Source organism: Corvus kubaryi, unplaced genomic scaffold, assembly GCF_017639235.1.
Source record: "Corvus kubaryi isolate FWS band 111438036 unplaced genomic scaffold, C.kubaryi_AGA036_p1.0 37341, whole genome shotgun sequence".
NCBI classification, from domain to species: Eukaryota; Metazoa; Chordata; class Aves; order Passeriformes; family Corvidae; genus Corvus; species Corvus kubaryi.
Genome location: NW_024581112.1, coordinates 12,046,471 through 12,114,487, shown reverse-complemented (window position 1 = coordinate 12,114,487; position 68,017 = coordinate 12,046,471). Strand labels below are relative to the sequence as shown.

At 49.5% G+C, this 68,017-nt stretch overlaps 6 protein-coding genes and 1 non-coding gene across 8 annotated transcripts in view; 2 read left to right on the top strand and 5 right to left on the bottom strand.

The window, feature by feature from the left end:
- The window catches only part of LPCAT3 (lysophosphatidylcholine acyltransferase 3), a 13,475-nt gene extending 2,559 nt beyond the window's left edge, over positions 1-10,916 (top strand). The window contains exons 3-15 of the mRNA XM_042031402.1: positions 152-227; positions 5,314-5,421; positions 5,536-5,642; positions 5,793-5,886; positions 5,970-6,007; positions 6,864-7,042; positions 7,450-7,558; positions 8,244-8,330; positions 8,614-8,780; positions 9,378-9,525; positions 10,058-10,216; positions 10,336-10,462; positions 10,573-10,916. Of these exons, the coding sequence (XP_041887336.1) occupies positions 152-227; positions 5,314-5,421; positions 5,536-5,642; positions 5,793-5,886; positions 5,970-6,007; positions 6,864-7,042; positions 7,450-7,558; positions 8,244-8,330; positions 8,614-8,780; positions 9,378-9,525; positions 10,058-10,216; positions 10,336-10,452 (1,389 nt within the window). The 3' untranslated portion in view covers positions 10,453-10,462; positions 10,573-10,916. The remainder of the gene's footprint in view (positions 1-151; positions 228-5,313; positions 5,422-5,535; positions 5,643-5,792; positions 5,887-5,969; positions 6,008-6,863; positions 7,043-7,449; positions 7,559-8,243; positions 8,331-8,613; positions 8,781-9,377; positions 9,526-10,057; positions 10,217-10,335; positions 10,463-10,572) is intronic.
- A 214-nt stretch (positions 10,917-11,130) lies between these two features.
- Positions 11,131-15,249, bottom strand: EMG1 (EMG1 N1-specific pseudouridine methyltransferase). Its single transcript, XM_042031322.1, has 6 exons — positions 15,087-15,249; positions 14,857-14,958; positions 14,418-14,559; positions 13,999-14,057; positions 12,232-12,381; positions 11,131-11,454 (listed from the first exon to the last, which is right to left on the bottom strand). Exons 1-6 carry the CDS (start codon positions 15,222-15,224, stop codon positions 11,341-11,343), a joined length of 705 nt encoding a protein of 234 aa, XP_041887256.1. The 5' UTR covers positions 15,225-15,249; the 3' UTR covers positions 11,131-11,340.
- Positions 15,250-15,437: 188 nt separating this feature from the next.
- PHB2 (prohibitin 2) lies at positions 15,438-22,074 on the top strand. The gene is made up of 10 exons (XM_042031321.1): positions 15,438-15,608; positions 15,689-15,773; positions 15,857-15,936; positions 16,341-16,525; positions 18,634-18,763; positions 19,221-19,324; positions 19,749-19,826; positions 20,369-20,445; positions 20,673-20,678; positions 21,460-22,074. Exons 1-10 carry the CDS (start codon positions 15,482-15,484, stop codon positions 21,488-21,490), a joined length of 903 nt encoding a protein of 300 aa, XP_041887255.1. The 5' UTR covers positions 15,438-15,481; the 3' UTR covers positions 21,491-22,074.
- A 4,904-nt stretch (positions 22,075-26,978) lies between these two features.
- PTPN6 (protein tyrosine phosphatase non-receptor type 6) lies at positions 26,979-42,362 on the bottom strand. 2 transcript variants are annotated; one of them, XM_042031318.1, is made up of 16 exons: positions 42,281-42,362; positions 40,960-41,061; positions 35,334-35,456; positions 34,831-35,025; positions 32,573-32,792; positions 31,695-31,811; positions 31,410-31,526; positions 30,924-31,020; positions 30,447-30,526; positions 30,206-30,355; positions 29,967-30,098; positions 29,529-29,683; positions 29,168-29,235; positions 28,640-28,791; positions 27,822-27,919; positions 26,979-27,710 (listed from the first exon to the last, which is right to left on the bottom strand). In XM_042031318.1, the coding sequence occupies exons 1-16, from the start codon at positions 42,325-42,327 to the stop codon at positions 27,602-27,604; spliced, it is 1,962 nt and encodes a 653-aa protein (XP_041887252.1). In that variant the 5' UTR covers positions 42,328-42,362; the 3' UTR covers positions 26,979-27,601. The 2 variants fall into 2 exon arrangements, with proteins under 2 accessions (XP_041887252.1, XP_041887253.1); XM_042031319.1 differs by lacking the exons at positions 40,960-41,061; positions 42,281-42,362 and adding an exon at positions 35,701-36,548.
- On the bottom strand, positions 42,338-43,150 carry CUNH12orf57 (chromosome unknown C12orf57 homolog). The gene is made up of 3 exons (XM_042031320.1): positions 43,017-43,150; positions 42,734-42,910; positions 42,338-42,653 (listed from the first exon to the last, which is right to left on the bottom strand). Exons 1-3 carry the CDS (start codon positions 43,072-43,074, stop codon positions 42,505-42,507), a joined length of 384 nt encoding a protein of 127 aa, XP_041887254.1. The 5' UTR covers positions 43,075-43,150; the 3' UTR covers positions 42,338-42,504.
- A 44-nt stretch (positions 43,151-43,194) lies between these two features.
- On the bottom strand, positions 43,195-43,255 carry LOC121666367. Its single transcript, XR_006016655.1, has one exon. It is a non-coding gene; the product is annotated as a U7 small nuclear RNA (small nuclear RNA).
- Positions 43,256-43,671: 416 nt separating this feature from the next.
- On the bottom strand, positions 43,672-53,129 carry ATN1 (atrophin 1). The gene is given in 10 exon segments (XM_042031317.1): positions 43,672-44,934; positions 45,458-45,638; positions 45,907-46,050; positions 47,306-48,023; positions 48,132-48,354; positions 48,488-49,863; positions 49,865-50,506; positions 51,789-51,902; positions 52,273-52,410; positions 52,609-53,129. Coding segments are annotated over 10 exon segments (3,648 nt in total). The 5' UTR covers positions 52,687-53,129; the 3' UTR covers positions 43,672-44,900.
- Between the last annotated feature and the right edge of the window lie 14,888 nt (positions 53,130-68,017).

The window sequence follows — 68,017 nt, the reverse complement described above, 5'->3', positions numbered from 1 at the left end:
TTTAAATCAGAGACAGGTTTATACATGCTGCAGTTTTGAAGCAGAGAATATAACTACAACAGAGTCCCTTACCCGGATTGTACAAGATGAAAAACTTGCTGCAGACTTCCCCTACATAAAAATTTGCATAGACTGCCTTTGAAGAAATTAGTCTGCAATTCGGCAGCAGTATCAACAGGAGGAATACCTGAAGCACAGTTCTGGACCCTGCCACTATAGAAATTGTGGTATGTCAGTACACTAATGTCTGTCAATCATATGAGAATGTCTTTGAGAGATGAAGTCTAGTTTGCATTCTTCAGTAGGTCTAGGGCCCAGTGTTCCCACTGGAGCTGCTCCGGTGGTGTGAAGGAGATAGCAGGGTTTCTGTGCTGCTGCTCCTGTCCTCACATGAGAGGGGACAGATTTCTTCCCTGCTGTCACTGCTCAAGGCATAAGCCAAGATACAGGAGGCCTTATGGCACTGTGTGTTTAACGCTTTATGTTGCTCATGTTCCTTGCATGGCTGTACGATCCCGAAGAATTAAAGCTATTTATCTGACCGTAATATTACACAGTGCCTTGTGAGCTACCTGCATAATACAGAGGGGGGCCAACATGCTGTTTACAGCCCTGAGCCAGAAATGACCCTGCTGGTTTGCCCAGACCTGCCAGGAAAAGCATTGGGAAAGTGTTCCCTCATCCACAGACATAGCAGGGACCTGCAGAAAGTAACACATTCTTACTCAATAGGTGCCAGAAGCCTATTCCTTCACTCACAAGTTGTCTATTCTGCTTCTCTTCTACCTCTCATCAATTTTTTTTACATGCTCTGCTTCATGCTCCCTGCATCCTGAAGATTTTTTGGGCTCAGTGAAATTCTTCCTGTGGTCACCCAAAGCTGCTGGCTTATCCCAAATCAAGTTGCCAGCTGGTCAGCCAAGCAAGAAACTTATAGCAGGGCCTGTGAACAACTGATTCTGGTGGGTAAGAGATGGGAAAAGTTTTAAGAGGCAGCACTGTCCTGTCATAAACCAGCCCTGTCACAGAGCACTCTTGTGCTGCCTTGTTTAAGCTCCTAACTTCAAGTACATCTTACTCCTTAAATAATAAAAAAATAGAGGGAGTTGTGTAATGCTGCACACTGCCTGTGTCTACATTAGCAAGAAAAATGGTGCCGTAGGAGCGGACCTATAGAGCAGACTTGCCTGTGGGTTTTGAGCATTTACTCTGGATTTGCCTCAGCCAGGTCATACACACTGAGCACCCATTGTCTGGGGTGTGTTTTCAGTTCAGTTTCGTGTGAAGAGAGCCCTGTTCACATGCTTTGAGACAGTTCTGTCATGCAAACTAAAGCGCCATAAGTGGACTTTCAAAGTAAACTCCTGAGCTGAATTAAAATATTGATGTTTATGCACCCGGTGTTAAACAAGGTGTGGCACTTTTGCGGTGTTAGAAACATAAAGGAATAACTTTGAAGTCAAAATATTAGGTCAGGCTGATATTTTAACACTTTTTTTTTCCTGTTGTCCCCTTCCTTTTAGTTTTAGCATTCTTATAAAAAAATGGAGACAATTGCCCTGCTGGATGTTAACAAAGGAGGAGTTAACTGTTCAGCAAAAGGGAGAAGAGGAAAAATAGAGGTACTGGCTTGAAGATGAAACAGAGCTAACGCATATAAAAGGGGAAATAAAGGGAGCAGAGATGAAAAGAATGTTTCTGGAATTCTTATTTGCAGCTTTATCTCTGGAAAAAGAGAAGCATCTTAATCACCCAGTCCAGAAGATGGCAAACTTGACGCACTGTTTTTGCTTGGGATTAGTAGAACTTTTCTCCAGTCTAATCCACCTTCTTGATGATTTAACTTCTTTTGCTCAATTAGATTGTTGTATCTGTGGACAACCTGGGCTTTGTGCAGTGGCCCATTACTCTCCCAAATGGCTGTGGCCACCAAGCTGAGCTTTTCCTTAACCAGAGATCATCCTCTTGTTCCTGTGAATTAAAAAAAAAAATTATTCTCAGTTGCCAAGAGGCAAAACCCAACTGTGTGTGCAGACTGTTTCTCAGCTCCGTGGTGCGTAGGGAAGAATGACTTTGGATCAGAGGTTCCCTGCTGTTTTCTCCAGGAGTATTACAGCCGCTTCCCACCTTGGTCCACTCTGCTCAGGGAGCTGTGAAAGGGGAGTTTGGCAGAGTGGGAGCTGCTGGGCAGAGCCTCTTGGCAGCAGGGACTCTTGTCCTGTTGCTCTGAATGGCAGAAGCAAAGCAGCGCAGCGTCCTGCTGCTGGCATATCCAAAGGGGACATCAAGCTTGCCAGAAGGCAACCATAACTCCAGAAGCTGCTGTGCTAAGTTCAGGCTGCTTCAGGGACATGGTAGTGGGGCAGGAGTACTGGTGGTGTTACCAGTAGAAATTGTTTGTTATTTAATAGATAGTTTAAGAGTGTTCAAAAGGGCACAGGCCACATCAGAATGACCACTGCTACTCAGTATCCACTGCCATTTGGGGATTAAAGTTTGTATCTGCAGTGTGTAAATGGCCCGGGATTATCTGGTTTATAGCTAGATAAGCTATAAACTATAACCACATAGTTATCTCATGCAGGAAAGCTGTAGGTAAATTGCACTCCAGAGTACAAACAAATTACTCTGGATATCAGAAGAATTTAGGCTGATGTTGTGACCTTTGAGCTGGAACAGCAGCCACGTAGCGCAAGGCCACGCTTTAAGTTTGTGATTTCTAGAAACATAGATGCAGTGTGTATTAGTAGCTTTTTATTTGCAAGGGTTCATAATTCTTTTTCCTTCAGAGCAGCGTTACCCCCAGACTATGACATGAGCTCCTGTGTAGAGCTAAAAAGGAACACGGCTGACAAGTGAGACAGGTGTCTGAAAGAGTAGGAACACTAGCTACATTATAGTATTCAGTCATACTTTAATTATTTCTATAGAAATGGCTAGAGGGAAAAAAATTGATAGAAATTGACTGTTTTCCAAAATATTAGTGATTTTTGAGAGAGTGGGAGACCCTTTAAAATGTAGGTTTAAAACTATGCGTGTTGATGAACAGCAATAAATTGTGCTTTGCCTGTATTTCTGATCTGATTTTTCTCCCCTTTGCTCAGAAGGGAGAAACATTTTTCCACAGTAAACCTCAGATTTCTAACTTTTGATCTAGTCTGATAGTAAAACTTCATATTTTTTTTACCACTTTCCATTTCTCAAAGCCAGTTCTTCCTATGTTTATTAAACTTCAGCAGGAAAATTGGCTCGTGAACAAAGAATCCCCATTTGTATGTTTCTGAGTAAAAGGCCAGTAGAAGATACTACTTTTTTTTCTTTTTTTCCTAAGTCATGTGAATTGCTCTAATTCTTTGAGTTACTCCCGTATCCCCAGAGAGCTCATGAGAGGAACTCTCTTTGCCAATTCCCTCTTTCCCCCTCAGCTGGTGTTCAGGGCAGCAATGAGGGGGAATGGGACAGAAGTGTGCTGTGTAAAAAGTGTGGAAGAGCGGGACGGGAGAGGGATGGCTTGGGTAAGGCATTTTGTAGGGGGGTTTGGAGCCACTGTTTTGGAAGGGGAGAGCAGGGCTGGATGTGCAGGAGGGAGGTTGCCAGGCTCTGGGAGCGGAGGGCCATGGTATGTGGGGCTGGCCAGAAAGCAGCCTGTGGCATGGAAACCAGTGTGGGACACAAAAGGAGGAAGGAACAGCAACAAGGAGGCAGGGAAAACCAAAAGAGGGGTGGCAGGAGGCTGAGGAAATGGGGAGCAGCAGCTGGGTTTCAGGAGGCAGTAGGTACACATCTGGACACACTAGAACATGGTGCCCTCCAGGATCTAGAAAGGAGCCCAAAAGTCCCCAGCTCCAGGGCTCCCTCCCAAGGGATTTGCAGGGACAGAGAGGACCTTAAAATGGTTCCAGCCTGTTATCACTGACAGACTGCCAGACATGTACTTTACATAACGTGACAGAGTTTCTCATTTCCTCTCACAGTAGTGACTAGACTTGGCCTTGCTTGTTGGAAGCCTTCCATCCATCATACACTTCTCAGCAGAATGTGCATTTCATCACCTTTTATTACTGCTCCCTATAAAACATGACCACCTCCTGCCACTACTACTCCATTAGTGCAGGTAGCAGAGCTCTATCCACTGCTGCTGCTTTCAGCTAGGATGATAAGTAGTATGGATGCCAGTATTGTGGTATGTGTTGAATTTCCCCTTTTTTTGAGCAGGGTAAGAGACAGGCTTGCAAAATAAAGCAGTAAAGTTACAAAATGCCAGAATTAAAGTGGCTTCTGGTATCCCAGTTCAGCACCTTGTGCACATGCCTTGAGAAACACTGTATTGCACATACAGACGTGAGGTGGCCAACACTTCCTGTGCCACTGTGTATTAAGACATATTATATTTACTGTCTAATACGTGGCAATGTTGACTGCATGCTTTGTGAACCTCACCTAGACAACAGAATTTAATTGAATTGTGGTGTTCTGTGTGATGCTTCTCACTGTACTACCAGAGTGCTTCACAAATGTTTGCTTCTCACTTGAGCCACAGATGAATAATCTGGAGGCATTCCTAACTTAGACTAGGAGTTACCTCGCACAAAATGCAAGGAAAAAACCCCTTCCACTTTTTTTAGCTGCTCCATATGAAATGCTTCTGACTGATTTTTTTTTTCCAAAAATACTACATGCGTAGTACCAGTGGATTTTAGTTACAGCTTTGTGTACGCAGTACTTCACAAATCAGATGCAAATCCAAAGATGTAGAGTTAGAAAAGCTAGAGTATCTTACTGGAGGTTACCTGAGGAGTTCTGAAATTAAAGCTGAAAGAACTCATTGAAGTGGGAGTGGGACTGATTTTTTTGGACACTGTAATGGTATTGATCATAAAGTTTTTCCCGCCCCCCCCCCCCCCTTTTTCTTTTAAATCTAGTTTCTTGCCATATTCATTGTATTTCTCACAGAATTTGGAAATGAATCAGAGGGTAAAGTCTGATTCATGTATTTTAGCATTATCCATCTCATACATTGAATGAGGCCAGAAACTATAATCCTGTAATTTTTTGCACTTCAATGTCAGTTTTACTGTAATTATGTTCCTGTTAAAAGTATTTTCTTCTGTACAGAGTAATTCATCTGGAGTCTGTCTCCCAAGATGCAAACACAGTATCAGGAATTAATACCATGGCCTGGATTGATAATGTATCATGTAAAGTACATGTTTCTAATGACATGTTCAAGAAGGCTGTAGTTTGGTTCCTGACAAATACTTGTCTAAGCTTATTTACAACTCTTCCTTTTTTTTTTTTCCCCACTCTACTCAGGATATCCTTTTGCCTTGTTCCAGCGCTATTTCCTCTTCCAGAAGGAGCCCTACCTCGTTCATCTCTACAATGTGTTCACAGGACTGTCAATTGCTTACTTCAATTTTGGTAAGATGAGTTTGGGAAGAGAGAGCTGCCTGGCCCAGGGCATGCTGCAATTTGGAAGGACCTATAAATGTAATTTCTATTTCTTATCTCTCTCTTTCTTTTTCCTGCCCACAGGGATGCAGTTTTTTCATTCCCTGATATGTGTCCTAATCCAGTTCCTCATACTGAGACTAATGGGTCGCACAATCACTGCCGTCATCACCACATTCCTCTTTCAGATGGTAAACCCTCTTCCCTACTCCCTGGGTTTGTAGAAGGGAGGCCTCTGTTCAGTTTTGCACTTCAGTAGCAACTGTGGGTGGAAAAGTGGAGGCAGATAAAAACCAGCTGGAGGAATTAGTTTGAATAACTGAAACAATGGTTTCTTTCAGACATACCTTATGGCTGGATATTACTTCACAGCCACAGAGCATTATGACATCAAGTGGACAATGCCACATTGTGTCTTGACACTTAAGTTGATTGGTGAGTGACACCTCTCTTCTCTCTCTTGCACTCTGCAAGCTGTGCCCATCCCAGGGCTTCAAGTCACTGTTTCTCACCTCTAGGTCTGGCCATCGATTACTATGATGGAGGAAAAGATCCGGTGAGTTAGACATCATTTCTCCATCATTCCATGCTGTCCATGCTAGAGATCAGAAAATGAAGTTCAAAGGATGTGAGTTAGCAAGCTGCATTGTTAGGTAAAAGCCACAGCTGAGAGGGGAGCTTCTGTGAGAGTCTGAGGGCACTGAATTCTAGAGTGGAATGAAATCATTTGGAACAGAGACAATAGTGATTAGAGATGGACAGAAGTTGTTTCAATGGTTGTCCTTTACCATTCGTTAGGACCCCATTTCTAGAGCAGATGAAACAGAGAAGTTGCACAGCACAGCTTGTGGGAGAGGGCACTACACTTGCTACAGTCTCAATCCTGCTTCAAGTACCTGCATTCCCCATCTCCTCTTTGAGGCCTGACCAAGTCTGTAGCATCCATGGAATCACTGCTGACTGCAAGAGAATGAGGTCAAGCTGAAACTTCCTAAGCTGAAGCTTGAAGTACTTACAGACAATTTTTGCATCAAGAAGTAGGAATTGTAGCATGATAAGGTCTTGGGAGAGTACATGAAATTGCAGTCAGAGACTGGAATAGGTCAGATACAGTGCTTCTGCTATGCCTACTCTGCTGCCAGGGATGCATGTCAGTAGATCCCTTCCATGTTTGGAGCTTATTTGGGAATAGAGATCTGTGCAAATGGCCTCAACCCTGGATCTTGTTGCTGTTTAGAGGAGGTGGGGATAGAGAGGGCTGGGGAGAGGAATGGATGTGAAGTACAAAGTGTAAAGTTCCGTGTCCATGGGGAGCAAGAACTGGGACCAGTAAGGAGGCAGGCTGAGGACATAACATCCAGAGCTAGTATGAAACCCCTGGGATGATGTTAATGCCACTCCCTTTGGTGCAGGAGTTCCTGACCCCTGAGCAGCGGCAGTTTGCTGTCCGGGGAGTTCCTACCTTGCTGGAGGTCTCAGGATTCTCCTATTTCTATGGTGCCTTCATGGTTGGGCCTCAGTTCTCCATGACAGACTATCAGAAACTGGCAAGGGGTGAGATGACTGACGTTCCAGGCCAGAGACCCAATAGGTAATACAAAGCTGCTTAGCTTCTCCCCTTCCTACGATCCTAGAATGCTGAATCCTCCACGTTCCCTGCAGCAGACTGCCTTCTTACCTGGACACAGAAGTGCTGTGACCACGAGTGATTTATGAGACCAAGCAGTCTTTCAAAAGTTGCTCGTAACTCTGCTTAATGTCCCAGCATTGTTCCAGGGCATGAACATCAACAACCATCTGACATCTTTAGCACAGACTCGGTTCCAACGTGGTGATGTTTGCATCCCAGCTTCCAAATGGAGGCAGCTGCTGCAGTGGAATGTGGTGACTCCCTATCGTTGTCTCCCCTACCTCCTCCTCTCCACCTGTTTTTAAACCTATGGGTTTGATCATCTCTTCCCAAGGCATTTCTTTGACCTTCATATTTTTCTTTCTCAGTTTCGTGCCTGCTCTCAAGCGCCTGAGCCTGGGTCTCTTGTTTCTAGTAACCTACACCTTGTCCAGCCTGTACATCTCTGATGAATACCTCACCTCAGATGACTATATGGTATGTATTCACTTGGCCCTGTGGGATGTGGAAGAATTCCCCTTCTCTGGGGGGCTCTGGATCTACAAGAGTGGATTTTTTTTTTCTTTTTTTTTATTTTTGCCTCAGTTCAAAAATAAGTTGGCAACTGTGATAAGCTTTTCCACAGCTGATTTGGCTTTATTGCCTGTCCTGTGGATTCCATCTGATGCAGAACAGGAATGTGTTAAGCAGAACTGAAACAAATGAAAACTTTTACAAATAGATAATGGATCTTACATGCTACTGTTGGTTTTGGAAATGTAACATATGTGCTTTATGACCTTTTAATGACCTTCCATTTAACCATTACATGCAAAGAACCTCACGAGAGTAACTTGTAAGGCTCACCAGAATCTTTGAGGTTCTTGGAAAACTCCTAACAAATAATTTCTACCTGCAGATTATCAGCATTTCTGTGTAAATTCCACTGTGATTTTGCTAATCCTGGAGTCTTCCCAAACTCTACCTATTTCAGTACAGCCAAATATTACCAAAGGAAGGAGAATGATGTGTAAGTTTGCAACTGGCAGCCCAGTCCATATGTATTAACACATACACATCAGATTATAACAAAAGACAGTGATGAGATCCCACTTACCTTGTGTCATTATGGCCACTCAACTCCAGGTTTTATTTTTATTCTGTTTCACTCTTATCTCTGCAGGAGAAGCCTTTCTGGTTCCGTTGTGGTTACATATTGATCTGGGGCAAAATAATACTCTACAAATACGTAACTTGCTGGCTCGTTACGGTGAGTCTAGATGTCGTTCCAGAAGCAAAAGACAAATGAATAAAGGTCCAAGCCTCTTGGACTTAGCACTAAATGGAAGAAATCCATTGGAGATCAGTGCAGGTCAGTTCAGCTTGCTCCAAGTTAGCAAAGGCTAGCTAACTAAAAGGCAGTTTTTAATCCATTTGTTCCATCTCTAGTGATGCTCTCAACACAGTGAAATGTCAGCACTTCCTAAGCTCTGCTTCTCCAGCAAAAAAAGGGCAGTATTTTCATCTTACCTTTCTTGTGCATTTTTTGATAGGAAGGTGTCTGCATCCTTGCTGGTCTGGGGTACAATGGCAAAGACCAGAATGGAAAGCCTTTGTGGAATGCCTGTGCCAACATGAAGGTCTGGCTGTATGAGACAACACCTTTGTTCACAGGGACCATTGCTTCTTTCAACATCAACACCAATGCTTGGGTGGCCCGGTGAGTAGGACAAAATTCCCCTTCTGTAATGGCTCGGTTCTGTTCTGTCAGCAGAACCAAGACCCTAGGCTGAGCGGGAGCATTCGAGGAAGAATCTGCCAGTTTTCAGTTTGTGCACCTTCTTCCATGTTTTGCTGCTGTGCCCTTAGAAACAGGTTATTGGGTTACTGGGTTAGAGAGATCTTTTAATCCACCTGGAAGGGCAGTTCATTAATAAAGGCAAGCAGTTGATGGCAGCAGAGACTAGAATAGGACTACAGTGAGCCCCTGGGGCTGCCTGCCTGCTCAGCCAGCCACAGAGCTGCTCTGACAGCTGCTTCCTGCATCATGGCTCGTGGTGCTCCCCATGCCAAACTCAGAGGGTTTTGGTTCAGCACTTGCTGGGACACACAGCTAAATTGTATGTAATGACCCCCTTCTTCTCCTTATAGCTGGGATTTCTTTAAGACTGTTCTGATGTAGGTTTTGCCCTGGTCATGCTGTTCCTGTCACCTCAGGGTGCACAGAGGCATTGGGTGCCCTGGGCCCTGCATCCCTGACGCAGCCAGGGGAGGGCAGACGATAACCTGGAAGCACTTTGTTTCTTTTCTGCTCTAGCTACATCTTCAAGCGCCTGAAGTTCCTGGGCAACAAACTGCTGTCCCAGGCACTGGCCCTGTTCTTCCTGGCCATTTGGCACGGGCTGCACTCTGGCTACCTGGTGTGCTTTCAGATGGAGCTGCTTATAGTCATCGTGGAAAGACAGGTGCGCTTTGTCTGACTTACCAGAATGCAGGGAACCTGTGTTAGCCTTTCCCCCTGAGTCTGGAAACTGCCACACTGAAGGATTCACTTGGATTAAATATGAAAAATAACTGCTCGCTTTGGAATTGGTTTTCAAGCATGGCAGGGTTTTGTTCTCAAGAGTTCAGTAGGTTGCTGCCTTCTGCGTGGGCAAACCATAAATAGATTGCAGAAGCTGACAGGGAGAAAAGTGGAAAACTTGGCATACGAGCAGAGGGCAGCTGAAGTGCTTGGCAGCTGGAAAGACTGGAGGACAAGCACATGAGCTGAATGCCTCTGTTAATCTCCAGTACTAAGAGAATAATATCCCTTATTAAAATATATTTTCTTAATTGAAACTTTGGCCAGGACAGGGTATTTAGCTACTTTTTTTGACTAGCTGCTTACTAAAACACATTTTACACAGCTGTATAGAGAACTTTGACTCCAGAGCCTGCATATACAGCCACAGGACATCCAACTGTTGAGAATTCTACTTTTTTTCTTTCAATTAGGTCATGAACCTTGTTCGGGACAGTCCTTTCCTAAGCACGTTGGCCTCCATCACTGTCTTGCGGCCCATCTTCTATGTGCTGCAGCAGACTAATCACTGGATGTTTATGGGTTACTCCCTGGTGCCATTTTGCCTTTTCACCTGGGACAAATGGATGAAGGTACTTAGTAGCCACAAACAGATGACCCCACGTGGTCAATCCTGTTCCCTCCATCACCTCTCCTGTGTTCTTGGCTTAGAGCTGGCTGCTGATCCCGAACCTTGCCTTTCTCCTCACAGGTGTACAGGTCTATTTATTTCTGCGGCCACGTGTTGTTCTTCACCTTACTGCTGGTGTTGCCTTACATTCGCAGATTAATTGTGCCACGAAAAGAAAAGCTAAAAAGAGCAGAGTAACAGCCAAAAGGTAAGGCTGGGAGAGACCAGGAGGTGAAGTGGGACAGCAATGCTGCAGCCCAAGGCGAAAGGCAAACATCAAACCAACCAAAGCTAATCTAGGGCTCCTCTGTTTTTCAGATTGTACCACGTGTGCATTCGTAGGAGTTGATTTAACACTCCGGAAGCAAAGCATCACCTGCCAAGTTTGCTGTGTTGAAGTATGACTTTTTTTCAACGCAAGGAGGGGGAAGGAGAAAGCACAGGGTCAGAGACCCAAAAGGAGGGGATCCGAGCGAGCCTCCTTGAGGCTCTCCACCTTCTGTCTGTTGCCTTATCTCTGCCACCCTGCGGCCGGCACTCGTCTCTCCGCTGATACCAGATGATTGTACCACACTCACGGCAGGTGCTGCGTTGGATTGGAGCCACCTTCTGACTTTTCTACGTTTGTCATCTAAGATAAAAATTGCTCCTGGTCTTTTTAACGTCGCCTTCAGCTCCTTTCCTCTTGGGTGCCTCGGTGTGGGAGTGTGAGCTGTCACATGCCACCGAGCAAGGCGATTCTACAGGACCGAGTGACACCAGGGTGAGCAGGGCACAGCTAAGAATTCCAGTTCTGTGACAAATTTGGGCCAAGTCCCTGCTATAAGGGGATCCATCCTGCCCACATATGAAAAATGAGAAAGTAAAATTCACAAGTGCTTTTTAACCAAAAAAGGTACCTTTAATTAGGAGGAAAAAGGGTCATTGGGGCAGTCTGTTTAAAGTCTCGTTGCTTCAGAAGCTTCAAGGATGAAGTTGAAGTCTTTTCCAGGAGCCCAAAGTTGCACCAGGTCCACACCCAAGTTAAAGAGCCTTTCCAGAATGTGAAGTCACTGTACACAAGTCCATCATGACAGCAGCAGCAGCTCATACTACTCCCCACACTTCCTCAAAGGCAGTAGTAATTTTAGCACATGTCAGGGCAGCAGAGAGGGGATAGTTGCTGATGGAGACCATCTTTTCTGTATAGTCAACATTGACCTGCGAGAAGAGGGGGAGAAAAATAGAAAAAACAAAATAACCAAGTTGCACAAAGTTTTCACTGAGCCCCATCTCCATTAGTACAGGAAAGACAAGAAGCCACCAGAGAGGGTCCAGCAGAGGCTAGAAAGATGATTAGGACACTGAACCATCTCTCTTATGAGGAGAGACTGGAGGGCCTGTTTCATCTCAGGAAGAGAAGACTGAGGGGGGATCTCATTAACGCTCATAAATATCTCAAGGGTGGGCGCCAAGAGGACGGTGCCAGACTCCTTCCTGTGGTGCCCGGCGATAGGGCGAGGAGCAGTGGCCATAAACTAAAACACACGAAGTTTCACCAAAACGGGAGGAAGAACTTCTTAATGATGAGGATGGCAGAACACTGGAACAAGCTGTCCAGGGAGGTTGTGGAGTCTCCCTCTCTGGGAGACATTCAAAATCCACCTGGACATGTTCCTGTGTCACCTGCTCCAGGTGACCCTGCCTTGGCAGGGGTTTGGATTAGATGACCTTCAGAGATCCCTTCCAACCCTAACAACTGCAGAGGCACAGCATTTCTCCAACAGAGAAACTGCTAGCCTTCACTAATGCGCTCGCTAGGGAGGGAGAACAGTCCCAAGCATTGCAGTTTTGGACCTTTTTTTGACAAGCCTACGGGGAATAACAGGGGGCTGGGTGGGGGGCAAGCCAAGCCAAAAAAAGGGCAGATAAAACCTCCATACTCAGAACAAGACTGAAACCTTTTTACAACCCCAGATAAGGCATACACACACTTACCGACCCGTGGGCAAAAGCTCCCACCACAATGACAACTGGCTCCGCTGCAGGAACCAGCTCACGCAGGTCCGACACCTGTGACGCTGCGAAAGAGGTACCAATCTTCATACAGCCCACAGGCAGATGGTCGCTGACTGGGTTTTTAATCACCTGCAGAAAGCAGAAAGTTAAAAGGGGTGTAGAGGTAACAGACCTCACATAGCTAGATCCATTGTTTGCTAAAAACAACAAGCAAAAAATTCATCAGCTGGTTGCAGGCTGCATCAGGAGCTCATGAGTGGTGCATCTGGAGCAGTCCATCCTCATTGTCCCTGGTATTTACAAAATACAGTGGCAGTGTCATTCCACAACCAACATTACCTACACAATTCAACATTACAGACTGTCCTCACCCAAAAATCAAATCCTCTTGAGGTACATACCCTGTTTCCCCATCCCCCCGCATTCCCCACCAAGTACACCGAGGTCCTTGCGCAAAACCAATCCTGGATGGGTTGGCCTTTGCTTGAGGCTCAGTCATGGCAGATAGGCCCAGGATACAGGTGATGGAGAGGTAGATGAATCTTGGCTGTGGGGAGCAGTGGAATGAGTGGTCTCCCCATGACCAGCAGTGCAATTTCTGAAAATCAGAGAAGTCCACGAGACCTTCTCCGAGTGCCAGTAGGCAGTGTGGAATAGCCAGGAGAAGCTGAGGCACAGCACTGCTCCCAGGAAGAGCATCCCAAACACCACCTTCTCCTGCAAAGGAGCCATAAAGTACACACTGGACCGCAGCAGGGTCAGGGATCCCCCGGCAGAGGGACACAACAAACCCCAGCAGGTGTGTCCAGACGTTGTCAGTCTTGGTGTGTATCCAGAATATGCTCTTGAAGCAGGCACAGAAGAAGGGCAAGGGGGACCTTTAGGTATCTTTGTCTCGGCTGGCAAACAGGCTGCTGTTGGGATTTAAAACCACTCTCCTTCTTTGGGGAATCTGGATTTTCCAGAAGACAGTTACAAAACACATTTAAGCCTTGATCAGTTCTTGATGATTAGTTCTTCTTCGCATCTGGGAGTCTTGCTGCTGTCTGAGGAGCGGCGCAGTGAGGTCCTGCTCCAGCCCAGCAGCTCCTTGTTCTGGCACGTTCCTCGAGCCAGGTTCATGAGAGCCCTGTGTGGAAAAGGCTGTAAAGGCTGCTCCTTGTCTCTCCCTGCCTGCTGACCCGTGTCCTCAGGCAGATCCACAGGCTGGGGCCAAGCGCTCTCTGCCAAGATGACATCGCCATCACCTTCCTCAGGCTGCTGATTTTCTGGCATTTCCAGCAACAAGGGTAGTTCTTCCATGAATCTGGTATTGTGATAAACCCTTTGTCCCTGTGGTTTATCCAGTCTTTCCCTCTGTGACTGCAGAGGCTGTTCAAGTTAATCACACCTTCGTTTCCACCTCTCTCTGCCATTTTAAAAGCTGTACCCAAAAAGCGTCAATGCCCAGGCATGGTAGTCAGGCTCATGGGAGCAAACAGATCCCTCAGCTCCAAAGACAGCAGTGTTTGGGGCTTCTTTCCTGCAGCAGCAGCTCCTACAGCACATGCTAGCCACGTAGGATGTGGGAGAGCCCCCCTGAAACCAGGACCCCCAGCCATGATGTGATGGGGTAGAGTAGCAACCACACCCACAACCAGGACCCCCAACCAAAAAAACACCTCCCCCCCCACAAAAAAAAAAATCCCTCCTACCTCACTGTTAGAATGTTGCAACATTAGCTGTGAACAGTTACAGAATATTTACCTTCAGCAGTTTCTGAGGCCCATCAGCTGCTCTAACGCTGAGCTTATGCAGCAGTTGAACTGGCAAAGAGAAAACAAGAAAAAAAGCACTTCAGCTGTGTGTTCAATTTGCTCGAGGAATCCCATGCTTTGCCTGAGCTGAGGTACACAAAAAGCCCACTTTTAGAGTTCCCATCACAGTCTGAAACAAGTTATTTTGCTGACAGCACAACCTCCTGCAGGCACTCCCCACTGTGCTAAGGAACACACAGCTGGGGAATGCATTCTGGAACATCACAGAAAGAGGCTTTCGCTTCTCTGCTCTTTTCTCACTTTCACATTTTAAGGTTGGTACCAATTTTTGACTTTTCCCGAAGTTCCTCCAATCCTGACCACCTTCCTGCATTATTCTATAGCTGGTGCAAAGTTTGAATCACTTACCCATAAGACCACAGAACCGATCAAAAGTTCTTGGGATTCTGGTTTGGGGATTGACTTCAATTAGAACATTCTTCTTGGTATGAATATAAACCTGCAGGAGACCAGCCCGATTCAGGGGGCTGTCCATGAGCATCAGGAGACTCTGAAATTGAAAAGCACACGGTACTGGAAACAGAAAGGCACAAGAGAGAATTCTAGAGAAAATTGCAGGTTAGCCCCCACAAATGCAGAAGGGACCGATGCTGAGGCTGAAAGCTCATCCAACATCGGGAGTTCTACTGTAATGCTGAGAAATCAAGCCCAGATTCAAACAGCGAATAAACCTAAAAGCCACGAACGTAGCGGGGAAGGCCAAACTCGTCCCCGGGCTCCAGCGGCAGAAGCGGATCCCCAGATCCGAGGGACGATCGCCCGAGTCACCTGCCGGGCTCCCGGGTACCTGGTGGGTGATGTCAGGCCGAACCTCCCCGGGGTCCCGGCCGTTCCGCAGCAGCAGTGCCTTGTGCTTGTCGCAGTTGAGCAGCTCGAACGTTTTCCCCACCTACGGCCAAAGCACGGACAAGTGAGCGGGGAGCGAGGGCATCCGCGGGGAGCGAGGGCATCCGCGGGGAGCGAGGGCATCCGCGGCGCGCTCGGACCCGCCCCAACCTTCCCCCCCACCACCCGCACCTTCACGGTCTCCAGACTCGCCCCCTCCAGCACGACCAGGAGCCGCCGCTGCCCGCGGGGCCGCTTGGCCTCCAGCGCACGCCCTTCATCCTCCTCCTCCTCCTGCGCGTCCCCACGTGGCCGCCTGGGCGCCGCCATTTTGTCACGCGACCCCGCCGGCCCCGCCCCGGCCCCGCCCTTCCCGCCGCGGCCACCCAAGATGGCGCCGGGGCGCGCCCTCTATCTGGCTCCGGCCGGACCCGCTTCCGGAGCGCCGCGGCCGCCGCGCCGGAAGGCGGGTGCTGGGGGCGGGAAGGGGCAGCGGGGGCGCTCCCGGCGCCGCGGTTTCCCGCCGGAGCGCCGCAGCGGTCGCTCCTTCCGGTGTCCTTCCCGGCGGGGGTGGCGGCGGGGCGGCCATGGCGCAGAACCTGAAGGACCTGGCGGGGCGGCTGCCGACCGGGCCCCGCGGCGTCGGCACCGCGCTCAAGCTGCTGCTGGGCGCCGGCGCCCTGGCCTACGGCGTGCGAGAGTCCGTCTTCATTGGTGAGTGGAGATCCCCCCAACCCCTCGGAGCGTTCGCGCCCGCCGCCCGTGCTGACCGAGCCCCCGCTCTTTCCCCGCAGTGGAGGGCGGCCAGCGCGCCATCTTCTTCAACCGCATCGGCGGCGTGCAGCAAGACACTATCCTGGCCGAGGGGCTGCACTTCAGGTAGGGTCCGACCCCCCCGGCCCCCGCCCGGTCCCCCCGGCCCCCTAAGGCCCGCGCCCCTAACGCGCCTCCGCCCCCCGCAGGATCCCCTGGTTCCAGTATCCCATCATCTACGACATCCGAGCGCGGCCGCGGAAAATCTCCTCCCCCACCGGTTCCAAAGGTGAGAAAGAGAGGCCACGAGGTAGGAGGCACGGGACAGGAATTCGGCTCTAGTGCTGGCGCTCCTCATACAATTATGGAATGTTAAGGGGTTGGAATAGACCTTAAAGATCGTTTAGTCCCAATTTCCTGCCACGGATAGTGACATCTTTCACTAGACCAAGTTGCTCAAAGCCCCATCCCACCTGGTCTTGACCACCTCCAGGGCTGGGGCATCCGCAGCTTCCCTGGGCAGCCTGTTCATGTGTCTCATCACCCCCTCCCTAAAGGATTTCTTCCTAATTTCCAACCAAAGTGTCCCCTTTCCCACTTTGTGCTCATCACCTTTGTCCCATGGCTCCAGCTGCTGCTGAAGAGTCCCTCTGCAGGTTGCCAGCAGCCCCCTGACCCCTCCCTGTCCCGCAGACCTGCAGATGGTGAACATCTCTCTGCGCGTGCTGACGCGGCCCAACGCGGCCGAGCTGCCCAGCATGTACCAGCGCCTGGGGCTGGACTACGAGGAGCGCGTCCTGCCCTCCATCGTCAACGAGGTGCTCAAGAGCGTCGTGGCCAAGTTCAACGCCTCACAGCTCATCACACAGAGAGCACAGGTGAGCCCTGCCAGGCGCGGGCTTGGCTCGGCTCGCAGATCTGTGGGTGTGGGGAATGTTGTGACAGATGAAGGAAGGATAGCTGTACTCAGCTGGTGGGTAGTGCACCTACCATCTGGGAAAGCACGTCCCACCTACAGCGTGATTCCAGTGCAGGTGCAAATACTGTATTGCCAGCTTCTGAGGAGGAAACTGGGTCCGTTGGTACACAGACTGCAAAACTGCACCAAAATGTGACACTAAGGGAGGGAGAGCTGATTTACATCATGGCCCATGGGTGACACTGGAACTGGCTTTAGAAATGCGGATCTCAGAACAGCTGTCAGAGCAAATTAAACAGTTTTGAAAGATCTGAAAAACCATGGGAATGAGCAGTTAAGAAAGCACTAACATGTCAGTGATCAGTGCTACAGAAAGGTAGCAAATAGTTCTGTTTACACTCAGAGAATGGGTCAGGTTGGAAGGGACCACAGTGGGTCCTCTGGTTCAGCCTCCCTGCTCACGCAGGGTCATCCCAGAGCACGTGGCAGAGGATTGCATCCAGGTAGTTCTTGGATGTCTCCAGTGAGAGAGATTCCACAACCTCTCTGGGCAGCTTGTTACAGTGCTCTGTCACCTGCACAGTGACGTTCTTTCCTATATTCAGGTTGAACTTCCTGTGTTCCAGTTTCTGCCCATTGCTTCTTGTCCTATTGTTTGGCATCACTGAGAAGCGCCTGGCTCAGTTGTCTCAGCACCTTCCCTGCAGGCACTGATTAGAAAAAGTGTCATCTTGGGGGAGTGTTGCAAAATAGTAGAAATATTTAGTTTTAAAATGCCTGTTTCTGAAAGTTTATATTGTAATAATTTGATTGCCATGGATTCTGAGAGTTCTCATCACCTATGGCAGCTGGCACAAAGAGGAGGTGCTGGTCTTGTTTTAAAAGGTTTTAGAGGAGGTCCTGCAGGGCCAGGAGGGTGCTGAAGAGGAAAAGTTGTTAGATGAAATACAAAGCATCTCTTAACTAGTTTCTGATCCATGCCAAAAGAAGCAAAGAGAACTGTGTATCCAGGTGTTGTTATGAGAAATGATCTGTATCCCTCTGGTCAAGGGCTTCAGGGTTTTGTGCTCATCCACATGGAGTGCACTGGAGGGGTTTGTTGGTCTTCACGTAGAAAGAGAATGTGTGGAGAGGATGGGACAGCAAAGAATATCTGTGAGGGTTTCAGCTGTGTTGGAAGCAAAGGCTGTTAAGCACCTGTGATCTCAAATAAGAGTCATTCTTTGATCTCTGAAATTTTTGAACAAACTGAATTGCATTTGCCTTTTTGTGATGTATCCATCCAGTGCTTGTTATTATAGAGTGATGTGTATTGAAGGGATTGATAATCAGAAGAAAATTAAGTGACTTTATGCAGTTGTGCTCTCGCAGTTCACACAGGAAAGGTTTCTGTCCTTATTTAGAGTTCTGCTCAGAAACAGCTGCAGTGAAAGTAAAAGCAAATGCTCGACTGGCCAAGCATGTGATACTGTAGCAATAGTTTCTGTCTAAGTCAATATTTGGCGCAGGATTTGTCAGCCTGCCTGAAAAAGGTGCTGGCAAGTAAATGTAGAAAAAATCAAAGTATCTAACAGCAACACCCACCCAAAGCAGCCAAAAAAAGTGGAGTAGCTACACTAGACAAGTAGCTATTGTAATTAACAGATGTTATATGGGTTAAAAAAAATTATGTGGTCATTTCTTTTTCTGTGTTGGAATACAGCTATGAAAGCACAGCCTGCAAACAGTGGCAAACCCAAGGTGGAGAAGGAAATGCTTGTTGCCAGAACTGTGGGAACTGTGGAACTAGATGTGGTGGGATGTGAAAGCAAAAGATGCTTTCAAGGTTTTTTACTTTCACAGTGTTACTTGCACAGAACAGTTAAGTGGTAATGGAGTTTTGAAAATGCTCTGTGTGGCTGTGGATATGTTACTCAGAGGTGGTGTTGATGTCCACGGTGTGGAGCTTGGGTTGGGAACATCTGTCCCAACACTGTGAGGAGCAGTTGTGCTTCGCTTTTGGAGTGTGCAGGAAGTGAGGAACACCCCGTGCCTGGCACTACTCTTGTTGCTGTGTTTGTGTTTCAGGTGTCTCTGCTCATTAGGCGAGAACTGACAGAGAGAGCCAAGGACTTCAGCCTCATCCTGGATGATGTGGCTATCACAGAGCTTAGTTTCAGTCGTGAATACACAGCAGCTGTGGAGGCTAAGCAAGTGGGTGAGTTCATTGGTGCCTGAAAAGGCTGGATTGCATTTGCCTTTTCGCTGAATTATTAAACAAGGAAGTGGAATTTGGGCCAGTGTGTCACTGCTGTGTCACTGTATCAGTACAGGTACAGGGTTACAAACCGTAGCCTGCTTAGTAACAGAGCTGAACAGGTTTATTTTACAAGTGTTACCAGAAAGCCATAGCTAGTGGGATAGACCATCAGAGGGACTGAGTTCCCAAGACTAAGATTCCTCTTCAGACTGGGACTCTGTCACTCACTGTGGGGGTTCTGGGCGCTGTGGGTTTTACTTAAGAGAAAGTAAAGTGCTCTCAGACACGTTTTGTGCTTGGGTGTGGTCCCAGAGTGTTACCGGTTCTTTGGGAAGCAGAACCTCCGGGCCTCGGCTCTCAGGTTCTGATGGAAGGCACAGTGTGTTTCCAATGGCTGTGTCCCTTCTCCCTGCAGCCCAGCAGGAGGCACAGCGTGCCCAGTTCCTGGTGGAGAAGGCCAAGCAGGAGCAGAAGCAGAAGATAGTTCAGGCCGAGGGGGAAGCGACAGCTGCCAAGATGATATCCTGCTTTGGGAGACTTTGTGGGATGTGGCTTGTGAGCTTGACAGTCCTGAGAGTGTCACTCTGGGCTCATGCTTAGGAGACTGATCGGATGATAGCCTCAAGTAGGTCACTGTTCTTTATTCCCACCCCTTCTCCAGTTGGCTGCAGTGAGGTTTGTCTGAGGCTACAGGTCAGAGCAGAGACGGCCGTGGGCCTGCGCTCCTTGTTGTAAATTTTAACTCTTACTGGCTGTGTGTGACCATAATCCATAACATTCTTCATTTGGGCAGGTAAAAACATGCCTACCCAGAGGCCCATGTTACTGGGATTGAGACTGCTTTTCACCCACTAAGATGTTCTTTAGTATGGCTTAGGAAGAATTCCTTGAGGGTAAGCGGCTTCTGTTAGCAGGATTTTCCTTAACTTTTGTTCCCTTGTACCTCGGGGAAGCTCTCAGCAGGAATCCAGGCTACATCAAGCTACGTAAGATCCGAGCTGCTCAAAACATCTCAAAAACGGTGAGCACAGAATTCCCTTTGTCGTTTTGCAATCCTTGTGCTGTCCCCCCAGCCCAGTGGCCACATGATGAATTTAAGGCGAATGTGATCTGCCCTGTCCTGATCTTTGTTCCTGCCCAGCCCTTCTCTGCTCAAGTAGAGCTTAAGACTTAGCAAGGATCTGCAATTAGATGTGAGGCTCAGAGTTCGTGCCCTTCATACGACAAGGCCAGATCCACATCAGATTCCATCACCCACCCTCAGCTGCAGCCACCAAAAGCATCTGGGTACCTGCAGCTGAGAAGGGGGAACAGCTAAATGTGGGATCAAAGGTCTTTGTGACAGAGAGACAGAGTGAGCACTTCTTTAGAAAGTCTGATGGCTCTGGGATGAGAAGTCAGGAAGTTCTGGAGTTGTTCTGGGGAATTGTGTTGATTTAACTGAGATCTTAAGTGAAGGAAACAAGAGTACTGTATCTGGAGGGGGAGATAGGTTCCTAGTGCTATTCCTCCATGTGCATTTTCAGTCCTTGATGCCATGTTTGTAATGGATTTCCTTTTCAGATTGCTGCCTCACAAAATCGTGTATATCTCACAGCAGATAACTTGGTACTGAACCTGCAGGATGAGGGCTTCACCAGGTAAAGGGGCTGGGTGCCTGGGTTTGTCTGCACCCTACCTGGGAAGCTGCTCCCCTCTCTGGAGCTCTCTCAGGATCATTTTCTGAGAGGAGCCTGGTGCCAGAGGATACAGCCAAGCAGGGAGCAGCCTCTTACTGTGGAAATGGGGATTTTTGTTAAAGCTAATCAATTTACTGTTGTTTTTTTTCTTCCCCACCCTCCACCCCTTACTGCATCTGCTGACACAGAGGAAGGTAAGGCACTGTATATTTTGATCCTTTTGTTAGTACTGGAACCAGGGTGTTGCTGTTTCCTGGTGCCTGGGATGTTTCTGGCCTGGGCCTTTTCGGCCCCAGGAAGTTTATTCCAATCTCTACCTCAGTTCCCGTTTGTGATGTGAAACTTGAAGCTCTCCTTGCAGGGACCACACAAAGACACACATGGAGTATGCAGTAGTTGGAGCTCCATGTGTGCCTCATAAGGAGCCTTGCGTCTTCAGTGTTCTCTGATCTATCACATATACAGGGCATCCTGTGGTTATGGCAAACAGGGCTGTGAGGAGGCAGGCTCGTGGGAATTTGTGTTGGTTTGGGCTGCTGATCTCTAGGGAAGATGCTTTTGTTCTCCAAAAGTTTTCCAGTTCATGTGAGGAAACCCCATTTCCTGCTTTCAGAGCTGTCAGGAATTCAGAGGCTTTGCCTAATCTGTCCAATGTTTACTGAAAAAGGCAGTGCCAACTGAGCTAACAGAATGCAGCTAAAAGCTTCAGTTTCTCAGAACTGAGAAGGGAAAACAGAGTTGGTTTCTTTTCTGTGGGAATTTTGATTATAACATCCTCACCTCTGACCAGATTCTGTCATATTTGTTCCAGAAGATTTAAGGAGCTTTGGAAAAAAAACGTGCATAATAGGAAAGACTGATAGGAAGTCCAGATCCTTTGAGTGTGACACCCCATACCTCAGAATTCATACTGGAGGGTGGTACAGCTTTGCTTGTGCTTTCTGGACTGATGACTCCCTTCTGTCTCCCTTTCAGTGACAGTCTCCTACTCAAAGGGAAGAAGTGAAAGAAGCTGAAGATTCCTAGAACCAGCGTCGCTGACCAGCAGAAGAGAAGAGTGAGGATCTTTGAACTCCCTCCACTAGTATTGTTTGTCCTCACTATGAAGTTTTTAATCCAGTAGCCAGATTTGGTCCCCATGCCCCTGCTCCATCTGTGGTGATTCAGTTGCAGGAATGGGCTGTCCCTCTAGGCAGCTGTAATTCCTTCCTCATCCCACCAGTTAAATTTGGAGAGGGGGCAAAGGGGCTTACTGGTATTAACCCATGTGGATGTAGTAATTTGCCTCTAATCCTCATTAATATTTAGATTTCTGTAGGATGTCAAATTCTTTTTTGGCCAAGTGGGGGAGTTCTTCTGCCATCAGCACCAGGCTTTTTTTTTTTTTTTCTTTTCTTTTTTTCTTTTTTTTTTTTGTAGTAAATTTTGTTTCTCTTTCACTCTTGATCCCAAGAGAACCTGGGACTGAATTCAGGACAATGCCATTCATTGGGTGCCTGTCACTGCTGGAATATCTTACTTGTGTCACTGTCTGCTCAGTGACGCTTTCAAGTATTTGTAAAAATTAAAAAAACAAACCAATCAAATTTATATTGTGTCTAAGTGTGCTTAGTGCATGGGAAAAAAAGAGGTTATTTTATGGGAGGTGGAATGGAGATTTTACTTGGTTGAAAATAGAATGAGGATGATGAAGGGAAAGAAACAAAAGAAAGAAGTACACTCGTGGTCACTGGCAGATCATTACAGTGTGGGGAGAGGAGGAGGAGGAGGTTTGGATGCTCATACGGCCGTGGGGGTGACCAGGGCTGGTTCCTCAGCTGCCTGCAAGGGCTACACATGAGGATAGGTGTACCTGCTTTTCCAGGTCACAGAAGCATCTCTACACTGTGTCCTGACCCCCATTGTTACACCTTAGGCTTTTTCCCCCTCTTTGCTTTCCTGGCTGGAAAGAGGAGGAGAGAGCTTCCTCCACTGACTAAACTCTCCTTTGCTTGGGTTTCAACAGCAAGATCTTGCGTGCTTTAGGGGTAGCTTCTTCCCTGTTTCTCTGGGCTGCCCTATACTAAGATTTAGGACTTGGAGGTGTCACAGGGTCATAGAATATCCTGAGTTGGAAGGGACTCAGAAGGATCATCAAATCCAGGGCAACGTAGAAGTTAGACCATAGGTGAGAGCATTATCTAAACACATCTTGGAACAGAGACAGACTCAGGGTCATGACTGCTCCCCTGGGGAGCTTGGCCACCCTGTAAATGAAGACTTTTTTTTCTGATATCCAATCTGAACTTCCCTCTCTGAAGCTTTAAGCCATTCCCTTGTGTCCTGGTGCTGGATACCAACGAGAAGAGATCAGCACCTCCCTCTCTGCTGCCTCTGATGAAGAGGTTGTAGGTCAACCCTTGGTCTTCTCTAAGCTGAACTAACTTTGTATCCTCAGCTGCTCCTTGTAAGTCACACCTTTCTTTGCACACATTATAATATTTTCATATCCTCCTTGTATTGTGGAGCACTAGGCTGCACACAGTAGTGCTGGTGAGGCTGAACCTGGGTGCAGTGGGACCCTCACTTCTCTGGCCAGTTAACTATTCTGTGCCTAGTACACCCCAGCATGACATACCTGGCAGGGCCTGCTGTCACTCAGAATGCCCAGATCCTTTTCTGCAGGGCTGCACCCCATCCTTCAGTCTATATGTACATCCAGGATTACAACATTCTGGGTGCAGAATCTGGCATTTCTTCCTGTTAAATTTCATATGGATGAAATTGTGTACACATCTGGCTGTACGCTGACCGCCGTCCAGAGGGATATGGTGAGACTATCAAAAGCTTTGCCAAAACCAAAAAAACCCCCACATCTGCCTTCCCTTTGACTACTAGGTGGGTAACCTTGTGTAGTGGTTTGGTCCAAAATACTCATTACTGTTTATCTGCTGTGAGATAAGAATTAGGAGAAATGCAAAACAGGCACCAAACTTGAAAGAATATAAAGAAGTTTATTAACAGACCTAAAAGAAGAAAAAAAATTATACCACCTTCAGAACTCTCCTCCTCCCCCCACCTTCCTCCCTTCTCCCACTGACAATGTGAAAAGACAACCCTTGAGATGTTCAGTCTGTTTACCACTTCCATAATAACCTTGTTCAGTCCATTTAGAAAGAGAAGTCTCTTCTTGCTCATGCTATGAAAACATTATCACAACGAGACAGCCGCCCACTTCCAAATATTGTTCAGTCCATTTAGGAAGAGGAGTCTCTCTGCCTGCGTGTGAGTCCTTTCCCCCGACTTGCAGCTTTTCCCGCAACTGCCTTCGAGGGTCCCCTCTTGAAGTTTTTTGGGGTACAATTTTAAGGTTGAGCCGTTCAGAAACAAAAACAGAGGCCCTTCTCCTTCCCTGGGAGCAAAGGGTCTTCATCATCTTCATCTTTAGGACTATCTCTGGGAGCATCTCTACAGACTGAGGTTTTCTCCTTTCCCGTTCGGAGCAAAAGTCCTCATCTGGTTCATCTCTACGGACTGAGGTTTTCTCCTTTCCCGTTTGGAGCAAAAGTCCTCATCTGGTTCATCTCTCCCTGTCCAAACTTCTCATGAAATTACAGCTGCGTCAGCATCTGCCTATCTCAGCGCAGGTGCTTTTGCTCACGAGTTGAACACTCCACCCCCCATATCTTCATGAAATTACAACAGGATACTCTGATATATCATAGCTTCACAACAGAATTTCAGCTTTAAGCATCTCCTCTCTCTCTTCCCTCAGGTTTTCAGCTCTTCACAGCAATAAAAGGGTTAATCTCACCTCGGCCTTGCAGCTTTGCAGCTGGAATGTTGAATTTTTCTTATCGCAGTGGAGAGGGGGGAGAGCCGAGCCGCTCCGGCTGCCCACGGCAACGCAGTGGGGGGGGTTCCACGGCTGGAACAGGTCCATGGCTCCAGGATGGCCGTGGCCCGGCCCGGCCTGGCCCAGGCAGGGCCTGGCCGGGCCCGCTGGCCCCCACACGGGGCCTGCAGCCACCTGTGCCAGCGCCGGAAACGAGAGAGAGCTTGGAGGGGGAGTTTGCCTATTCTTAAATGTGGATCACAGAGGTGATCACAACTTTAAGTGGCTTAGAGAATTGTCCATATTCAAACTGGCCAGCTGATAGGTTCTATCAGTTCCCAGAGGAAACTGTAAGCACCCCTTAGCAAGGACGTCCCTTCCGGGACTATGCTTGCTAACCTATGACACCTTGTTGTGAAAGGTTATTAAGTTAGTAAGGCATGACTTTCCCTTCAAGAATTCGTGCACACTTTGATCAACAACTGCATTGTCTTTCAAGTCTTTTTCTTGATAGCCTCCAGACTAATTTTCTCCACACTATTACCAGACACCAGAGTGAGACTGATTGACCTGTAATTACCAAGGTCCTCTTTCTTCCCCTTCTTGAAAACTGGGACAACATTTGCCAGCTTCCACGTGAACTTTTCCAGATTCCCAAGGCTGGATTAATAATTGAGAGAGGTCTCACAGTTACATTGGCCAAGTCTTCAGTACCCTGGGAGGAATCCATAGACATGTGCATTCAGTTGCAGCAGCAAATCCTATACAACTTCAAGGTCAGCCAGGAGTTTATCACTCTCCCAGCCATGGTCATCCAGCCCAGGGCTCTGGACACCCAAGGGCCTGTCACCAGTGTCAGAGAAAGAAGCAAAGGGAGCATTAAATGTCTCTGCTTCATCACTGTTCAGGGATGAGGTGACCCACCTCATCCAGTGACAGACCAGTGTTTCCTTTAGTCTTCCTTCTGCTGTTAACATACTCCAAAATGCCTCCTTACCCACCACAGTACCAGCCAGCTTCAGCTCGAGCTTGGGCTTTTTTTTCCCTGGAGTGGCAGAGAGCATGTCTGCCCTCCTGCATAACGTGTCCTTCTTTCCAAAGTCCATACACTTTCTGCTAAGTTGCAGAAAGAGATCCCTGCTCAGCCAAGCCAGCCCTCTGCCTCACTGGCTAGACTTCTGACATGTTACTGCCTGCTCCAGTGCTCTTGGAAGGAGGCCCTTAAAAAGTGAGCAGCTTTTATGTACCCCACTATCCTCAAAAGCAGATTCCTGGAGGACCTTACTAACTGCTTCCCTGATAGCCTAAAGTCTGCTCTGCCCAGGTCCAGGGGAGTAGCTTTACTTACTTTTGCCTCTTATCACCAAGATACTAAACTCAGGTATTTCACAATCATGACGGTCAAGACAGCCACCCAGGAGACCATGTCTGTTTACAACCAACCATCTCTTTTGACAAACAACTCCAACTTGAGCTCTCCAGTGAAGAAGAGAGGCCTTTAGGGACTTCTTCCTCTGGTGAAGCAGAGCACAAGATGTTTAAAGGAACAGCTACAACCTGTGGATTCCTGGTTTAAAACTTACTGGCACTCAGAGCCATAACTAATACCCATATGTTTTGACTTTCAACATCAAGGAAGCACAAATTCTTTGAACCATCTTTGAAAATGCATTCTCAAATAGTCACCCCAAAGTATTTGTGTGGAACAGAGCCTATGTAAAGAAGGGTAGACTGCTTATGTCAGTGCTGTATTTCTTGATGTGCAGTCAGGAAAGTTCTTGTTCAGTCTAAATTTTCTGTAGACTGGACATTATGGACACATTAAGCTCAGGGATTTGAACACAAATGAGCTTCTCAGTAACCTGAGCTTGTTCCACAAGATGTCTTCATTTTCAAGCTTCAGACAGAGTTTAAGCCAACCCTTGGTCTGCCTTGCTTTAGGCTGCGGCAGGTTTTTAAGAAGGAAGACAATTGGATCCTGTCCTTTGAAGCTACCCAGGAGTCTAAGGCAAAGTTAGGTGTTTCCTTAGACCTCCATCCATTTTTACTTCTGCCCATTGTTTTCCCCACTGCCCCGTTCCTGTTTCTGCCTCTAGTGGCAATGGAATTGCAAAGCCAGCTGGGAAGTGCACACACAGGCTGATTGGCTCCCAGGCTAAGGGACGCTGAAGTCTGGCACATGGAAAGAGGGTCTGCTCACAAAGTGTCTTCCGTCTTCCAAATGCTTCCAACCAAGTTTCTTGCTATAACAAATGACAGCAAGCAGTGTCCTTCCTCCCAATGTACTGTGTATAACTCCTGGTGGGAAGGGGCCTCTGGAGGCCTTTGGTCCAGGCTGTTGCTGGAAGTGGCACTGCTACCAGCAGGAGGTCAGAGCAGCTGTGGCTTTGTCTGTTCATGTATTGAAAACCCACAAGTAAAATTTAGGTGCAAAAGCTGCGTCAGAGTTTGTCACACCTGACTTTCCGTGCTCAGACTTTGCTGATGACCACCAGTTCTTGAGCCTCACAGCAAGGAGCCACCATAATTGGTCACAGCTTCTGTTCAGAAGCCTGAAGGCAGCAGGAAATCAGAAAAACTAAGCTGGAGCCATCCTTGTAAGTCTTTGCAGGGCTGCAGGTGAAATCAGGAGTACGGCTAGTACTCAGAGAAATTAGGAAAAAAACCTTTTGGGACCTGGTAGTCAAACAAATACAAGTTTATTTACAAACAAAGAAGAAAACATGGCCATCACATCAAATTCTGGTATATTTACAGCATCCAGGTGAAGGATGAAATAGCAAAAGGATAAGAGGGTCAGAAGGTTGGTATTAAGGAAAGAGGAAGTCTCCTGCTGAACTGCAGAGGAGCTGAGCTGAAACAGGCCAAAACCTCCATACTTGAAAAGCTGAGGCTTCAGGGAACACAAACAGGCTAAACTCTAACTCACAGCAGTGGGCAGAGATGTAGCTCCTGGGATGACCTTCCTTAGCCCTTCCCTGAGAATTCCACTGAAGCTGACACAGCAGAGGTGAGTTTCAGCCCCAGTGCTCAGGGAGCAAGGAAAGGAGGGGAGTGACCTTTTCCTGCTAATGGATGATGAGGGGGCAGCAAGAGACTTTGCTCGCCTGCACAGGCAAGGGACCATGAAGTCGGTCAGCTGAGCTGGAAAGCGCTCTGATTCAGGGCACTGAAAGCTGGCATGGAAGAGAAGGGGAAGGCTTCATTCCAAGAGCAAGGACTGCGAGACAGGCCAGCCAGGATGTGAGCTCCAGTCCTGCACCCCGGGTTCAAAACCCCCATGGAGCTACCTGCAACGTATGATTATTTTTTCTTTAGTGAGCCTTTCATCTTCTTCTCTGAGGAGCGCTGTTTCCGCACCTTCTCCTCCTTTTTCCCCAAGTTCTCATACACTGTTGACTCCTCTTTCTGCCTGTAAGACCAGGTAAAAACAAGGGGAAAAGTGGGGAAGAGGAAAAAGCCAGCCAAGCCAGACTTGCCAGAGGCAGGCAGAGCTGGGTCTCTGCTTTAGGTGAGCTCTTACTTGGAGGGTTTCCGTGAAACCTTGGCATGCACATTCCTCACTGCAGGGGGGTAGGCGATGTTCCCATACTCACACTCGTTTGGCTTGCCTTTCTGAAGCTGCAGGAGAGGAAAAACAGGCTTAGAAGAGTGTGGTCTGGGAGATGCATTTGAGGCACCATGGAAGAGTTCTGGCTGTTAAACCCCACTTTGTTCCACGATCTCAGTGGAAGTTGGTGGGTTGCTGAAGGGCTCAGCACACTGTCCGCCACTGCCAGAGGTGAGCGGCAGCTGCAAATGCAGCCTTGTACAGGAGGCAACAGTGGGGCAACAAATCTCTGGAGGCACTAGAGTGCCTAAAAGTGCCAAATTTCAGCTAAAGAATATTAAAACAGCAGGAGTTACAGGATGCTGCCAGAGGCTACAAGGAGAGAGAAAAGACACCACTTACCAAATAGCAGGAACAGATCTTGCAGCTGCAAAACTGGGATGGGAAAGACAAAGCAGAAAGAAGAGGAAAGGAAAGTCTTTGCTTGTCCTAAACTGAGTTTGTAACAAAACAGCACTTGGGGATGTTATTCAGAACATAGTTGAGGTAACTGCATTAAAACTTACTGCTGTCTAACAGTTCAGAAGGGACTGGTTCTTGAACTGCTAATGAACTTGTCCTCTGAATTTAAAAGTCTTAGAAGAGAGGAACAGGGACTCTGATGTTACTGCACCACTGTAGTCTATGTAGGTCCCAGTGTTAGCTTAAAGCTTGTGAAAGAGAGCACTTGGGCTCCGAACCAGCACCATGCAGGGCTTAGGCTCACAGGTCAGTAGAGCCCCTTTCCTCACCTGGATAACTTCCAGCTTTTTCTTGGTTGCCTCTATGAACTGGCAGATGGCCATGTAGATGAACTTGTACTGGGCCTCCGTCTGCACCATCCCAGATCGCTGGGCCCTCACCATCTGGATGGTCTTCTGGATGTCAATGTCACAGTCCAGCCCTAGCAAGGAGCACCAGAAAAACTTACGGACATGTTCACTGCCCTCTCCCAGTTCTCTACCAAAAGCAGCCACAGTGGAGATGAGTTAAGAAGTTTCTACCTCCACCTATACTCTTTATTCCTGTATGGACCTCCTACCTCTCCCCCTGCTCAGCATCTTTCAAGTCTTCCCTGGAGGAAGAGCCAAAGCTCAGGGAAGGCTGAAGCCATAATAAGTGGATATGGTACAGAGACCCAGCAGAACAACCTTCTCAGGGGCATGGCAGGATTTTCTCCCACTGACACCTGATAGTTTTCATCCCTTTGCAGCTGAACTTAAGGGCAAAGCCCTCATGGGTAGTCCAGTTCACTTAGAGATCCTTTGGGGTGCTCTTACCCTTGGTGGAGATTGTTTCCACGATCATATCAATGACAATGATAGTCCCAGTGCGGCCAATCCCAGCACTGCAAGGAGAGGACAAGCAGAGGTCAGAGCAAGACAGCTCCCGAAACAAAATGCTGCTGCTTCTGGAGAAGGATGTGGCTCTTGTAGCAGCTGTTCAGCAATGCCACAGAAGAGTCACAGATTCAACAGGTAGAGAGTTGGGTTTAAGGGTATCGAAGAGGAAAAAAGCAAATATTGGGACTGGCATATGCTGCACTCACAAGTCCTGGGGTACAAGCAGCAGGACAGACTTTCTGTATCTCACCCTAGATAAGGGATGGAGGATGCTTCAAACTCCAGCCTCTGTACCAACCTGCAGTGTACCAGAATAGGCCCTGCGTTGGGGATGCTCTCTTGCTTCTGGTTTATCTGGTCGAGGAAGCTGAGGACTCCTCCTGGCTCACTGGGTACACCATGGTCAGGCCAGCTCAGGTACTGGTACTGCCAGATCTCACGCACAGCCTTGCCCTGAGAATAGCAAAGCACCCCCCTGGTAAAACTGCAACCCAGCCCTGTCCCTGGCCTCTGTCCCAGGGAGAGGTGGGTCTGAAGCCAGAGAGAATATCTCTGTCTCCTGCACACTTCTTAGTGATTCCACCACTGTGATTCCAGCCCAAACCAGGTGGGAACAGCAGCCCCAAGAATGACAGAACAGCAGCATCATCACAGCACTGAGCAGTTCCCAGGTTTAGGTGTATGGTGGCTGTTAGACCCATGGGTTGGATGAGAGCCCTTGGTCAGACACACTCACATTGTCCTTCGGACACACACAGAGGTGCCGGAGTTTGTACTCCAGCGCATCGTGCTCCCCAGCGTTCTCCACAAGGTAGGGGCCGTACTCCTTCGTGCTGCCCAGCTCCGGCCAGTAAGGCACACATTTGTTCTGTGTGGGCAGGGAGGGCAGGGTGAGGATGGCCAGAAGGCAGGAGGGAGAGAAAAAGCAGGGTAATGGTTGAAAGGGAAAAGAGATACCTGCAGACTGCTACTTACCCGGCCTTTTTCTACTTCCCGTGTTGTCATCACGATAATGCGCGTGTTCTCCTGCCACACCATTTGCCAGAAGTCATTGACCGTGGCATCCAGGCAGCCCTGGCTGGCGATGTAGGTCTTGGTGCACTCATCTGGGCTGATCAGGGTGTTCTGAGTGCAGACAGGGGAGGGTCAGGAGGGCTGCAGGAGCAGGCAGACCTTCCCCTGCTTTGGGCATACAGCCATCTTTCAAGAGCCTCACCTTGACATAGTTGGCATTGATGTAGTCAGATCCAGGTATATTCGGGTCCCTTCCCTGGAGGATGACTCTGGAGTGATCAACTGGGGGTGCAGTGAAAGGATGAACAGTGCCATGAGATACTCCATGCACAGCCCCACGGAGCTCCCTCACTGCCCTGTGCCACCTCAGTCATGATTCCCGGTGCATGCCCTGTATCCTCAGCTCTCCCTCTCTGGGCTCCGACCAATCTCACTCTGTCCGCCCATCCCTCTGCCTCTGTGACAGATGACAGAAGCTAAGGAGTCTGATGCAACCCTCCCTCCTTCCTTCAAGGACAGGAAAAGGCTGTGCCTTCCCTCATCAGCTCTTAAACCCTTAGCACCATACACCTCGTAACCTGCTCTGGAGGACAGAATGGGCTGAGGCAGGGATGGCTTGGACAGCTCTTCATTGCCTCTGTCCATCTGGGTTTTTTTATAGTGGAGAAGCAAGACTCACAGGGCAAGATGTTCTTGTATCGGTTCTTGCTCTTGTTTTCCGGTCTCTGGCCCTCATGACGGTCAAACAGGTGCTTGGCTTCCTGTTTTTGCAGGCTCTGAGGGCAGAAGAAAGAATAGTCATGGCAAGGTCACAATGTATGACGGGGGAGGTGGGCACTAGGAGGCACAGTGGTGGCTCTGATGACACATGGACATGCTGTGAAGTGAAAACCAAACACAGATTTGAGAAATCCAAGGTCTGTGCCCTTACTGTCTTGGTGACTCATTCTCCCAACCATAAAAAAGCACATTTCTACCTCACTGGGTTCACTTAAAGATGAGACTCACTCCCCAGGGGAACAGGTTCCAAATGGAGACTTCTTTCAGAAATAAATTGACAAGACACACAAGAAGTCTGTGTACAGGAAGAAATTGAGGATGGAGAATGAGGTGGTGCATGCAGAGTTCCCAAAAAGCCAAATAATGTCCCCCAGAGGTTTCTTACATCAAATTCCTCCCAGAATCCAGCCTTGGACGTCTCCTCAGACAGACTTGTCTTCTTGTTCAGTTCCTGCACTCTGTTCTCAATGTCAGCAGCATTCACCCTCGTAGCATAGTAGGGCTGGGGATGGGAAAACACAACAGGTGAGAGGGAGAGAGGGAGAGATGCTGCTGGAGAGCAAGGTGTCCTCTGTGCACTGTGGAAAAAGTAAGGAAAGGGACACAAAGCAGAAACAAACAGCAAATCAGTGCCTCCAAAGGGCCCCTAAAAACAGGAAACTGGACTTACCTGCTTCAGGTACACAAAGGAACCAGACATCTCCTCAATTCCAATCTTCTTGAAGTGTTCCACCAGATCTGCCAAGCTGTCAAACATTTCAGCACCTCCAACTGTGTAGCGTCCATTCTAAACAGAGGAAGAATGTGTAATGTCTAACTCATAATATTCACAGAATCATGGAATGGTTTGGGTTGGAAGGTATCAGAAAGGGCAGCTACCTCCAACCCCCCTGCCATGGCCAGGGACACCTTCCACTAGAGCGGGTTGCCCAGAGCCCCTTCCAGCCTAGCCTCAGAGACTTCCAGGAATGGGGCATCCACAATTTCTCTGGGCAACCTGTTCCAGTGCCTCACCAACATCACAGTAAAGTATTTTTTCCTAATATCCAATCTAAACCGGCCCTCTTTCAGTTTTAAGGCATTACCCCTTGCTGTATCACTCCATGCCCTTGTAAAAAGTCCCTCTCCAGCTTTCTCGTAAGCCTCTATTAGGTGCTAGAAGGTGCTGTAAGGTCTCCCCAGAGCTTTCTCCAGGCTGCACAGCCACCAGTCTCTCAGCCTGTCCCATAGACAAAGATGGTAGTGCTCAGGAAAAAGGCAATGCTGGGGTGCAGATCTATAGGCACCACCCTGCACCGTCCAGGAAAGCATTTCCTCTGGCAGGGAAGTCAGATGAGTTTGCCCTGAGAACACAGAGTTCATGGCACAGTGCTCTCGGTGTAGTGCTCTCAGTGGATGGAAGCCCAGAGAAGGTGTATTGCCCTCCAATCTCATTTAAGGTCCTTGGAATCTCCTCATCCCACATGAAAGAAATAGGAGAAATTGTGACAGCCATGTTGGTAACATCCATCAGACCACTGCCTTTCCTTTTGTCCTCCCACTGCTCACCTCACACATGATCTTGATGTGTGTGACTTTGAGCCGGGTCCCAGAGGCACCGGTTGCCCCAGCTGGAGCATCAGACCCAGGTTTAGGCTGGTCAGTGAGGACAGACAAGACAAAATCCCCTGGTTTGCTGAGGCTCTCCCGCACCAAGAAGGTCCAAGGGGTGCCTTTGGCCTGGAGAAGTGACTCAGCTGCAGGGCCTGACAAATGCCCATGGTACCACCTAGGAATAAACAAGACAGGGTCAGAAAAGAGGTGGAGATGCAGGAAGTGGATGCCTTTGAGCTGATGAGTGAAGAACAACAACACTGGGGAAGGGTGAAGGAGGAAGAAAGGAAGGGGGAGACAGAGAGGAAGGAATGAGAGAGGGAAGAAGTAGCAGGATCTTGGGAAAAGCAGATGAGACGAAGGTAGAGAGCTGGCAAGAAGAGGAAGGAGGCAGAGGGGACCTAGGGAGCAGAAGTCTGGTACCAGAGGACGCAATGGGAAAGCACCAAGTGTGATCCATTTTCTGACACACACAGGCACAGGTAAGTGACACTTTCTGGCTGGAACACCAGCTGGGAGAGGGTAGTCTGTGTGTTTCAGCACCTCACAGTATTATTGGGATTGTGACCTTACTGCTGCAAGGGGCTCTGGGAACTCAAACACCAGGGAAACAAAAATAAACCCCGACAGAGACAGAAACTCTCCCATCAGGATTTGGCAGCACCCAGATGGTTGTGTTGAGATCAGATCCATTCAAGAACCATTCCAGCAACTCCTCTCTCTGAAACTCAGTCACCTCTTCACTCAAAGGATAATTCCCATTCTCTGGACACATCACACTGCAGCAATCACCCTGGCCATGGGAGTGAGTGCCAGGAGCTGATCCACGTGCACATTCCTGTCCTCAATACAAACACTCAGCAGCTCCTTCTCTCCTCCTAGCACAAGGTCAGGAGCATCCCCATGTGACCAAGGTGTTCCCTGCCTTGCCATGGGGCTGTGGGAACAATTTGCTTCTCAGAGAGCAGCTGACAGGGAAGGCCTGGCATGGTATTGGTGAACTTCTCATTGTTAGGGGGCTATTCGTTCCCCAGAACTGATACAGAGTTCAGGATGCCACAGCCCAGTCACAGAAGCAGCTGGGGCATTCATTCATTCTCCTCTGCAAGGGGTTGCTCCACACACAGCAAGAGGCTCACACAGTTACTGGCCTCAGCAAGTAACTTTTGTTGACCCTCACCTCACATACTGCAAGAAGCAGCTGGTGACTCTCAGAGCATGGCTGTCATTAATTTCTGAAGCTCCTCTCAAAGAACTGTTCAGCCACCACGTGCTCAGATGCCACCTTGGGATCGGTTGGCCCCTCCCGCACATCAAAGAGGTCTCCCAGCCTCCCCTCCACTGGTAGGATGGGGTTAATGCGTCCCATTCCTCCCTCCCCCAGCAAAGCCCAGCTCTTCAAAGCCACGTGACGGAAAATCACTTGGGGAGAGAGTGAGAGGAGCTTTCGTAAGAGCCCGGGGTGGGGGGGTGGGAAGTTTCCAACCGCAGAAGGAAGGGAGGAAACTGCAGGGCCACGATGCAATGGCCTTAACTGGAGAGGACAGCCAGCAGCAGACCCGCCCCCTCTGCAGCCTGATCCGGTACCCTGATGTTTCAGCCAGGATATCTCTGCTCCCTGCCTCCAGGTGCCCAAGGAGGACCTGTCCAAGAAGGACTTGTCCACTCAGAGCAGGGTGCAACAGCTCCCCCGAGCTGCATCAAAGGGCGTGAAAGCAAAATGCAAGGGCGAAACCACCTGATTTGATTTAGGAACTTGGTGTCAGAGACACATGCAAAGCGGGGACAGGAAGGAGACTAAGCAGGCCAGGAATAGCAGGGGAACATGGTCCTGCTCTCAGCTACGTGAGTCACCCAGGCCTAGAATAATCAGGGAGGTCTGGGGCAAGACTGAGGGCTTCCACACAACATGTCTCCCTACAGACCACTGCAGATCCACAGCGGACACCACAACCTTTGCTTTTAGAAACAGTATATAAATAGCAAAGGCAACCGGAAACCAGAAGTAAAAATAGAGCCCTGTTAGGTCTGCTGTGATGGATCAAGGTATGTACAGCTATTCCTGGGGACACTGCCCCTATGGACACATAGGAGGCTAAGAAAGACAGGAGGCACTTTTTGCAGGATTTGCCCTGGGGATGCAGGCAGGACAGAAAGGAGGCCATGAAACAACTCATCACAGACACAGCAGCTGCCTTGCTGTCCCCCTGTACCTCTCTGTCGTGGGGTCAGAACAGTTGAGTGGGTATCGCAAGTCGATGATGGTTCCATCTTTGTCCTGCAGCGAGCCCTGTTGCTGTGTGTAGTATTCCACCAGTTCTGACAAGGTGGCAAACTTCTCCCCTCCATACAGGTCATAGAAATCCCCGGTATTCTGGATGCGGATGTGGGTTACTTGATCACCAACCCTGTGGAATAAAGCACAGGGCAGTCCAATGAGGGGGTTGGAAAAGGGGCAGAAAAGAGTCCTGCACTACCTCCTGCCATGGAACCAGAGCAAACCATCCCAGTGAACGGAGATGGCTGGAAAGAGAAGCTCCTTGGGCAACTTGAGGGAGGGTCTAGAAGATGCTGGGAAGCTGAGGTCATTTTACAGCTTGAAAAGAACTCAAAGGAATAGAGACAGGATGAAGATGATGCCACAGGACATGTGAGGATCTAGGCAATCTGGGTATGTAACACTGCAAAGACAGAAGCTGGGGTCCAAGTTACTTACCGGACTGAAAGAGAAAAATCCCCCTGATTCTTCCGACTGGGTCTGGCCAGGAAGCTCCCATGGACACCTCGTCCCTTCAGTAAGGCTTCAGCTTCTAGCCCACTCAGGTCACGGTGAAACCACCTAGCAGAGAAGATAAAAGCAAGACCAAGTGAATAAAAAAGGCCAGGCACTATTGTGGAGATCCGTAGGGTGAAGAATGGTCCCTGGTCAGCATCCCTAGGTGACAGCCAGCAGCAGCATCCCTTCCTCCCCCAGTCTATGGACGGTTCCCATTAGATAAGGCTTCCAGGGCAATCCCTGCCCTGATCCATCCTGCTTCCCTGGTCCCGTTCCCTACACACAGAGACCTCTCACACCCTCTTACCTCACCATTGTGGAGGGAGAAAGAAGAGGTGGCCAAGTGGCTGCCACCAGAGCAACTCAAAAAACACAGAGGAAAAATCAGTTTGCGCTGGTAAGGAAAGGGAAGTCGGAGGTCTGTGCTGGGGCACCCAACGCCAAGCTGTTCCTGCGCCTCTTGGGAGCTGGCCATGTATCTCTCCTGGAGTCTACTGTCAGTCCATTCAGACCCTCTCCATCCACCTTTTCCTGGATAGGTGCCTTGATCTCTGGCCCGCTGTGCAGTGCTGCTGGGCACAGGCAGGTGCAAGCCCGTACACAGCGGGGCACGCGCAACTCCGGGAACAGGAAGCGCTCTGAGCCATCCACTCTGCAGCCCCCAGCTGCTTTGCATACACTTCTGCTTCTCCTTTTGTGTCTTTCCTCCCCATACCCCCTATTATTTTTGGGTCCCTGTCTTTAGCACACAAGGGCTGACTCTACGCATGCATCCTGGGCTCTGGCCGTGCTCACAAAATTCAGTTCTGCACGTCCTCTGTTCCCCTTCTTCTCCAAAAGGCCAATGAGCAACATGAATGCTCCCAAATGTCCTACACACTCTGTACAGGCACAAGGGGGAATCCGTGTGAATCTAGAGCTGCAGACTTCAAGGTCCAGGCTACTGCTCTGAGCACAGCAGTGCCTGCCTGAAACCAGCCTGCCGTGGGATGGGACTGACACAGGGAGTGGTAGCTCAGAAGGGATGGGGAGGGTGAGAGGTGGTGGTGAAGCTGCCCAGAAAGGCAGGCAGAGACCAGGACAAACAGCTACTACTTACAGGGAGCCCACACAGCACTGAGGGAGCTGAGCCGAGGACCTTCAAGATCCCAGCACGGCATACTGAGGCCAAAGCTGACAACCTAGTACAGAAAGAAGGAAAACTAACCATTCCAGTTACCTAGCTGTTTCCAGCTGTGGCCCATGACTGCCCTGCCCACAACACTGGTTTCAAGGTCTGCAGGTCTGGTGAAAGAATGGGAGCTAAGCAGTGGCCTAAGAGTGCAATCCAGCTGCCAAAGGAGCCTGACTTTTCCCTGGGGCCATCTCAGGCAGGGCAGCAGGAACAGCAAGAGCCTTGCTCATTTCAAGTAGCAGTAGCAGCAGCTGCAGACTTCCCCACACACCACCGGACTGGGAAATCCTGCAAAAAGATGAACAGGCTGCTAACTACGACCTAGACAAAAACTCGTGGCCAAGACAGAAACCAGCAACAAAGGGAAGTACAGGAGAGACGAGTGGGAAGCTAAACTTCATTGCTAGAAAGGCAACCCAGGCACCTACAACAGCTTCCTTAGAATGCTTCTGGTTTCGTGCACATGGTAAGCCGGGGTGTCGTGAGCTGCAGGGAGCCAGAGGTACTGACTTAGAACTCATATTAAAAACCAAGGAGATTTTAAATGCACTGGACCAATTCAAGGGAACAACTTGGGCACAAAGTTGTAGAAGTTGCACCTGAAAGACAGCACTTAAATCAGAGTCAGTCTAGCAGGAAGCAAGTGTTGTTTATAGCTAAGTGTCTTGGGGTAACTTTATGATGTGTGTCCCATATCGCTGCCCTATGCCCAGAAATTAATTCTTGTGCCTTTCTGTGCCTCTAAACTGAGCCCGAAGGAAAAACTGAGCAAAACTTTTTCAAAGCAGTTTGCAGCTTGTTCAAGGTCACACAGAGATAGGGATGTTTTTTTCCAGCTGCGGCAGGGGAGCGAGGAAGCACCCGGCTTGCTGCTTCCCGGTCAGCATTTGGCCAGTTGTTCAGTTTCTTTTTCTCTGGAGAGAGACTGAGAGTTGAACTTTTTTCCTTCCCTGGAATTTCAGATTTTCTCCCTTTTCTGCTGGACTGCTTCAACCTCAGTGCACATCAGGAGGACTTTCCACTAGGCACAGAGGGCATGGCCCTGGGCCAAGTCCCAGTTCTGAGGAGACCAAAGGGAGGACTCAAACACTTTTTCCCAGGTTTTTTTCTCCACAGCGAGAGATTTTATTTAGCATTATTATCCTTTTTCCATGTGTTTGTTAAATAAATAGTTTTTATCTCTTTCACTTTCCTTCGAGGAAAATTTATTTTTTCCCAAACCTGGTGGGGGAGGGGTGGTTGTGCCTTCTCTCAGAGGATATATTTCTAAATTTGGCCAAACCAGCACACTAAGGGAGAAAGGGAAGGAACTTCCAGGGAAAAGTCCCGAAAGATAATTCCTGATATCAAAAGAATATTAGAGTATGTTGAGTCAATATGAAGCCAAGGCACACAAAACCCAAAACTTAGGCATTCCTACACCCTACACTGACTGAAGGAGAAAATCTGTCTGAGGAACTGAACATTAGTTGGACACAAGAGAACAGGGAAAGAACAAGGTAGCAAAGAGCCCAGACCAGAATAAGAAAGGGTGAGAGAGCATTTGTCCCATGTCACCCAGTATCTTCCAGAAGGACAAGCCACAGGGTGCAGTGCAATTTCTTGACAGCATTTTTGTGGACACAAATCCCATATCACATAATTTACAGGATGAGTTTATGCTTCTGCTTGCTTTCATTTTAGGAAAGGACTGGATGCACGCAGCTGCCCTGGTGTCTTTGATCTGGGCTGCCTAATTAAAAACTACCAGTAAGGGAGGGAAATATCACCGTAGAGAAGCCATCAGTTGGTATCTTCGAGGTCGCTCTCCCAAATGGCTGCAGAATGGAACAGCTGAGCCACTGAATATAATAAGACTATAATTGAGCCACTAAAACATTTTTAAAATATAATTAGGAGGTCAAGAGATTTCAGCAAAGAGACTACTCTTACACTGTTGTTTGGCTTTCAGTACAACACAGGTGCTAGAAAATCATCTTGGTAAATCCCTTGTGGAACCAGGCCACAGTTAGCGCAGTAACAAATTTACAGGAGAAGATAAATGAAATAGCTAATTAAAAGACACACACATCTGGATTGCTGCAAAAAAAAAAAAAAAAAGGCACTGAGAAACTGGAAAGAATCCAGCATAATGCCACTAAGGCAGTGAAGAGCCTGGAGCACAGCAGCGAGCAAGCTGGGTTTATTCAGCTTGAAGAAAAGATGCTTAAGGAGGGATTTAACACTTGTCTGAGACTACCTAAAAGGGGCCGTGGGGGTTTAGAGATAATGAGTCAGACTCTTTTTCGTGGGACACAACAAAAGGACAAGAGGCAACAGGCATGACTTGCAGCAAGGGAAATTCTGATTAGGTATCAGGAAAAACTGCACACATGCTCCCCCCCAAGGGTGGTTCAGCACTTGCCACAAGTTCCCAGAGCAGCCGAGGAACCTCCACCCTGGCAGGTGTCAGGACTCACCTGAACAAGGCCCTGGGCTACCCGAGCTAGTTCTGGGGAGAGAGCTCTGCTGTGAGCAGGGGGTGGGACTAAGCAATCCAGAGGTCAAAACAGTCATCAAAGGAAGAGCAGAGGGAAAGGCTATGTGTAGAGGATTTTTTGCCCTTGTACTTCCTAAGCCTCTATTAACAGCTACTTGTAGAGTTAACCATCAAATCCATAACAAATTTTGCATCCTTTGGCAAGGAGTTCCATTGCCCAGCTACAGAAACACTCCCTCCTTTGACTTGCTTATAACCTTCTCCCTGCCTCTTTTTTATTAACACCTCCTTGCTGTAAAAAAAGGAAAATCAGTGGGTGATTCCTGTTTCTCTCCCCCTGCTCCAAGCTGCTCATGACCTAAAACATCCCTATCAATCCTCAGCTCTTTCCCATGCTGAAGACTCCAGCCCTACTAAGGTGTTCTTTGTACACAGCTATTCTACACCTCTGATCCCCTTTGCCGTCCCTCTCAGAGATATTTCCAATTCTGGCATCTTGTTTTGAAGATAAGAGTGAAGGTGGGCACAGAACTGCGGTGTTCAAAATGCTGGTGAGTCATGGTCAGTGATGATTTCTGACCTGCACCACAACCAAGCATTAAGCTAACAATCTCATGGATTTCTATAATCAAAGCCTCATTCCAAAGAGGTTACAATTAGTTCCCAACCATTGTTTTTTATGCACATTTTAATATTTTTTTTTGTATGAACATTGTTTTACATAAGTCTATATGAAATTTCATCTGCTGTTCTACTGCTCACTCAGTCACTGCCGTAAGGTCTTTCTGAAATTATTCACAAGTCAACTCCCACCATATTACCCTGAACAACTTTCTACCATCATCCCATTTTCTCATCTCACCAAGCTGTATTCCCATGTCACTTGGGAATATACTGAACAGCGTGTATTTCAGATTACCCTGTGATCTGACCACTGATGACTTCCCTTCACTGTAAAAATGGGATGCTAATTCCCACCTTCCATTTACTCTTTTTTGGTAATTCTTTATCCAAATTTTTTTTTTTAATGCTATGACTTCAGCTTCATTTAAAGACTTTGATGAGAAAATCTCGTCAAATTCTTTAAATCCAAGCGAATTGTATTGGCCAGACCTGCCTTATCCACGAACTTGCTAAGTCCCTCAAAACCCCCCAGTTTTACAGGACCAGATGTGCCTTTACGAAAGCAGATGCTGGCTCTTTCTTCATATCACATTCATTTTCTTTCTCCGTTATACTGTGTACCCTCTTGCTCAGATAACGACTTTACTGTTTCGTGCTTCCCTCGTGTTTGGGGGGAGCTAAGTTGGAGCTCTTTTTGAGAATGAGAATTGCATTTGTTACTTACTTCAAACAGGTTTTGCTGTTGTCCTAGGTTACAAAGTAAGATGTAACCTAGTACGTATTCTCTTATCAGCTCACAAGCTGTTAAAACAGGTGGGGCAGTGCTCCTTATCTCCTACCAGGACTCATCCTTGACAACGCCCTCGGGCAATCAAGGACACACGGCATGACTCATCAGCCCATTGTGAAATGCCCCGCCCAATCATGACTCATCAGCCCATTGTGAGATGCCCCACCCAGGGGGGAGGAGCCAAGCATTCCCACGTGGGTATAATCTGGGATCTGGAACAGCTCAAGCAGCCCTTACCTACTGTTTTCCCAAAGGACAAGAGCTACCACTGGGCCTTCAGGCGAAGGACATACCCTTTTCTAAAGGATCACTGCTTTAACAGGACCACTTCATCTGGACTGCTGCCGCCACCCTAACAGGGTGTCACGTTGTATCCTGACTCTGTCAGTGTTCTTGTACTATTGCATTTATTTAAATTTTCCTATTAAATTCTAATTCTGACTTGGAATCACCCACTGGTTTTTTTTCGAACTAGTACACTAGCATTCACAGCACTCACCCACGGGATGGCATCAGGGTCTTGTCTCTCAGATCCCCACTGATGGAGGAATGACAGGAGCTGGTGGAGGAAGTACCACAGCCCTCAACCAAGGGGGTCCTACTAAAGAAAATAAAGCAATATTGGAATTACCAAGACAGGATCTTGAGATGGATTTGGGAGAGAGATCAAAGACCTCGATAGAGGAGAGGTGGCTTGGCACCCTCCCGGTAGGGCTGGATGCTCATGGCAGCGAGCGCCGGGGTGCTGGAGCAGCAGCTGGCAGTGCTTGCTGGTGCAGCAGCTCCCGTGACTCACCTGTGTCCGATCCGCACAGGCGAAGTCCCAAACCCCGCCTGCTCCCAGGCGGACTAAGAAGAAGGTAGCTCCTGGTCAGGCAAACCTCAGGCCTCAAGCCGAGGGCCTAATTTTCACCATTTGCAAAGCACTTCCTGGACTGTAGTTACTGAATAATCAGAGGGGTGGGGGAAGGCCAAGGCCAAGCTCGGAGAGGTAGATAGAGACGGAAGGAACCGACTGCTCTTCCTGCCTCCCATCCACTGAGCTCACGCCCTCACTGGCTACATTCCTGCCCGGTTTGTAACCGAAAGCACAGAAGGCAGAACCTGACGCAGCTCTCTCACACCTGGCTTTGCAGCTCCCTGCTCTCCCAGGCCTGGCTCCTTCACCCCCAGTCCTGTGCCCCTGAGTCAAAGACCTCGATTCTTCCAAGGGCAACAGGCACACAGGGCAGGAGGCTACAAACAGACATACCTGATGTCCCTCCAAACCACATTGGAAAAAAAACATTGCAATGGAGCAAGGCTGCACCACTAGGTTGATCCCTCTGCAGTCCGAAAAAAGTGAGATAAGAATTTTATGTTGTTTATGTTGCTCTAATGCAGGCTACAGCCAAAGGGGCAAGCCCAGCCCTCCCACGCTCTGCCACTCCCTGCTGCATTTTCTCTGCTGCCTTTTTCACTAATGATAATGTGCTGGATTGCACATTCAGCCACAAAACAAGGCAGCCACAAGGACTGGGGGCAGGAGTAAATTAACACTGACCCTGCTGGGGACAGGGGCCTCAATGGCATTTACAGCACCTGCTGAACAACACTAGATTGTTTTGAGGGACACACTTCCTAGTATGCTTCAAACAGCACATCTGAAAATGCTTGCCCTTGTAAAGTACTTAATACCTCTTATTAAAAAAAAAAAAAAAAGTCTCTCTGATATTAAATCCTTCACACCAAGGCTCTGCACAAACCTTTTTACAGAACATGGTACATACTGGGCCCCCCAAAACAGCATGGCAGGTGTCATGCAGAGAGCACTGCTGTACCTGCCTCTGCACCAGGGAGCAGCACTGCTGAGCTCACGGTCATTCATAAAACACAGGCATTTTCAACACACGTTTTATTCACGAGCAGACACACGAGCAGACACGAAGCATCCCATTCCTTCCAGGTCAGCGTCTGCCTTGTTCAAGTGCCCCATTCCCAGGGCTGACAGGACTTGCACCGTGGAAGGAGGGCACCAGCCGAATACCGGGAGAACTCCGAGGGCTCAGGAGGCAGCAACTCCGCCGGTGCCGGCCCCGTGCGGCGGCAGCGTCATGGGCGGCAGGAACATGGCCTTGAGCTTGCCCGACATGCTGGCGATCTCCGGGTCCTGCGACTCGTAGGACTTGATCAGCCGGGCGAACTTCAGGACCCCTGCAAGGAAAGGGGGTGGGCGGGATGCCCCGCTGCTCCGGCGGGCTCGGAGCATCCTGCCCGGCGGGGGAACAACCCACCTTCGCCGTCGCTGCTGAAGCCGTAGGCCTTGATCACGTCCTGCTGGATCTGGGTTGCCACAGGCAGGAGGAACTGCAGCATCTTACCCATGTCGTTGCAGGCGTTGTCCCGAGCCTCCTCCATGCGCTGCGCGTTCTCGGGAGCCCCGAACGCCTTGATCACCTCCGCCAGCACCGCTGCGGGACACGGGCACTCAGCCGCCCGCCGTCCTCCCGCACCCAGCCAGGCGACACAGGCACTCTGCCGCCGGCCCCCCCGGGACACCGAGCCTCCCGCACTCACCCTTCGCCTGCTCCGCGCTCAGCGCCGGCGGCACCGGGGGCTGCGCGGAGGCTGCCATGGGGGGCGGCGGGGCGGCCGCGGCTCGGGTCCCGCACAAAGGAGCGGCGGCTCCAGGCCGGCCCGCCGCCCGCGCGCCTGCGCCTCCCCGCCCCGCTCTGCCATTACACTGCCGTGTGGGAGCGGCTTCCCGCGAGCGCGGGAAACCTGCTGGACAAATTCTAAAAGAGCTGAAATCACTGCCGGAGGAAAGCTCGCCGCGAGGGGCCCCATCCGAGCCGACTCACCCCGCGGTTAGGGTGAGGACGAGGCTCCCTCCCTCCCCCGCCCGTTTTCCTGCCGCCTCCCCCGCGGATCCCCGGCCTGGTGCCGCCTGCCCGCCCCACTCCGCCCCGACACCGGCGACCTCCGCCGCCGCCGAACGCGCCCCGCCGCGCCGCCCGGGCCCCATGCAAATTAGCGGTTTCCCATTGGTCCGTAGCGCGCACGCCCCGCCCCTTCCCTCCCCGCGGCAGGCGGGGCTGCCCAGCGGCCCCTCCGCGCCTTTCCCGAGGCGGTGCCCACTCCCAGCCCCGCCCAGTCCTCACCGGGAAAGGGTGTTCCTACCCTTCCCCTCCTCGCCCCAGTGAAAAGAAATGAACACAACGGAGTTCCGTTTCTGGAAGGGTTTTTTTGTCTTTTTTTTTTTTTTTTTTTCCTTTTTTAAGAGCTTCATATATATATTTATATATATAAATTATTAGAATGTGTGTCGGGGCTCGGGAGTGCGTGGGGAACGTCGTTTAGGTGGTTCTTTTCTTTTCTTTTCCATAGCTGGGTTGTTGGTTGGTTTTTCCTTTAATGGTTAAGTAAATATATATATATATGGGGGACCAATCGAGAGATACAACTGTGAAATCAGAACACGCACGCGGGGGCAAGGGAGTCACAAGTTGCTACATAAAACTGCCACGTCTAATAGGATGTGCATGAGTTAAAAGTACATCAATTAGGATGGGTGAGGGGAAAGGGGCAGCCACCATCTTACAGACAGTCCCAGGACGCAGTGTTACCGCTCGGCCATGCCGGCTCTCCCCACAGGGCTCAGAGGGGTCACGGTGGTGATGGCAGTCTCCAAAACAGTCTCCTGGTGCTTTGCACCTCGTGGCCGTGCCCGTGCCCGTTCCTGTCAGCCAGGGAAAGCACAGCCACCGTCCTGCAAACAGTCCTGCGGTGCTTTGCACCCTGATGGCTGGGACTGGACCCTCCGAAGGCAGGAGAGGCCGCTCAGGAAGGGGCCTGGAATGCTTTGTTTGTATCTGAAGGGATGTTGGAGAATGGGAAGCTGCTCTGGCTAATCTGAAAAAGTTCCACGTTGCTTTTCTGTATCGCTAAGCAGTATCTTACACTTAAAGGGGGGTGGGGTGTTGAGGAGGCATCTTGAAAAAAGACTCTTTTGGGTTTGCAGTTGGCTGCACCTCCTCCTTTCAGAAGCAGAAAAGGCAAGAGCATCCTGTACATGAAGTCTTGCAATGCTCTGCACTTTTTATTTAATGCAACTGTTCCCCCAAAACAAAGGATGGAGCTGCTGCCACCCTGAATTCACATCAGTCTTTGTCTTTCTGAGCTCTGTGCAATGCTGATTCTCTTCTCTTCAGAGCTCAGCTGAAATCACGTACCGATCGCTTCAGGTCCATTAGTGGTGTTTCAGTCCCTCCCCATTTTCTCTCCTCCACTTTCTGTTCCCAGGATGCCATCCCATACTTTTTGTCACCTTCTCTTGTACTCTACTGCATGGTGGGATCAGGATGTGTCACTTTGCAGCTTCCCCTCCCCCAGGATTTGGTTGACTGATTGCTCCTCTTGAGAGAAAGACATGATGATGTCACATTGACAGTAGAAGTCCATTTAAAGGGGTTTGTCACTTTCCTTCTTCAGGTGGCTAGGATAAAAAAGAGGAACAAGGTGATAGTGAAAGGGAAAAAGGCAATTTTATCCCCTGGCCTTTGTTCATCTAGACCCAGACAACACTGCTGGCTTGTGAAGTTTTGCAAATCCTTGAAGTAGGAGGTACTACTGAAAAGGTGCAGCACTGTACCTCTCTCTTTCCCAGTGTGCCTACCCACGCACTTGTGAGTATCTTGTCTTGGCAAAACCATCGAACCCTTATAAATGTTTTGGATTTTGGCAGGGGTATTGGTTAGTCATAACTGCATTTATCTCCCCCACTCAGAGGGGAGGAGCTGAGACCTCACAAGGCACTAGCCACTGAATGGCCACTTGCCACTTCCTGGTGGCCAGCCCACAGCTGTGCCCCTTGGCAAAGCGTCCCTGCTCTCACTGTGCGCTTGGGCAGAGTCACTCTGCTCCAGGGGCAATGCTTCCCTGTTCCCACTGCCTGTGCCAGCCCCACACCAGGGCTGGGCCTGGAGGTGTTCCTGTGAGGAGAGAGCAGCTCCACGCACCTGTAGTAGTCCTCCTGCGTGGGGAGCGGCACGCCGTGCAGAGGGTGGTGGGCGTGGAGCCACTGCTGCTGCTCCAGAGCCAGGCGCTGCAGCTCAGCCGACTGCGCGTGCATGGCCTGCAGCTGGTGTGCCGCCGACATGGGCGCTGAGAGGGAGCCCGGCAGGTCCCTGTAGGGTGCAGCTGCAGCCAAAGGTGACACAGAGAAGAGACAAGTTAATGCTCTATCCAAGGCCCCACAGTTCAGTCAACACCCTGCTGCACTCCCATTCCCACCCCAGCCCACGTGCAGGACCTGCTCATCCTGACAGCGTGGGCCTGTCCTACACCATGACAGAGCTCTGTTCAACAGACCTCAGTTTGGTCCTGTGACCCCTCACGATGCCCCTGCCCCTCGGTACTCTGCTGATGCTTTTTGGAGGAGAACAGCAGTCCCTGTGAATGGCCTTACCAAAGAGCTGGTGGCGCAGTACTTCATTCTCATGTAGAGGGTGAGGCAGGAGAGGGTTGGGGATGGTTCCAGCTGGGTATGGTATCCGGGTGAGGTGTGATCCCGAGGCGAGGGGGTCGATTAGAGGGTGAACGGAGGCTGAGGCTGGGAAGAAAAGATATCACAAGGTAATTGTCCCATGCTTTGTAGCAGGTAACACAGAGACAGGCACAAGGCCTCACAAAACAGATACAGAGAGGGAGGGTCAGAGTGTGTTAGGGATGGAATGATTTCACTGCTAAACACCACAGTGTCATCTCCTTCTGAGTGTTACTCTTTCTGCCAGCATCGAACTTCACGTGAACCAGTCTGGCAGAGCTCTGTCCCTACACTCATCAGGAAGAAATACTGCCCCTTAAAAGTACAGCTCCTTAGAAGTCCAGTAGGGTTCTGCAAGCACCTGCTCTGCAATCCAGTCTGCACCCCATATCATACCTATCTGTCACCCTGACAGCCAGACAAGTATTCACATGCATACTTGTATTGGGTGCTTTCTTTTCCAGGTCTCATCCAGGACAGATTCTCTTTTTAGTGGTTTGGACTCACAGCCAGAGTAAGGTGCCCAGCCACAGATCATAGGGAAAATGGACATTCATTTGCCTGGTGTCATCTCTGAGCAGTTGCAGCTGCTCAGAGCCAGCATCTGTGACTGACACCAGACCCCACTGACTGCTCACAGCACCTGAGCAGGTGTAACACTTTTTTCCTGTTGCACTGTAGCTTGGGCTTTGCTTCCCTGAGATTTTCATCCCTAAACCTTTTGCTTTGCTTTCCTGTAGGCTGTGGAAATGGAAGGGACCACAATTCAATTCTGAAAAACAGCAGGCTCCAGCTCCTTACAACTAGCCCACCTCTTATCCCATCCCATCCCATCCCATCCCATCCCATCTCATCCCATCCCATCCCATCCCATCCCACTATGTGCAGCAAGAGCCAATGGAGCAAACCTGAGAACCAGCGTTTCATTAGTCCTAAGGATACTGCCAAAACTGTTCTAGCAGGGCTCCCATTCCCTCTGCAGACCCCAGCCTAAGAAATGCAGTTCACAGCAGCACCACCCAGGCAGTCAGTGGGACTTCAGCACTTGTACTGCAGCCCCAAAGATCCAGAACAAAAGGACACAGTGCAAACAGTTCTGCTCGCCACTGATCAACAGTGTCAGTGCCTTTGGTGGGATGGGAGCAAGGGCAAGGAAGAACACCCCCAATGTTGGGCTCTTCTGGCTGAAGATCTATGGCTTCAAAGTTTAGTCTTGGAAGCTTTTAGGGTTCCCCAGGGCCAGAGGGAGGGAGCACAAGGAAGGCACAGTAGGACAGAAAGCAGGGCTTTGTGCAGGGCACCACCACCATGCGGCCCTTACCTGCGTGTATGGCATCCTGCTGGTGGAGATGGAGGTGGGAGTGGATGTGGGAATGCTGATGATGATGAGGCGTCACATTGAGCATCTGCAGCCGGGCCAGAGGGTCATTGCTGAGAGCAGCCACCCGCTCGGCGTGCTGGCGTTCAGCCGCCAAGCGCTCGGCGTAGGACATGTCGGGACGAAGGGTCGGGCCAGCTGCCAGCGCCAGCCTCTCCCGCTCCAAGTGGCCCAGCCCTGGGTGGAAGGGAAAAGCAGGATGAAGGCCGGGGGCCGTCTGCAGACTCAGCCCGCCGTGGCGTGGGAACGGATCCATGGCAGCAGCTGGCACGGCATGGAGCTGCTCCAACTCGGCTGGTTTGACTTCAAAGCCAGGCTTGAGACGTTCACGCAGGTCCCGGTCCCTCAGGTCTCGCTCGCGGGCCTCCCGCTCCCTCAGCTCCCGCTCCCGCGTGGCCGGATCGCTGCTGTAGATGGCTGGCACATTGTACCCCAGCAGGCCCGGGTCGACGGCGCCCAGGGGCACGTAGAAAGGGTGGTTGCGGTTGCTGGGGGACATGACGTGGGGCCGGGCGTATTCGCTAAGGGTGCGCAGAGCCGGGGTGTCGGGGCCCAGGTATGGGGGAACAGTTGCTACAGCACTGCCCTGCTCGAAGGAGGGGCGGTGGGGAACCGGCCCGAGGGACGAGCACTCGACTGGACGGCCCTCCTGGGCCATCTTCTGCAAAAGAGCAGAGAGACCGGCTTCAGGGTCCCAGCGGGGAGCGGCCGAGGGGGCCCTTGAGCATCCGCCCCGGCTGCGCTGCGGCAGTGGGACCCCCAGACCTACCACACTCCTCTCCAGCTCCCGTTCCTTCTCCCGCTCCCGCTCCTTCTCCCGCTCCCGTTCCCGTTCACGCTCCTTCTCTTCACGGGCCTTCTGCTCAGCCTCTCGACGCACTTTCTCCACCAAGTCTGCCCTTTTCTTGGCCAGCTTGGAGCCATCAAGGGGCACAAAATACAGGTCTGTGCGGGAGCAGGAGTTGAAGCCACGGTCCAAGTGTTTGTTGAATCTGGGGATGAGGAATGTGAAGAGCATCATGAAAAAGGCAAAAGGGTATAGCTGCACCTCAGACTTGGGGTGATTTCCTCTTCCCTGCCCCATATGTCCCTCCCCATCCTGTGGACAAACCAGTCTCCCCTCACCTGGCTGACTGGCTGGCATGGCTCGGCACATCCACCACCTTAGGGGGAGGTGAGGGGCTGCGAGCAGGTGGCACAGGGCTCTCCGGGGGCTCGTACTCCTCCGACGGCTCCTGCTTGATCTGAGCAGCGCTGAGGGGGAGTGGGGGCGGTGGGGGGGCAGGGGCAGCCATGCTCCCTGGCAAGGGAGGTGGGCCAGAGGGGGCGGGTGAGGGGGCTTTGTAGCCCCCTGCCACAGGGGAAGAGGCCACCCGGTAGCCAGGAGGGGTGGCTGCACGGAAAGGGGCAGCTGAGGAAGTGGGAGGCGAGCCCGGCTTGTAAGGGGCCGGGGGCTGGAAGGTGGGGACAGGGGAGGCCGCCCGCTTCCCATATGGGGCCACAGCTGACGGGGGTACCGGGGGTGAGACTGTCTTGTAGGGGGCTGCAGAGGGGGAGGCCATGGTGGCAATGACGGTGGAGAGGGTGGTGGCAGCGGAGGTGACTGGAGGGCCGGCTCCATGGGCAGGGGAGGGGGGTGGCGGCGGGGGGAAGGTGTAGGTGGCAGGACTCTGCCCCGGTGGGTGTGTGCACATGCTGGGGTAGCTTCCCTGGGAAGAGGCAGCAGAGGAGGATGAGGAAGAGGAAGAGGAGGAGGACGAGGAGGAGGAGGAAGAGGGGGCGACGGCCGCAGTGGCGGAGGGAGCCTGGCTGTAGGCAGCCTGGCTGTGCGGAGGGTAGAGGCGCAGGCCGTAGGTGGGATGGGAAGGGTGATGGCTGTTGGACTCCAGGCCGTGGGGGTAGCCCCCGGGGGGCTGGGGAGGAGCTGCGGCTGCTGGGGAGACACCCCCGCTGCTCCCATGGCCGTGGTGGTGCTGCTGGGGTGGCTGCTGGTGATGGGGGGACTGGCCAGGGAAAGGGGCAGCGGGGTGGGAGCCGGCATTGCCCAGGGGCCGGCTGTAAGGGGGCGGCCCCTGGCTCCAGACGGGCTGAGAGGGCAGGGAGGGCTGGGTGTACTTGGGGGGCTGGCTGGAGACAGAGAGGCCGCTGGGCGGGGGAAAGGAGTGGCCATAGGAAGCACTGTAGCTGGGCAGGGGCTGGCCCGGGGAGGGCTGGGGGTACTGGGCAGAGGAGCTGGAGGGCGGCAGCGGTGGTGGGGCGTAGGGGTAGCGGGAGGGGGCCAGGGCTGGTGCCTTGTCCTGCCCCATGCTGTGGGGCGAGGGCAAGTGGCCGCTCAGGGCCTGCCCCACCATCCCTGGGGAGCTGGAGGCGGCCACTGCGTTGTTGAGGGGGCGCAGGGCCGGTGGGGGAGGCAGGTTGGAGGAGACGTGGGGGAAGGAAGGGGCTGAGGCCGGGGGGGCAGCCGGAGGGTTGGCCGGGGGCCCCCTTTGGGGGGGCAAGCCCTCCTCCTACCGACGCCAGTGAGATTGGCGTGGTGGGTGGTGGATTGTGCTTAGCGCTGAGGGTCTGCTCACGAGCCCCTGGTGCTGGGAGCCCTCCCACTCCACTGGCAATTTTGGCCCCAACCTGGACGACATTGGCCGTAGGATAAAGGGGAGTGTGGGAGGAAGAGGAGGACGAAGAGGAGGAAGAGGACGAGGAGGAGGAAGGGGGAGCAGAAGGGGCAGCAACAGCAGAGGAGGAAGAGGAAGAGGAGGAGGAAGGTGTCTGTGGGGCTTGAGCCTGGAAAATGCGGGAGGCCTGGCCCTCCAGCTGGGAATGGTAACTTCCTGCGGGGGGTCCTTGGGGGTGCACCTCGCCCGGGAGCCCAAAGCTGGGTTCTGGTGGGCGGGCCAGGCTGTCGGGAGGGGCAGCTACTGGCGGGCTCTGGGGGAAGAGCGGGGGGTGGTGGTAGGAGTGAGACGGCCCCTGGGACAGCACAGAAGAGGAGTCGGAGTCATTCTCCACGCTCCCAGGGCTGTAGACACTGGGTGAGGTGCTCCTGTTATCCTGGTCAATGTCCCGTGGGTCGCTGCTCATCTCATCATTGAAGCTGTGGCCATCAAGGCTGTCAACATCAGACGGGGATGGAGGACAGGGCAACTCCTGAAGCAGGAAGGAGGAGGAAAGGGGCATTATGAGGCCTCCCAGACCACACGTGACACACTTCAAGTTCCCAGAGAACTTGTTTTCTGACCTTTCTCTGCCAACCCCAGCATTAGAAAACCTCACAGAGGAAAGAAGACATTGTCTGGCAAGGTATAAATGACACCAGTCCTCCTGCCTCCTTTCCAGTGCTCTCAGGTCTCTCATGAGCATTCCATGTTCAGGAAGGATATAACAATGGGTACCTTGTGTAAAGAGGCAGTGAGGGGGCAGGGAACTGCTACACACAAGGTTGAGAGGGAACAGATACAACACCAGTGATGGGCTGTTGGCCAGAACATGGTATCACCGGTGGCATGGAGCAGCACACACCACAGTGGTCCCAGCACAGTCCCCAGACCCAGAATCACTCTTCTTGCCCCTGCAGAGCTCTCCCTGGTCAAGGAGACCAGCTCCCCTCCAGACTCCTCTCACTGTTCCACTCCTTACTTCCAGGAGTTCCCCCTGTGCTTCCCAATCCCTGCTCCTCCCCACCACCTGTTGCCTCAGGCAATACGCATTGGTGATCAAGCAGTCATCATGGGTAAGGGTAATTAACAAGTGCCACTCTAGCAAGGGAGGCTAAGCTGAAAAAATATCACTGTTGAGCTGAACAGACTGTCCATGTGGAGAAATTACAAACGTGCAACCAAGGTGGTTTAATTACAATGACCTCTTAACATGAGCAAGTATCCCCAGGTTTGCAGGCCTTTAAGGCCAGTTCCTTGAACAGACAGGCACAAGAGATGAGTCTTCTTCCAACCACCAATCCAGCCTGGTGCTGTCAGTGTTTTGCAAAAGCCCTGCCACGACTGTGTGTGCATGAGCAGGTTTTGCATGACTGCCACCTGGAACCCACCATGACTTAAGCACCTCCATTTCACACTGCACTGGGGGATCAGAAGAGACTGATTCTGACCCAGCCTTCGGCTGTGCACGGAGCCAGGCTCTTGCCTCTAGGCTGGGAAAGGCAGGGCATGTCCCCAGCTCCAAGAGCACAGCAGCCCCCTGAACACAAGGCAAAAGAGACAGAGAGCCTCCATCTGCTCAGTCATCAATCCTGGCAGCATTTTTGTAGCCAGGAAGATGATGTTAAGGTTGGAAGAGCTGCAGTGTAAAACCCAAGGTGTCAGGGCTCCTAAGCAGCAGGAACCTCGAGCTGGGCGGACATGAGTAGCACAGGTAGGGAACTGGAGACTCCTTTGCTCTGGACTTGGAACATGCCATAGCAGGGAGAACTCACCTCAGTTTTGGTTTTTTTGGGAGCATTGGTGTCCTCCCCTTCACTCTCTGAGATCTCTTCTGTTCGGCCCTGCTTGCTGCTCTTGGGGGTGCAGGATTCCTCCAAACGGCCTTTCTGCAAGGACACAAGGAGAACAGGGAGGCAGAGGGTCACGGGGAGATCTCCCAACCAGACAGGCCTTCACAGACTGCAGCAGGTGAGACACAGCCACCACGGCACCTGTGTTGACACTAGCAGAGCAACATGGAGCCAGGATATGGCAAAAATTAGCACTAAAAGGGTCTGGTGAGACTGGACACCAGTTCTTAGGAAAGTGCAAGATGGTGAGGACGAGAGCAGAGGGATTCTGCCCATTTCAGGGAGCTAACCCGGCACGGGTTCCATGGTGGATCTCTTCTGGTCTGTGTCCCTGGATCCTCAAACAGATCCCACCCAGTCTGGGCAGTCCTTGGCCACCCCACACTTATGTTCCAGCTGATACTACCTTTGTCGCTTGTCGGGATTTCTCAGCCTTGCCATCACTGCTGGAGGTGCTGACGCCGCCAGGGGAAGCTCGACCCCGTGACCTGAGCTCCTCTCGGGGCCCCGGAGTCTCTTTCTTCCGTCCACTCCGCATTGACATCTGAGAGAGGGATCACTGTGTCAGTCCTGCTTTGCCTCTCCCACCACTCCTGCCCGGTCCCCACCCTCCCAAAGCCTCCGAACCCCTTGCACTCCACTGTGCCAAACTCATTCCCACTAGCTTTGCAGGGAGCCTCAGTCCCAACCCACAGCTCCAGTTTGGCTCTCGTGTCCCACCCCCCTCTCCCACCTCACGTACTGAGTCCTTGTTCTGTCGTGTCTTCATTCTTTTGGGTGTGGGACCCCCATTCTCCTTGGCCCGGTTTGATGAAAACATAAATTTTTATGACTCCGCAACCCCCTCCGGCTGTTTCTGGGGAAACGGAGATGGGCAGTTCTTCTGGAAGGGCGGCTTACACCAGCCACACAATAAGATCCCACTGAATCCTGAAAGACAGACAAGCAGATGAGGGGGGAGAAAGACTGAGTGGACAACAGAACATCCTTTCGTGGTTTGCTATGGAAATATGACAAAATTATTATTGTTTCCTTATTTAGAGGCTCAAGGATGTCTACCAAGAATGCAATAAACTCTCCCATCAGTGTGGGAAAAGATTTGCCCACTGCCATATCTGATTACCAACTTATAGGAGTGATATGTGCGTGATGAGAGGTATTCATTTTTAATGGCTTCAGACTTGAAAGGGGGCAGATGTAGATTAGATATTAGGAAGAAACGCTTTACTGTGAGAGTGATGAGGCTCTGGAACAGGTTGCCCAGAGAAGCTGTGGATACCCCAACCCTGGCAGTGTTCAAGGCCAGGCTGGATGGGGTTTTGAATAAGCTGGCCTTGCAGAAGATGTCCCTGTCCATGGCAGGGGTGTTGGAAGTAAATGATCTTTTAAGGTTCCTTCCAATCCAAACCATTCTATGATTATCCAATTCTATGATTTGGGGCCCAATAATGCTGCTTTGGAGGGCACAAGGAGGAATGGTTATCAGGATGTTAACTGTCTTCTGGAATAATTTTAGTATTTTCATTTCCTTGGGAAAAAATAACAGGGAAGTGCTTTAAAATGTTCCCAGTGACAATTTTTCTGACTTTGTTAGTTCCTCTTCGCACTTGTTGTCAGTGTACAAGGTTACGCTACCCCTACCTGGCCATATGCTGTCACTCGCTAGCCCCATGTCATGAGCCCCAGTGGCCTTTGCTGAAGGGCACTGAACAGCCCTGCCCTCTCCAGAGCACATGAACGTGCACTCATGCACCACCGTGTTATGCAGGAAATGTGACAAGTCTTGCTCAGGCTGTTCCATGCCCAAGGAACACAAATAGGTGCGAGAAAACACATTTAGCTTTGCTTTTGCACGACACAAACATCATCAGCCCTGTTTAGCCTGGAGAGGCTGCCAGGGTCTCCTTCTCCTCAGCACACTGGATGTTTCTCAGTGTACCAGACCGAGTCATGTCCAGGGATGCAGAGTACACCCTTACACTTTGCAGCAGCGGGAAGATTTCTGAGATCCCTCTGGAACAATTTACAGCTTTGTGCCATGTCCAAAAGCATTTTACTGTAGATATTTAACACCCTGTTGTATCACACAGTTCCTACTCTGGAGTATGAAAGTACGATGACTGTGTTAGCCTGGGAACTTCAGGGATGCTGCTCCTGAAGTTAGCTTGCTTGAATCCAGCAAGTTAAACATCTTTTGCACTGCTCTGCACTGCACACACGTAACCAAAAAGACTATCCTTCCCAAGCCTGTCATTTGAGTTGCTATACACGGACTCTGGAATGGTCAATCTCAAAGACAAGGGAATGTGTACCGTGGAACAGACAACCAGGAGAAACAAGCCCCATCTACTGGGTTTTATTCTCTCATCTGGAAGCAGAGAAATTTTGTGAATAAGAAGCCTATGCATTTGGGACTCCTGAAGACCATCCCAGACCTGGAAAGATCAGCTTCCAGCCAAGCAGTGCAGGAGCAATCTGGATGACTTCCACTTCTCTGAGAACAGAGCTGAAAACAGGGATCAGAGCAAAAGCACCCAACAGGAGAACTCTCAAACCTCCTGTGCAGCCCTACTGCTGGACTGTGTGGCCCCAGGGTCACTGCTTTCCACTGCCTTCATCTCCCTGACCATGAAATGGGAATAATGACACCAGCCCGTCTCTCCTGGGGCTCCACATCTTCCCTGACCAATGCTCAGAGAAACCCATCCAGAAGGTACTTAGGAAGAGCAGGGGATTGTTTGTTTTAATTCCATTAATATTTTATTTGACCCTCATCACAAAAGCCCCAGGGGAACTCATCCAGCATTAATTCCCACACACATCAATTCATTAACTGAGACCTCTTCTTTAATAGAAAAATAGCTGACGATGGTTTATAACTGACCTAATGGAGGCAGAGCCCACTCCCAATCCCCACCTGCTGACTTGTTTTACAGCCTCATATTTCTGTGACACTTTGGCCTTTGGCTGCTAATTCAGCCAGTTACACTGATGCTATTCTAGATAAGCATTCAGAATCAACATTTCTTATGTGAAACAAAAATTGTAATAAGTAAGGTGATCCAAATTTAACTCAACTTTGACTCACACCATGGTGGCAGCCTGCAAGTATGAGCTCAGCTCTGAAGGCACAGCAGCAGCAGCAACAGCACGCTACCAATGTCACTGCTCCCTGCATTCCACAGGGATACCACCCACGCCTCCCACACCAAAGAAGCCAGAGTGATAACGCAGCTTCAGCTTTCCAGAAACCCTGTAATGACAATTACCATCTTCTTCCCAGAGAAGTCACTCAGGGAAATAACATGCAGCCAACCACAGACTGAAACTTCCCTTTTTGAAAGGGATACCCACTTGGTACTTATTCCAGCTACTGAATATGCAGTAACAAACAAAGCCAGAAAGAAATAGCGGTATTTCAAGAGACATAATCAACCACTGACTGAGGCAGAAGTTTCTGTCACTTAGACAGTGAAGACTTTACTAAAATATGTAAGAGAATTGACGCACACATTATTATGCTCAGTATAGCAACTGTTATGGCCAGATGAGAGGATCACAAACCCGCCCTCTAATTTTAACATCTGTGAAATAAAAGCTTGGAATGTGAGCCTTGACAATTAGCAAGTTACACCTAGCCCTTCCTATCACTGAAGATCCCTGCAAATGTCTCTGAAGGGTTCTTAGGGCTCTGTGGTTTTGGTTAGGAGGTGAGACGTGACAGGGCTGCTGTGGAAGAGTTAACCTTTCCCTGGCCCTGTGAAGCCCTTTACAGGTTCAACTGAGTTATGAGGCATTGCGAATTGCTATTTTCTGTTTGTGTTTCATACAACCCAGCTTGGCTTGGCTTATTGCCCAAACCCCTCCATATTCTCCTGTAAGCCCCGGTGAAGTCTCCTGCGAGCAACACACACTCAACAGGCATTCCCCACATGGCATTCAAAATGGATCCTGCTCCTCCTCCTCCCCAGCTCCAAGCAATTCTCCTTGCCAAAGCCTGGACTGTCCTGCACCAGCAGCCAGAAGCTTCTGAGGTCCAGCTCGTCTTCTACTGAATGACATTGATAGGTTCTCTCCTTCCCAGGCTGTCATGTGGAGCAATTCTCCCAGGTAACTAAACTAGAAACAAGTCCATCTCAAATGAGAAGCACTCAGGTTTTACCTCTCTTAGAAAGCAGGCCGAATGTTTGTCCTTGGCTCGGGATGGCATTTAAACATTAGGCTGTGGGTTTGAGGAAATAAACTTTCCTAGATGGCGACACAAGCAGAGGAAATGGGGACCAAGTTTCTGGGATGGTGCTTGGCGGCTTGACCAGAACTGTAAATGACAAATGGGTCACATGCCCAAAGCGCTGCGCTCACTGGGGCTGCATGCACGGGTGCACCCAGCACGTGTCCAGCAGCAGGGAGCCCACGTCCACTGAGACTGGGAAGACTGGGAGATGCTGCCAAATCCACAGAGAGTTTTGACACTTCAGCTGGTGCTCAAAGGCACAGCAAGCCCTGGGATGGGCAGCCCAAGTCCAGGGCTCCAGTCTGCTTGAGAAGGTCAAATGCCAGTAAAGGTCCAGCTAGCCCTCCCTGGGGCCAGGGCCAGGAGGAGGGAGAGCTGAAGGCTCCCAGAATCTGTATCATTTAAGAAAAAGAGCTGACATTATCCCCTGTTTGTTTTGTTTACTATACACAAAGCCATCTTCCTCTAGATGCTAGTCCATGTAAGTTTGGAGTAAGGAGTCAGTGGAATGCCTGCTTTAGCCTATGTACAGATGTTCTGAAGTGCAAACCTCTTGTTTTCTTCAGCTGGGAACTATTTAAAGTACACAGTAACTACTCTTTAAGTCATTTTCTGAAATGTAGGAATCACATCCAAAATCCTGCTAGAAATCCAAGGCATTTGGTATGCAAAGACAGGGACTCAGAACTCCGATGTGAGAGTTAAACTGAGTCTGGTTCTCTGCAATTCAATAGCTCTGTGTTCCCATCCTGTTTTTTCTCTTCCCACTTCTACAAAGGGATGGATTAGCACTGGAGGGAGGGAACCGGGGTGGCAAAATGAACACAGCTGCTTTCTAATACATTGCAGATGCTGAAAAGTGTCCTGGAAATAAGCTGGAATGGTAAGTGATGGATCCCTCTCGATGGGTAAAGATCACTCAGAAGGGAGTGCCGACCAGAGCAGTGTATATATATATATATATATATATATATATAAATCACACACACACACATATATATATTCACTGTCCAGTGAATGATGGTCCCAAACATTTTTAATTCCTGTCTCAATCTCCCTCATTTTGTAAAATGAAATATACATTTCAGAAATATAATCGGTTTTAACAACTGTGTAGGATCTTGAAAACATTAAGTTTTGTCCCAAATACTGCAATCAGACAACCTGAAGTACAGCATTTCCCAATGACTAATTACCTGATTTCGTGCTTGAACCCTGGCATTTTACTATAGGGCATGGTGGAGAAAGGGAGGGAAGGAAGGGGAAGAGCACTGTGTTCAGTGTTGGACAGCAATGGACAATCAGGTCAGGGTTCACGTTGCATGTTACAGTCTTTTGATACATACCTGGAGTGTGGCATTACTATAAAAGGGAAAATAACTCTGTGAGCAAAGGGATTAGGATGCCAAAATTGTTGAATACCAAGATGGCAAACATTTGTGGCTAATATTATCTTGGGTGCGAATATTGCAATGACTGGCAAATCTTCTTTATTCAGTAAATCTTGTTCAGAATAAATATATGAAGGTATACAAACAAAAGGTAGTTTTCAAACAAAGGCATTTTTCTGTCTCCTACAAAATAACTACAACACTGGATGGATGTAGGGGCTGTGAACTCAGGCTGGAAAGTGAATTAATCAAGGAATAAGACTCCTGCAGGTCACTCCCATTCAGGTCACTGCATACAGAGATCCCAGAATCAGAGCACACACCTCCCAGTCCTCTGCAGACCCCTCCACAGGGCTTGAAACAGGCACATCCAACCACCAGCAGCCATAGGACATGGCTGGGAAGGGCTGAGACCTGCCTGGCCAGGGAGGTTTGGCAGCAGTGTTATGTGGCAAACTCAGACAAAAACACCTGCAACACAAGTGAAAACTGTGACTACTGCTCAGAGGTCAAAATATAAATCCAGTACGAAAGCAGTGACAGTTGTCAGTTTTTGTTATTTTCTATAAAGACATTGATTTCATATTGGCAGTGTACTGGAATTTCACTGAATTCTTCTATCTTCAAAATATGGCACAGAATGGGTCACTATGAGATGTGTTAAATTTTAACAATAAATGTAAATATATGCTTTCAGAAACTTCACTCTGTGCCAGAAGGCAAATTACACACACTTCTAATATACAAGATGAATGGACTCTATTTAGATCTATCTATGTATATAAGATTCACGGGCCCATCGTAAGAGGTCAGGTTTGAGGCCACCTGAGGAAACTGAACATGCACAAGTCCATGGAACCCAATGAGATGCATCCTAGGGTCTTGAGGGAGTTGGCTGACACAGTGGCCAAACCAGTCTCCATGATATTTGATAACTGGATGGATGGCCCCATCCCAATAAGTTACAGTCAACAGTTCAATGTCAAAGTGGAAACCTTGAACCAGTGGTGTCCCCCGAGGATCTGAGACCAATACTATTTAATATCTTCATCAATGACACAGATGCTGGGATTGAGTGCACCCTCTGCAAGTTTGCAGATGACACCAAGTCAAGTGGTTGACAGGCTGGAGGGAAGGGATGCCATCTAGAGGGACCTGGCCAGGATTAAGGAGTGGAACCGTGTGAGATGTGTGAAATTCAACAAGGTGGAGTACAGGTCCTGCACATGGGTCAAGGCAATCACCAGGCTGGGGAATGAAGAGGCTGAGAGCAGCCCCGTGGCAAAAATCTTGGGGATACAGGCAGACAAAAAACTGCACGTAGAGCTAACAATGTGCACTTGCAGCCCAGGAAGCCACACATGTCCTGGGCTGCATCAAAAGCAGCGTTGGCAGCAGGACGAGAGAGGGGATTCTGCCCCTTTGCTCCGCTCTGGCAAGACCCCACCTGGAGTTCTGCATCCAGCGCTGGGGTCCCAGCACAGGAAGGACATGGACCAGTTGGAGGGAATCCAGAAGAGGCCATGAAGATGATCAAAGGGATGAAGCACCTCTCCTACAAAGACGGGCTGAGAGAGCTGTGGTTGTTCAGCCTGGAGAAGAGAAGGCTCCGGAAAGACCTGGTAGCTTTTAAGCTCAGGGTACTGAGGGAGCTGGTGGAAAAGCTCACCAAGCCACTCTGTATGATTTATAATCAGCCCTGGTTAACCAGAAAGGTGCCAGGTGACTGGAGGTTAGACAGTGTGATGGCCATCCACAAGAAAGGTCCAAAGGAAGATCCGGGGAACCACAGGCCTGTCAGCTGGACCTCAGTGCCCAAAAAGGTTATAAAACAGATTATCCTGAGTGTGATCACATGGCATGCACAGGACAACCAGGAGATTAGTCCCAGCCAGGATGGGTTCATAAAAGGCAGGTCCTGCTGGACCAACCTGATCTTTTATGACCAGCTGACCTACCTAGTGGATGTGGGAAAGGCTCTGGATGTTGGATCTGCAATACTGTGGCCAGCAGGACCAGGGCAGTGATTGTCCCCGGTATGTGGCACTGCTGAGGCCACACCTTGAGTGCTGTGTCCAGTTCCGGGCCCCTCAATTCAAGAAGGACATTGAGGTGCTGGAGCGAGTCCAGAGAAGGGCAACAGAGCTGGTGAAGGGTCTGGAGCACAGGTCCTATGAAGAGAAGCTGAGGGAGCTGGGGTTGTTTAACCTGGAGAAAAGGAGGTTCAGGGGGAACTTTATCACTCTCTACAATTCCCTGAAAGCCTCTTCTCCCAGGCAACAAGTAACGGCATGAGAGGAAATGGCCTGAAGCTGTGCCAGGGGAGGATCAGGATGGGCATCAGGAAGAATTTCTTCACTGAAAGGGTGGTTAGCCTTGGAATGGGCTGCCCGGGGAAACAGTGGAATCACCATCCCGGGAAGTGTTCAAGAAATGACTGGACATGGCACTCAGTGCTATGGTTTAGTTGACAACGTGATGTTTGGTCAACGATTGGACTCGATGATCTTGGAAGCCTTTTCCAACCTTAATGATTCTGTGATTCTAAGTATGTAAAGGTGGCTTATAATGGTGGAGAGACAGTTTTTACCAGGGCCTGCAGTGACAGGACAAGGGGCAATGGTTTTAAACTGAATGAGGGCAGGTCTAAACTGGATGTAAAGAAGAAATTCTTTACTATGAAGGTAATGAGACACAGGAGCAGGTTGCCCAGAGAAGCTGTGGATGCCACAAACCTGGGAGTGTTCAAGGCCAGGTTGCATGGGACCAGGAGCAACCTGGTCTAGTGGAACATGTCTCTGCCCATGGCAGGGGGGTTGGAACTGGATGATGTTTAAGGCCCCTTTCAACCCACACCAGCCTATCATTGTATAAAATATCCTAAAATGATTCTAAAATAACACCTCCCATGCAAAAAAGACACTCATCCTGAGGCAACAGCTTCAATCCTTTTCTTGTATGTGTTGACAAATTCACTTGTCAGGCTACCTAGGTGCTCCTTCTCTGCAGTAAAATAATAAATAAAAATTAAAATGCTCACGCTTCAGGAAAGGGTGCCAATTAAGAATACTAAAAATAAATGTGCAGAGCGCTGGCAGTCTTAGGAGATAAAGCCAGTTTACATTTTATTAAGCCTATATTAATGTTTTGTTTTCTTAATTTTGCACAACCATGAGGAGCAAGAATGTTATTTTGAGTATGAAAGCTCTAATTCTGGAACCTCCATTCAAATAAAAATGTATCTGAGAAAAAAAAAAATCTGATGAGCAGAGTGAAAGAAAAACAGTTAAGAGCTAAAGCAAGGTAATAAATAATACAAACATTCATGCATTTAACAATAGCTTAATTTACAGCATAGAAGAAGATATTAATTTTTGCAAAAGCAACTGAAATAAAGTTTGATTCACTAAATGAAGGTTAGGTGTACTAAAGAAGGTTATGTTAATCATAAAACAATTCATGAGGGCACAGTAAAATGACTGTTAAGTATGTAACAGATTTACTTAAAAATCCCAGAAGAATCATTCTATCTCCCCAGAGGAGGGCTTCCAGATCTCTCACAGATACAGGCTGGCAGAGCCCAGTGGTGGATCACAAAACAAAACACACTGGGCTCTACCCTCTGTGATGGGATGGAGGCCTATGGGTGCATGATCCAGAGGAAGGACACATCACACTCCCCATACTCGCTGTTTTATGAGGTGCAGCATCTTCTATATTTGCAACACCTGAGCACACCTTACCTGTGGAGCTGTTAGGGGCCAAGGGTCTACTGTAATACCTCACACCCCTCTTTGGATACACAGATTTCCCTTTGCTAAGAATGCAAAGTAAATTACTCAGAGACATCACAGGATGGTTGCCCAGAGACTCAAAGGAGGATGCTAACTGGAAGGGACATGCAGACTCTGAGCTGACCAGTGCAACTCAAGAGCGATACCCTTTGGATAAAAGAGGCACATCCATGAAAATGGAGCCTTGGCATACAGCAGCCATCCAGAAAGTACACTGCATGGTAGAATTTCCTGATCAGAATGTCATTATGCCCCCACACAAAGCTATGGCTTTCCCATATCTTGAAATGTGTGTGCAATTCTGCTTCTTCCATAGGAACTAGAAGGGGCAATGAAGAGGCACAACTGAGTGGGTTCGACATCTCTGTCCAGAGAAAACATTATTGAAGTGAGGATGTGGTTGGGGACTGTAAAACCACATATGGAAAATAGAGGTTGGGTAGGAAATAATTTTTCCCTGCCTTTTCCAGTACAAAAACTGATGACCATCAAACAACTCTACACAGAAACATGTTCAAAACCAACTAAAAAGAAAGAATAGTTCTTGCAACAGGTGGCTGCAGAATTTCTATTCAAAGGACACCATGGCTGCTAGAAGGTTTTGTGTGTTTGATGGGAGACTGGAGAGTTTCATTCAAGAGAGAATCACTGGCACTTTCTGGATAGCTAGAAACCACATCTGGCTATGGCAGGTCCTCCACTGAAAACAGCTGGATGCTGTAGGAGTATCAGAGGAAAATGGGACAGGATTAGATTAGATTAGATTAGATTAGATTAGAAAAATGACAATATTATATTAATGGTTGGACTCAATGATCTTGGAGATCTTTCCCAAACTAAATGATTCTATGACTTTGCAGCCACTGACCCTCTGTTTCTAGGGATTCATGACTGACAGCAAAGACAACACGAGAGCCATGTGTGCCAAGGGCAAGCATCTGAACGGGATGAAGATGGACAGATACACCCAGAACGAAAGGAGTGAACTGGGGCCAGGGAGATGGGCACAGGAACAATCGTACAGCGGACCTGTGACACTGGCAAACTTTAAGTCACTCCTGGGCTTGGGATCACACAGCTTTTCCTTGGTCTACAGGACTGGCCATGTGGGACAATCTACCCTCACCCCTGGGGCTGAAGGAATGAAAACCCAAAGGTGTGTCCAGGAAGATTTGCCTTGGAAGAGATTGCTGGAGGTCTCCACTCAAATGCCCTGTTCACAGCAAAGTGCAAAGCTAGATGAGGTTATCACAAGCACCTCAGAGGACTGAGCATCTGCAGCCTCCCTGGAAGCCTGTACCAGTGCTGAACCACCCTTGGGAGGATGGAGAGCTTTTGTCTTACATACTTCACCAAGTTCATGGTGATTTTAGTCCTTGTGATTTTATGAAATCAGAAAACAGACGTGTATGGCTAAATCAAGGTCTTCCTGGTCATGACACAATGAAGGATTAGAAGTCACAAGTATTCAAAATTCTCCCCGATCCCAAGAGAATTCAAAGCAGGCAATCTATGCTGAAGTGCTACCATCTATAGATACATATAATCTGCCTTACCAACCACAGACACGGCCCTCTGCTTCTCAAGTAGGCACTCACTCAAGAGCCCCAAGACTGAGCCCAAACCAGGCTCAGACTGCACCGTCAGGAGAAAAGGCACCAGAGCAAATGAAACCACTGCCTGAGATATTTTTAATGCCTTGGGTAATCTCTGTAAAGGAGCATGTGCCAACCTGTGGGATAAAGCCTGGGGCACAGGTATGGCATAAGCATGACCTGTCTCAGTAAAAAGATGTCACGCATGGATCCATTGTCACAAAGGAAGGCCCCACCGGTGAGAGGCAACGGCAGCCAAATGTGGAATATCACTGGTAGCTGGTGAAGACACCGACTGAACAAAGTCTTCAGAAACCTGAATAAAGTGTGCAGGTGAGGCAGGTGGGATGGTAAATGATGGCCTGCAAACTCTGCCACAGACCAGTTGGTGTTACTGCTGCAACGGGGTTGCGCAGACAGACAAGCGTCTTAACTATGCAAGATTTTTACATCAAGAACAGAAGAATGTGGAATGCTTTCAAGGATGAAAATCCAAGGATACACAGAAGATCAGAAAAGACCTTGTAATTAGTGGCTGGAACATGAGTTCTCAGCAGAAGACTTCTAAGAAGGCTTTTCCTGAATGAGTGAAATCCACCAGTGCACAGAGAAAAAAGTATTCTTCAGGAGCAGGAAAAGAGAGGTGATTTTTACCTGACTATACATACGAATGGTGGGGCAATTATGGGAATAGTACATGCCATTTTTACCTGTGTACTCCAGAAAGGATGCTGACAAATTGAGAAATCTGATAAAACTCCTCTCCCTTATAGCCTTAAGCTGAATATATATAGCTTACCTGAGAAAATGTTGAAAGGAGACTTGAAGATGGCCTATGAGCAATACAAAGGGAGAAGATTTCTGACAGCTCTTTAACCTACACAACAAAGATCCCCACATCCAATGGATCCAGCTAAAGCTAGACAAATCCAACACAGGAATAGTACAAAATTTGAAAAGCAGGATAAATCAATCACTCAAAAAACTTGCAGAGGAATCTAGCGTATCACTGAAAATCTTTTAAGGGTTTTCTTTTATTTTATTGTAAAATAAATACTCTTTACTATTTTCTGCACAGACCAGCCAGTTGATCACAACAGGTTTTTCAATATTAAACTCATTAGTAGTCATAGAAGTTGGCCAAAAGGTGAGGCAGTCTAGCTCCGGGTGAAAAGGAACTTTGAAAGCAATGGTCTAGCAATGTATGAGGAAAGCCTAATGGATAACCATGACTGGATAAACCATTCTACATGGAGGGTGGGCCCTCTTTATGTGTCTGGCAAACTCTGAATAATTCTGAGGTAAATCACTTCATCTGTTGCACTGCCTGGAAGAAAAAAACTAGCAGTATATCCAAAATACTGTGCTATAGATACACTTTATATCCAATGCACTCTATCTATCAATATAAAATTTAATAACTATATAACATTATATTTTATATAGGACATATTATATTATACCAACTATCATATATATTGTGATATACACACACATATAAATATATATATACGCACACAGTAAATCCAATTCGCCGTCCAAACAGATGAAAGTTGCTCAAATGCAACCTTCACTTAAGTGATCTATAGTGCAGAGAGACCTTGTGGAAGAAACAGGCTATCACCAAGTGCATTGTACAGCAGGGAAGTACAAGACTAAAATTTTCCAGCTAAACTATCTGTGATGAAGAATGTCACCAGGGCAAGAGACATGAAGTAAGATTGAGAGCAACCAGCTCCCCCTTCTTCAGCAAAGCCCAGACAGACCATCATTGGCTGAAATTGCTTGGAGAAGATATTGCAGTTAGCCTTTGGTTTGTAGGTGAAAATACTGCCACAACAATCAATCAAACATTGATATTTTTACAGGAGGAGACAACAACAAATCAGTGTTTGCTGCCACAACACACACAGAAAACAGACGGTCAGAAACTTCTGCAGGAGGATTATCAGAGCTGGAAATAAGGCAATGCTTCTGAAGGGATCGCTTCCTGACTTCTGTTAAAACATGGCCAAATCCTTATCCCCACACATTCGAAGCCCAAACAGCCAACCAGACTAAGGCAGAGAGGTGAAGCTCAAGCCACTTGAACTGGAAACATCCCCTTCTCTTCCATTGTTCTCCAAACACATCTTACTGAGGACATGGGCTGTGGGCCCACAACTGCCCAACACGTCACTGGAAGGATAGAAAGATTCTCCAGTGCTCATCTACATGTGACAAAGAGCAGTGGGACATGTACCTGGGAAGCCTGGCAGTACATGCCTTGGGCACTGCTGCAGCCTCAAGCAGGTTGGGGAAGGTATGGAGAAGGAGCATCTCATGTTCACGTTAAACCATCCGCTGTGACCAGACTCCAGCAGGGATCACAGGGTTTAATTCTGCAGAGAATACCTATTCTAGGTGTGCTCACTTGGTTAAGAGCATGACTTTTTCAGAGATGCCTCCACTGTTGAACAGTCAGAACTTGTGCTGCCTTCTCCTTCAGCCTTTAAGAAGTTTGTAAAGCATTGCTATTTTGTACTTCACTAGACACAGTCTTCAAGAAGTACAGATGGAAGAGATGAAGTGATAAAAGCAAGAAATACATTTAATACTTCAAAAGCATCTCCTAATGGAGGAAGAATGAGACCAGAAAATCCCATGAAGGCAAGAAAATAGTTTATTTGTCCAAAAGAGAATGGGAGAAAGAAATGAAGTCAGTAAGATAAAGTCTGACAGAAGAGAAAACCAGGTTCTCAGACAATAAGGCATTACACAAGGAGGAATAATAGAAGATGGATAAACATTCAGGTAGGTATTTAAGGAGGGGCACAGCTGAACATGTGCACAGACCAATTCCAGAGACTGCATTTGCAAACATATTACACCCCAGATCTGGTAAATAAATAAACCTTCGCTATACAGCTCTGTATTCCACACAGACTGCTCCTCTCAACTCCACCTCCATCCCCAAGAAAAACACTGATGAACATGAGAGAGCTCCAGGACAAACTGGGAAGGTGTACAAGGAGTGACAGGGGCTGAACTCTGGGAAGAGAAAAACCTGCCTGATGCATTTCACCCACAAATAAAACAGGGATGGAATATTTCAGTTGGAAGGGACCTACAATGATCATCTAGTCCAGCTGGACTAGATGCTCCTCCTCCTCTTGAAGAACAATACAGATCAGGTTGCTTTAAGTACAGCAATCTCACCATGCTATAGAATCATAGTTCCTTGCATGACCATTATCATTTTGGAATACAAGCACACCCAAAAGAAATGGCATCGTAATTCCTTGTTCAGGCAAACCTAAAGATGAGAATGCAAGAACCATTCAGAGGTATCCAAGGGGTACAAAACCCAGGGGAGGAGGTAAATGTTTATGAAGAGAGGTAAAGGCAGGTCACTGCAGCAGGTTAAACCTGTTAATCTTGTTCATTAGGATTCACTGCACATTTAATTTTCAAATGTTTGGAGGGTTTTTATAATTTCCAAGAAGAACCACGGTACTACAAGTTCACTCCTTGGCCATGCTTGAAAAGCTCCATCATGAATCGTAACCGGAAAAGTCTGGTTTGAAAGATCAGGTCATTCCTAAGAAGTTGGGGAAATACACAAATGATTGGTTGTGCCATCACCAATAACAGACACAAAGTAACACAAAATAACATTAACAACTTGGCCGAGAAACAGGGCAAAAAAGAACGAAAACCATTCCAAATGAACAATTTGATCATTCACATTTACAAGTGCCCCATCCATGGGTAATGACCGTGGAGCTCCAGCCCCTCAGGAATGTGTGTGCAGCACAGCAGTGATGCACAACACCCTCGGGCTTAGAAGAAAAGGGAGTCCAGCTTTCAACTCAGACAACTGTGGGATTCTCTAGTGGGAAGTCAAGGCTGCACTCTGCAGCTTTAGGCAGCACACACCTGAAGGGTGGTAACCACGCTCCAGCACTCAACTGGACACAAAACGAATGGCATTTCCAACTCCTCCTCTGCTCTCTTGGTACACACCTTAGGATAATGGCCCACTACTTTCTCCTCACTTTTTTTAAGGCTGGAAAGCATAGTGGCTCCCATGCAATCCACCCAGTACAACCAGAGATAATGACAACAGATTTGGGCGCCGAGCTCGGTAAGGACATGCTGCTCCTCAAGACACAGCCCTGCAAAAAACAGACCCTGCAGACAAAAGCCACACAAATTCTTACAGTAGCCATCCCGGCAAATGAGTAACCGGCTGCGGAACTCAAGACAGGCACGGCACTGAGGCAAAGGCAGGGAAAGACACTGCCTATCTGGAAAGCAACTTCGGGAACGTACAATAGCTATCAAGGCAGAACTCCACGGCAAGCAAAGGCAGCGTGCAAAGTAATGCCACGGTGACCAAATGGCTGCCACTTCAACAGCACAGCGGCCACTCGGCAAAATACAGCCGGCAATTCGCTGGGCAACAGCAGCCGAGCCGGCCACAGGCCAGCACCAGCCGGCAGGGCAGAACCGCCACCAGCTCCATGGCATAGCCAGAAGGGCAGTGTGGGGAAGCCAGATGCCACTTCTTCAAAAATCCTGAACAGCAAATGGACAGCCAGCCGGACACACCGAGGGATCTCGGCCGGTTCAACGGGAGCGCAGCCGCCACCCTGATGCCACCCAGCCGTACGGGGTCTCGCCAGCGCGCCGGTCCCCAAGCGGCACCCTGGCGTGTCAGAGGAGGCGGCAGCGGGAGGGGGAGAATCCCACCCGTGCCCGCTGCAGCCACGGCGGGGGAGCCGATACTCTTCTCGGTGCCCCGATGGAAACGTTATTCCCAGGTCCTCCTGCCCGCTCCCCGGCCGCACCTGGGGAAGCGGGGACAATACGAGGCCCTCCCCCCGAAGGCAGGCAGGCAGGCGGGCGGGCAGGCAGGGCGGGAGCCGGTTCCCCTCCAGCATTGTGCCGCCTTCCTCCCCGCACGGCGCCGGGCCGCAAACTCGCAACTCCCGCCCGCCCGCGGCCCCCCCGGCCCCGCGCGCCCCTGCCCCCGCCGAACTTCCCGCCGCAGGGAAGGGGGGCTCCGCGGGCGCTGACGTCACGCCGGGCGCGCGGCGGGGGGTGTCCCCGCCCCGGGACCCCGCGGCGGGCGCGGAGCCCCCGCGCGACCCCC

Coding starts and splice junctions, on each gene's coding strand:
- EMG1 (XM_042031322.1), bottom strand. CDS start 15,224: ATGGCGGCGCCCAGGCGGCCACGTGGGGACGCGCAGGAGGAGGAGGAG. Junction 12,382..13,998: donor GGCCTCAGAAACTGCTGAAG/GTAAATATTCTG, acceptor TGCTTTCTGCAG/GTGATTAAAAACCCAGTCAG. Junction 11,455..12,231: donor GAGCTTTTGCCCACGGGTCG/GTAAGTGTGTGT, acceptor CTCTTCTCGCAG/GTCAATGTTGACTATACAGA.
- PHB2 (XM_042031321.1), top strand. CDS start 15,482: ATGGCGCAGAACCTGAAGGACCTGGCGGGGCGGCTGCCGACCGGGCCC. Junction 15,609..15,688: donor GCGAGAGTCCGTCTTCATTG/GTGAGTGGAGAT, acceptor CTTTCCCCGCAG/TGGAGGGCGGCCAGCGCGCC. Junction 18,764..19,220: donor TGTGGAGGCTAAGCAAGTGG/GTGAGTTCATTG, acceptor TTCTCCCTGCAG/CCCAGCAGGAGGCACAGCGT.
- PTPN6 (XM_042031318.1), bottom strand. CDS start 42,327: ATGAATGACCGTGAGCTCAGCAGTGCTGCTCCCTGGTGCAGAGGCAG. Junction 31,812..32,572: donor ACATCAAGATCATGTGTGAG/GTGAGCAGTGGG, acceptor TCCTCTGTTTAG/AATGGACGCTACACAGTTGG. Junction 29,236..29,528: donor CCTATTCTGGTACACTGCAG/GTTGGTACAGAG, acceptor CTCTCCTTGCAG/TGCTGGGATTGGCCGCACTG.
- CUNH12orf57 (XM_042031320.1), bottom strand. CDS start 43,074: ATGGCAGCCTCCGCGCAGCCCCCGGTGCCGCCGGCGCTGAGCGCGGAG. Junction 42,911..43,016: donor GAGCGCGGAGCAGGCGAAGG/GTGAGTGCGGGA, acceptor CGTGTCCCGCAG/CGGTGCTGGCGGAGGTGATC. Junction 42,654..42,733: donor CTTCAGCAGCGACGGCGAAG/GTGGGTTGTTCC, acceptor CTTTCCTTGCAG/GGGTCCTGAAGTTCGCCCGG.